The 60,200-nt window shown below is 39.4% G+C and overlaps 1 protein-coding gene and 1 long non-coding RNA gene across 4 annotated transcripts; one reads left to right on the top strand and one right to left on the bottom strand.

Annotated features, from left to right (window-relative positions):
• Window positions 1-1,434: 1,434 nt before the first annotated feature.
• SOCS5 (suppressor of cytokine signaling 5) lies at window positions 1,435-35,054 on the bottom strand. Its single transcript, XM_053937658.1, has 3 exons — window positions 34,916-35,054; window positions 11,615-11,706; window positions 1,435-9,200 (listed from the first exon to the last, which is right to left on the bottom strand). Exon 3 carries the CDS (start codon window positions 9,186-9,188, stop codon window positions 7,578-7,580), a length of 1,611 nt encoding a protein of 536 aa, XP_053793633.1. The 5' UTR covers window positions 9,189-9,200; window positions 11,615-11,706; window positions 34,916-35,054; the 3' UTR covers window positions 1,435-7,577.
• A 295-nt stretch (window positions 35,055-35,349) lies between these two features.
• LOC128785294 (uncharacterized) lies at window positions 35,350-41,260 on the top strand. Of its 3 annotated transcripts, XR_008429809.1 has the most exons (3): window positions 35,350-38,894; window positions 40,082-40,225; window positions 40,794-41,260. It is a non-coding gene; the product is annotated as an uncharacterized LOC128785294 (long non-coding RNA). The 3 variants fall into 3 exon arrangements; XR_008429810.1 differs by lacking the exon at window positions 40,794-41,260 and having other exon boundaries at window positions 40,082-40,293; XR_008429811.1 differs by lacking the exon at window positions 40,794-41,260 and having other exon boundaries at window positions 35,350-37,833; window positions 40,082-40,293.
• The last annotated feature ends 18,940 nt before the right edge of the window (window positions 41,261-60,200 follow it).

Raw genomic sequence — 60,200 nt, forward strand, 5'->3', positions numbered from 1 at the left:
TTCATCCACGCCCAAGCTATCAGATGTTGGAAAGCTCAGATGTGAAACCACCCTAATGTTCCTCACACCACCAGCTGCTTCAGAGGTGAAGTTACAACACAAACCTTTCTTATGGATTCGTTTGTCCAGGTCCTCTGTGTTCAGTGGCAGCAATCTATACTGTGCTGAGAACTCTTGCATTCAATCTAGGTAAATAAATGCTTACTGGACACTTAGAAGCCCAAGAAAAACCCTATAGGAACGGATTCTGCTCTGCACAACTTGTGCTAGTGTAACAGACAAGTTCTTTGCAGAGCCTCTCCTACATCTATTCTATATACTGACATGTTCTCTTCTAGATACCTGCGAAGTCACAACACAACAGCTTTCTAAGAGACTCCTAAAATTCCCTTCCCTAGGAAAGGGAATTTTCCCTTTGCAGAAGATAGTGATTTTAGGAACTGTAGCTTCAGAATACGTGGTGTTTTGAAACCCTTTTGAAGTATTACTGTGCCTGTATTTTCCTTAGCTAAATACATAAAATACTTAATATAATATTGGGATATCTGCTGTAAGTTTTACAGAATTTGAGATTAATATTTCAAACCCACCACTACAACAGGCAAATCAATTTCCATAACCTTCATTTCTTAATCAATTATGGATTTATTTCAGGGGAGTTTAAGCCACATAGGCTTCTCCATGTACCAATGAAGCTAAAATTACAAGGGTGATCATTATATAAAACAGCCAAAAACACATGGTTTGTTTTCAGGGTTTCAGTTTTCTATTAGTTCACCAGTGATGAGCTATAAATACTCCAATGAAGCCTAGACTAAATGTATTTTTAGGAGCAGTGGTCCAGAAAATACATAATTAACAAATTAAGAAGCCCAAAATAGTTCCACAGAGCAGCCCACAACACTTCTTCAGCTTGTCACATGGTTGTTGCTGTGCCCAGCTATAACTGCTCACCAGCAGCATTTTGCTCACTTTTCATAATTAGCTATAGGGTTTGCACTAATTTGCTTTCGGAGCGGCTCCCATCAGGCACAGAGGAGAAATGCTCCCAGTTTACAGGATGACATCTACATCTGTGCCTGAGCTTGTGCTCGTGGGGGCTGTGCTCTAGAAGACACATCTATGTCACAAAAACATGTCCTTAGCCCACAGCTGGAGAGACAAACACTTTAAGTGATTTAAGTGAAAACTCGCTAAACTAATTGATGAATTTCAGAGACTGATAAAACTTCTGAAGATAACAACTGTGGATCTCTTCACTCAAGTATTTTAGATGAAACAGAAAAGAACTCTAACCTGAGTTACTGATTACTTATTGTTCTTGACATGTGCAACTAAATATTTGTAAAACTACACATTTACAGCATGGACTTAAAATAAACTCATTAAACCCACAACTTTTTGCTCCCAAACAAATATAAAAAGAAAACGATATGGCAGTTTATACCCCGTTTATTAAGACAGAGCCATCTATTACTTAATACACTGGTTGGGTAGCCATAAATCGCATTATTTTCTTACTCTATTAAGATGCAAGACAGTTTGGCAACCAAATAACAAAGACAAATTAGGCAGGGTGGAGAAACATTTAAGCTGCAGTGAGTTAAAAGACATCTAAGCTGGGGAGACCTAAACCAGCAGAGTTATACAAGGTGCTGGCATCAGGTGACGCTCGGCCTGGCGTGCTTGCCAGCCAACTCCTCGAGTGCCCCGCGGGCCTGCCAGGCCCCTTCAACTGGAATGTCAGAAAAGGTCCAGGGACCGTCTGGATGCCACTTTTTTGGACATCTACCAAAGAGCGCACCACCAAAGCTACAGTTTCTGTGTAGGGATCGCATAGTTCTTTGTAAGAATGAAGGCTTCTGGTAAGAAAGTTTATAGTGCAATCTGAATTAATTTGTGCCCACAGTGTCATTATTCATTTTCCCAAAACAGTTTAAATATAATTGTGTAGGAATTTGAGATCTCTATAAAGATATTACAAAGCAGTGCTTATACAGTTGGTGACTACATAGATCCAATTTTAATAAATATATCTCTTCAAGCTTTTGCAAAACTACAAGTACGAAAGCAAGAAGTGGCAAAGCAGCCAAGTGCTTCTGTATCTTCTGAATGCTATTAAAATTCTCAGGGCTCTAAGGAGTTCAGATACCCTACCGCACAGGAAGCACACACCGCGTTCAGTTTAACAGCTGCTCAGGGAAGAGCAAAACCTATTTCTGCTTCCTCTTTGCCAACGTGCCACCAAGTTACAGCTCCTGCTGAGAAGTCAGAGGTTGCTTTACTCCAGACAAGCAAGTTCAGATATGTTTCTGCTTGTCAGCATAGCTGTGTGCTTAACATGGAAATTTGTAACACGAGCTGTACTGCAGAGACTTACACACTTTTTTTACTACTGTAGACAAAAAGGGGTCAAGCACCAGGAGCTTCAGCTCATAAACTCATTGTGCTAGCCCTAGGGAACCTTGCTGGTAATAGCTGTAGCCTTAATGCAAATTTGCAAAGTGAACACTTACTCAGCTCGAAAAGCATACATACAATATTTACCCTGATAACAACAAATACAGTATCAGGTTAACATCCTGTTGATAGACAATTTTTGCAAATGGAATATTTTATAAAATCACGAATAGCAATGCTTCATTGAAATAACAGATTTAATTTGCTTCTTGAAACAACTATTCTTAAATTAGTCTAGCAATATGCAAGCAAATTAAGTAAAAGCACCAGATTTCTTTTCAGTTTCCAAAAGATTGTAAGGTTTAAGTCATCAAGAGACTGTTTGGGTTTTGATTTTTGTTTTTTAAAGAGTCTTGATTTAAGACAGTGACAGAGGAAAATGTCTAAAAAGCATCTTCAAAAGATTCTTATCTCATTGCAAAACATTCACTTTATGTATTTTGACATAAAAACATCAAACCTTTTTCTTTTCAAAGTCCTCATCAGAAGCATTTTCAATTTAAAAAAAATGCTTAAAATTCAGACATTTAAAGTCAACTACATTCAGCAGATACAACTCATGGTCAAGCTAAATGATTCTCCGTACATGAATACTGCAAAAAGGAAAAGAATAATTAGCAGTATTATACCACGCTCCACAGGAATTAATACTTTAAAAGCCAACTGATTTGATTTCTACTTAAAAATAAACAGGTATGAAAAATCTCCTTTGGTCACAGTCCAGAGACAACTGTTTAGATAAGTGTGACAACAGCAGGAAAAAACACACCAATCAACTGGTCATAATATGTAAGTGCAGGTGAAGATACAAATAAAATAGTCCTTTTAATTGCAAAGCATGCCATACACAGACAGAAAACAGACAGAATTTTGAGAATTCCAATACATTAATGCTCGCCATATTGGTGTACTTCAGTAGCTTCAAAAAAAGACCACGAATGTAAACATGCTTGGAGGCATCTTATTAACATATAAATATACATGTGCCAGATACTTGCAGACTAAGGTTTGGCACATACATGCCCACTTCACAACAAAACTTTCAGAAAATGAGGGTCAAAAAGTGCTTTCATAATTTTAAATGTTAGTTTAAAATGTCTTAAATGGAGAAAACCTATTTTAGAAAAGAATCAGCTAAGATTCAGTTCATATATTTCCATTAAATACTGTCTTTCAAGATAACTTTGGAATAAAAAATAACCATGATGCCTGCAGATATCTCTCTGGCACTCAGCAACTTCTGACAATGACAACTTCTGTCTTACATGCAATTCTGCAGCAGAGAAAAAATTTAAAGCATTCTGCAAATAGTTTGGCTTGCACATGGAGACTAGAGCAAACAGGTTTTTTACTACAGAAACTCAGAACCTTTGCTTGTTTCTAAGTAGTGCCGAACCTTAAAGATAAATAGGGACTTAAGGATTTGAGTGACATCTGTAAGGCTTGACTTCATATTGTCAAACACTACAGATAAACAGACACATCTTTTCACAACTCTATGCTTCTGATTTAAGGACTATTATTTTGTAAGCAGCAAGTCTTCAAACGCGAATAAAATTTAAAAGTACATAAATGCAAAACATTAATTAGTAACTTATTTTCTTCACAAGTTCCATTCTGACAAGTAAATTATCTGGACAAATGTACTTGCCTTACAAGTATTTTGAAGAGCTATGCATTTAAAACTGATAAACACCATAGACCTGATAAAACTGCTAAGAGATTCTAAACACATAAACCCTTCCTGGATACTCAAAATATAGAATATTTTCCTTTCTCCAATTCCACAGGAACATAAAATACCTTTGGTAAGATTCCTCACAAAACCCTCCTACAGAGTAAGCACTTTCTATAGCTCTTTCTGCTGAAATGAGAATCACCTCAAAAAACCAATTGACAAGACTGAGGCTCAAAAACTCATCTGTCATGTAACCAAATTAAATTGGAATAATACAAGTGTACCTTTTTACATTGAATCCTATTGTTAAATTAAAAAAAAAAATAAAGCTGTGGTTTGTGCACCTTTTTAAGACGTTTAAGGTTTTCTAAATGAAACCAGAATGAGAAACACAAATGAGAAATCAACTATTTGCATTCTCCACCTACTAGCATTTTAATGCCTTTAGAACTGAAAATGTATTCATTAAGCAATACACTGCAACTGGAATAGTCAACACTCAAGTCCACCAAAATTTAAAAAGTGATTCATTTTAGCATAAGTACACTAGCAAATTATTCTGTATATTTCAGTGAAGCAGAGCTTTAAAAAAGTTGTAGAGAAATAGATCATTCCTTTTTTGTGTTTTAGGGGAGCAAATTTCTCCATAAAGATTATTTATACAAAAGCAAGAGCAAACTTTCTGAGATAAGGGTTTGGGGTTTTTATTTTTTTTTTTTCCCAAAGATTCCACATGATTAAAAATTAGATGAATGTGTATTCCTGACCACATTGACAATGTCACAGCTAGTTCATGACAAGCAACTGCAATGAGTGTAAATGAAAAACAGGTCCCTACACTGGGACAAAGCTTGGTTGCAGGCTGACTGTATGACACTAATATTGAAAGCAAGAATTTAAGTAAACTCATCTGGCATTCAGATCCGACTGAGGGAACAGTGAGAACGACACAGTGAAGGTACACTTAGGTGCAATTTCATGCTGGTGACTTTTTCCTCTTTTTATGCTTAGAGTAGATTTTAAACCAAGAGTTGCATATCCAATGACACATACACAATTCAAAACTTAAGAGACCAAGAGCACAATTGTACACATAATTACATAAATTTAGTATTTACATATTCTAAACAAAGTTCCATTTTAACAGTTGAAGTCTTTTAACACATGAAAGAAGATAATCTACTACAAAGAATGCATAACAGGATCACAAACTTTCCACAAGCATATAAACACGTTTTAAAGTGCTTTCTGGGTGCTTCAGATTAACCCCTCGCAGTACGAGCTTTTATGTAGTGCTGTTCCAGTCATTACAAAATTATTTAAATCACTCCTCTTCAGGTGCATTGTGAGTTCAGGAATAATGACAACACCATTGATGTAAAAGCTTTAGGCTTTACAACATAAAAGTATACATTACTTAGGTTCAGATGAAGTTGTCAAATACTTTGGTTTATCATAGCTTGGGATAAATATTTGATAGAACAAAAATTGCACCTCTCCACTCTTGAGTTTGTTTTTTTTTTTTAACTAAAAAAATACCCCAACATAAATTGACAGTATTCTTTGGTAAAAACAGGACATTTGGCCAGCTTGTGTGTACATCTATTTATCAAAATAGCCTAAAAGTGAACAAATGCCACTGCTGTACTGTCAATTTACAGGAATAAGCATTCCTCAGTGGGGAGTATCAAAATATTAACCTTAGCAGTTACCTATACAAGAAGCTGAAACACCTTCAGCAACCATTACAGGGAATCAATAATGTTTTAGAACGCTTTTTGCTTAACATTTATCCTTTGCATTACAAAAACCTGTAAAATGCTCTATGCCTGCAGACAAGTCCACTACCTTGCAGTGACTACAGAAACATTATTCAATGGTGTACATTGTCAAGTTGCTTTAACAAAAACCAGGAATAAGGTGTGCTGACCACCTAATACTCAACTGCACAGTACTTGTGCATTACCTATCCTAAATACTAAGAAAAGCCTATTAAAAATTAATTTAACTGCTACAAGTTATGTGACTATATAAAAACAGAGCAGATATACAAGTATAACACTGAACATACTGTACTTTATTAGCACAAAAAGCCAGAACAAGGCACAGCAAGCAGAAAAATACATCAATAGAAGGGTTAGTGTAGCATACAAGAATAACGTTTATTGTACTTGCAGCCAAAATGTTTCCTACCTCGCACAGGTCACTGCCATAGAGAAGTAAGAAATAAAATACTGTAGCAGCTGGTAAAGAAACTAGGGAGCACTCAGAATTGGTACAAAACATTAAACAGGGGTCAGGGCATTCCAACAAAATTTTAGTGCAAAATATCTAAGATAGAACTACTTTTAAGTTCCACCTCCATGTAAATAAGCAAACAGAAGTTAGAATTTTGTTTCTAAGTAATCTGTTGAAACTATCATCAGTGCATATTACTTTAAAACATTTTTGAAAGCGCAGATGGAAAGATATTTACAAATAAAGTGTACCAGTACCTTTGAAACATGACATTTGCTTCAGTTATGTCAGATTTTGTACTCTGATTATAATAATTCATCCACTTGTCATGTTCTCCGTAAAAATATCAGACGACTTTAAATAATTAAGCATTTTTTCTTGTCACTATTACCTTCCATTGTAAGTTACTAGCAGTCAGGCCACCAAAATCTGTTTTGGAAAAAACCCACAACCTTCTGTTTCACAGCAATAATCTAATTCTGTGTCCTGCCACAGAAGCAGCAACTCACACTGGAAGGTATTTTTAAATGTCTGAGACAGTATTACATTTGCTAACAATGCCACTTAAATCACCAAGTGTTTGTAACAGAATTACAGTACTGAGCAGGCATATTCAAGTCTTAATGATTAGGAAACCTTATACACTGTGAAAAGCATGATTCATCTGTTAGCATCAAAGCACCATTAACTCTTAATGGACTGCTTCTAACGAACTGCTCTTCATCACAAGAAAATATTCACTAGTATTTGGAAACTTGTTTGTGAGCTAAATTATTACTTTGAGTTGAGGAAAGTTTTCAAGAAGAGAAATTTAAAAAAATACTTCAAATATTAGCAAAAATGCCCCTCCAATAAAGCCTTTCTTTAACAGCATTACATGAATGCCCCATGGGAAATGCCTCATAGTTTCTTCATCCAATTACTACAGCTACAAAAGGGAAACAAAATATTTAGAAATTAGCAAAAATATTTAATTAGGCCTTAATGAAAAACGTGCAGAATTGTGTCTGCTTATTGTTTCCAAGAGGCATCACAACTTAGTTTGATTAACAGCAGGCAGCATCTGACAGGATACTAACACTCAGCTTAAATAGGGTATTGCAGAAAAGCTAGACGTCATCGGTGCGCTTGCTGCAGTTAAACTGTAATACACAGAAAAAAAAAAAAAAAGCATGTTCCAGAAGCTTATTTTGATTTCCATTTACTTTGTTTTTATAGGTTCCCGCTCCAGCCATCGCACCCTGACTTTTTGTTTATAGTGATACTCCTTTAGAAAGTCTTGCAACATTGAGGGTAGAGGAAGGTCATCAATTCCATCGTACGTAGTGCACCTGCAGATTACTGCCCGGCAGATATACTGCAGACTAAAGGGGAAGGTCCTGTTCAGAGATACAGTAAGCAATGGCTCAAAGAACATGCAAGAGCTGGGGTCTTTGTAGTGTTCCAGAAGCCCCGTAACGGTGGAGGAGTGGAACACACAGGGGTCATGGGCATCAAAGCTGAAGTTGTGGTTCCACTGCTCAATGCGTGCGTGCAGGGAGCGGTTGTAGCGGCGGAAGCTCACTGAGAAGAGGTAGTCCTCCTGCGCAGAATCCCTGAGCAAAAAGGTGCCTTCAGGTTTTCCCTCCAGAAGTGCTTCTGCTTCATAGCGGTCCATGACGCCCCAGTAACACGGGTTACCTGTGATCTGGAGCAAGTCTGGCACGAGGCAGTGGATGTAATCAATCTGAGTATGCACTTTCCAAGCCCCCTGCCTGCTGATATGGCCATGGCTCTCTCCTGACATCTGACGCTGCTTCTGCCGGCGCGACTGCAGGCAAAGCGTTGTTGTGTCCTCTTCAGAGTCACAGTTCCCTGGAGGTGTTATGGTTTTGTCCCCAGTCAGCTCAGTCATACCGGGGGCTAACTTTGGTCCCAGTTTATACAATGGATTTACCTGTGCTGTAGCTTCAAAAGTGTGTATTTGGGCATTGGGAGGGGGATCAACCCCTTCTTCAATACTAAGCCTACGTCTCTCTCTGAGCCGGTCTTCTTCATCTTCTGTGGAAACCAAGGAAGGATCAAATGTGTCAAAGAAAGTTGAATGAGGGCTCACAGGTGCTGTGTGTTGTTTAATCAGATGCCACTTCTGGGCCAGATCTGAGCCTGCAGGAAAAGGGCATTTCTCAAGCATTAGTTCAGAGAGATGGATCTTTCTTTTGTTAGAAAACAGAGGTTTGGACTGTTTGCTGTAAGTTCTCATGGGAAAACACAGCCCAACAGTATCTTGGAGACGCTGTCGCAGAGAACGGCTACCTACTGTCCTGCTGGATACTGCGTCCATGTCATGGACTGAGCTCACCCCGTACCTTCTCTCCCTCCTCTGCAAACCACTTCGCGTTCTACCAAATCTTTTTTCAGTATCCAATGAGCTCTGTGTTTTGGTAGAGCAGGAATGCTTTTTCTTCCCACCCCAAGGAGCATGCCGAGAATAAGAGTCCCTTCGAGCAAGCCTGGCTCCTGTGGTGACACATGAGTCATTCTCTTTCTCAATGCTTATTTCAACAATCTGAGGAATTTCTGTGACACAGTTTTGGTTCCGCCTTGCTGAATTCTTTGAAGGACTTAAGCCTAATTGCAAAGCAATGTTTTCTCTCAAAGGGCTGCTGGGCTGCTGTTGAGTCAAGTCAGTTATCTGGATGGCTTTCTCTTTACCAGATGAGCAATTATTTGAGTTCACAACTATACTCTCATTCTGGCTTCCACCCTCATGACTAAAGAGATTCTGGCACCTGTATTTGAAATTGTTCCACATCTTTCCCACTTTATCCATGGATTATGTTATCTAAATCAAGAGGAGAAGAAATAGTAAAATAAAAATATAGCTTTAAAACATGAGGATACATCTTCAGTTATCAATTAAGTTACAGACCCTAGATGACTATTATTAACTGAATGCAATGCATTTTAAAAAGTGCCCTAGTCTTTGTAGGGTTATGTGGAAGCAAGATGCATCACACCATTTTGACATTTAGAAAAATACCCATATTTTTGAATATTTTCTAAATGAGTATTTAGAAAAATCACCACAAAGAAAGAGTTTATGAAATTACAAACATTTCATTTACAAGTAGGCCCTACTATTTTCCTGTAGGCACATATTGTATTTGATGAATAGGAAATACATAGTCTAAAATTCTTCATTTAAGAAAGAATTTTTAAGTCATATGTTAGGCATGATTCTCTGATAAGCTTCCAATAAGTAGCAGTAAAACAAATTCTGAATAAGAACTGCTCAAGTTACTCCAAACTAGGAGAGCTGTTAGTAAAATCCAACAAATGCACTGCAAATGTCCAGATACATCATGTAAAACAAAAGCTCCAGCTGCACACCACATAAATTCTAAGATATAACTTTGTAAGATTAAAAGAACTAGCACAAAAATAGAAATTTAGGGGGGAAAAAAGCATTCATCCTTATTAGATGAGACAATCACCAAAAGACAATTTTAGAATTATAAAGTCTCTGATACATTAATGTAAGCCATATGAAACAGCTGAAAAAAACCCCACCAACCAATGGTTGGCTTTATTACTTAAGATATAAAAGAATGAAAGAGCCCAAGGAGCTTTTCTATCTTTAGTAAGAACACTTAAAAAGAAAGCAGCTCCACAGCAGAAACACGATGACAGTGAATCATGAAGATACTGTAAAAAGATAAAAACATTAGCAGTGTGTATTCTGAAACTGCATCTTTAGAAACTGAGTTTGATAATTGGAACAAGACTGCCAAAATTACAGGACTGCCCTAGGACAGAGAGAAACAGGCTAATTCTGTACTAAAAAAAGTCAGGCAATGCCAAACTAAATTAGATCTAATTAAGTTCTGAGAGAAGTGCTAAAACTTAAAAGACTAAAACACGTCAGCTTATCTAATTTAACTCTTTATGGAAACTGCTCTGTTCTCTGGAAACATTATTTTGCAGCAACACTCCTCTGTTGCTGCACTTCTTTTCTGTTCATAACTGGAAAGGAATCTGAAGCAGTGACTAAATGCACTGGGGCTCATAACAAAGTAGATGATAAACAAGTAGGCCACGCTCTGGTGATCCAGCCTACAAGTCCTTACAACAGGAGCACAGCTGTAAGCCTACGACTTTATAGCAGAATCCACTGAGACTGGAGAAGAGTCAGAGGCACAGCTTATATGAGAAATATGAAAGAGAATGAATGTGTAACACCTGACTGTGATAGGAACAAAAAACAAAAGCTTTCTATCTCACTCTGTCATCAGATCATCCAGCAAACCCAGCGAACCAGGTACCTAACTTAAGAATTGAGTGTGGATGAGGGAGCTGGAGAAAGGGGAAAAATCAAGCCACCAGTCTCTGAAGGTTAGTGGTACAAGTTACCTACAACACACTGCTAAAGGACAATCTGCACAACACTGACATGGTTAAGGAGGCAGACACTTGAAGAACAATGTTAAACATAAAAGATGCTACACAGCTCCATGTATACATAAAGACTGTAAGCAAATGAGCAAAAAATGTCTTCCTGAATAAAATAAAAAGTCCTTAAATTGTTTTTCTTTCTGGAGTTGTCTGGATCAAGCTGGGGAAATTCTAGGAGCAGCAGAACTACTAAAGTCAGACTACACACAAATTTGCAGGAAGCCCCCAACATGTATCATGTCATTGCAATGATCATAGCTGTTTGTGGTGTCTCAGAATAGCCATGCTGACCATGAAGGAGCACGTGTCTGCTGGCTGCCAGCCTGTCAACAAAATATATATAAGGTTGACTTCTACACTTTTGTCTCAAGTTTTAAATTTGTTAATCTCTTCCTAGGCAGAGAGATGTTTAAAATTTTTGGGAAGAGAAAAGAATGAGATACTATATAAACTCCACTTGGCAAGTCAGGCGAGAAAATGTACACATTTTGTGACAATGAACTGGAATTACTTTTCTATCCAAATAATCACATGCTATTCAGTGGTGTCTTTTATTCTGAAATTGCTCTTTATTGCTCTTCCTTTGCACTACTAGTCTAAAATGTTTTAAGACTGTTAGACAGGTGGAAAGTTCTCTACATGTGCCCAGAAAGCTTCAAGAACAAATAAAAATAAAAACCAACAAAACACTCCACCCACAACCCCCCCAGCATACTGGCTTGACAGACTGTACTTTTCAGAAGTTAAACTAAAAAGGTTAAGTACTTTTCATCACACTCAAGAGAATAAAGATACCTTTCTTACCCAGAAAAGCAAATGAGTCACTGTGTCTTGTCTTGAGAATATACCTCAACATGAACTTGCTAGATTCCTTCTTTGACTTGTGGACATGTTTACTACAAAGGGAAAAGCAGAAATTTTGTTAATAGTTAGAATATCTTTTCATTTAGACATTTACTGTTAATCACTGAGATCAAAGGGATATTTTACTATTTATTTCTGAAATGTGTCCGTGTAACTGTCTGCTCTTTATATATTTTTAATGCATATTAACATAAACAAAAAGCTTCACAGAACTTGCTTTTTCTATACATTAACAACATTCAAGTACAGTCATGGGGAGGAGTCCGAAATAAAACTTTTGACAACCAAGAGCAAAGCCACAGTATCTGGATCATTGAAGTGCTAGGCACAATGGGCATAATCGAGCCTATGAAACTGCTTCCTCACATTTTGGTCTCAAGTTGTGGTTGGCAGTGCTGTCAGATCACTACATACTGTCTCTCCTTGTTTCCAGCTGCTACATCACATCAAAAGGCAGCTAAAAATACACACTTTTCTAATATTACTTTTCCAGGTAAGCAACTGCTGTACTCTCCACAAGGATGTTATATGATTGTGAAGCAAGAGCAATATGAACCATGATTCTAAAAATGGGAAAGTGGAATACAAGACAAGTTCTTTATTAAAAGAGTAGGTCAGCACTTCCCTAAAATAATCATCATTGTTTTTCAGAAATCCAAGAGGAGTTGAGGGATTTAATATGCTCACACCACTGTCAGAAATCTAACAGTAATAGAAGAGAATAATTTGCTTCTCCATGCTAGATCCAAGCCCAGGAAAGCAGTAAGAGTTAACAGAAAACATTGGGAACTTATATTAAAGCTTTACACACAGAACAAGAAGAAAACTATTGAAATGTGATGCACATGTACTTCAATGAAAAGCTACAGGGTTGAGCAATCACTAGGTAGATATTCAAAGTTAATATTTCTAGGTAGAAACTCCAGAGCAATGGCAGAAAAGTCCAAGTATTATCAGTTTCCATTAACCTCTGGAAGTGCTAAAATTCCTGAAACATTTTTAAAGTTAGGCCACTCTACTGCTATTGAGATTCCATAAAAGTAACCTTTTCAGAGAGCAAGAGTGACAAGTACAGAGTATTTATACCAGATGAAGATCAAAGCGCAAGTACAGTTCTTCTGCAACTGTAACATTTACTCTCATTTCTTTTGTTCTGCATTATGTTCCTAGCAAGCCTACAAACACAAGACAGTCAAAACCATTAAAATTTGTTCAGTGCAAGGCCTTAACAGAGCAAATGCAAGGTAAAGTTGCTAAAATAAGGGCTATCCAACTTTAAACAAAACCTTACTTGAAACATTAGCTCATTCAGCCCTCTGAAGTTCGTCTTCATTGCAAATAAAACCAGTGATGCTATTTTACTGGGCACAGGTGGCAAAGGGGCTGCATGCTAACCATTTTAACTCATCAAAAATTCAAAAAACCCACATGGATACTTATCCTGAAGTGTCACACTTAGTGGCACTAGCTTTATATATCTCCATTCTTCTCAGTTCTGCTCAGAAACATGAGCAGTCAATATACCACCTATCACATCACCACTGCCAGCCAGCTGACATGGCCTGTTGGACAAACTGCCAGGTGACTCCAGGAGAGAGTGGTTTCTTTGAGAACCAGCCTTCCCTAATGGAAAACAGTTCCTTGAATTTGGGCAAATTGTCTCAGTTAAACATCTCAGACTTGTGTTAGAATAGAAGTTGAGTCACTGGTAAAGTATTTAAATTTAACTTAGTGATTTTAAATTAGTTTAAATCCATGTGCAACAGATGTGTGGTTTCACAGATTTCTTGTGGCAGCACTGAGCTTGACAAAAATTGTTTCTGAACTGGTTCTAAAGCCATCCCAGTTTTACAAAGGAGCACCGCCAGTGGTTATTCTAGCCTAAACAGGAAATCCATTTCATTCCATCAAAATCCACAAAGTGAATTCAACCATTTGTAGATTTTCTAAGAAAAAAAAACCCCCAATTATTTTTTCTAAGAAAAATATAAGTTCTACTGATGTTCTTAACACAATCCTTTTCAACTAAAAATTATTTCTACCTACTTTGAACTGGCAGAAATTATCTTAAAAATAACAGGTAAAAAGCACTCTACACAGATTACAGAAGCAATGAGCAGCAATACCTTAGTGCTATATTCCCATTTGCAGTAAATTTAGAGACATTCCAATGCATGAAGTTTGCATGAGTGTAGTCTTTGAGTATTCTGAGTGCACAAATGCTGAGACAACAAGGAGATTTTAAGCAGTATGATGAAGCTACTGTTGCAAATTTTTGTAATCCTAAAATACCATATATTAACAGATTACTGTGAAAACTCACACTATTCTTACCAGAAACATCACAAGACCTAACCAGAGCTTTCTGCCTGTGACTTCATAGGAACACTATTCTAAGTCAAGGCTGTGCTCTGTCTGAAAGATAATACACTCGTTTCACTCTCACAGTTCACCCAGTTTAAAAGGTATTCAGTATGGTTTATTATATTCAAAGTATTAACTCCTAACAATGTACCATCTTCACAAAAGATGATAGACTGCACAAAATATGATACCCTACAGAACAGGCTCAGAAAAAAAAGAACCTACAAAATTATTTGTTTTGGTATTTTTGTAAGATGATAGCTTCAAAACACTGAAAGATAACAAGGTCAAAACATTGAAGGAATACAAAACCATAAAATTCTTACAAGTCAAATCTCAGTAACCTGACAGGAGAAGGAAAAGAGAGCAGGGAAAGAAATCTGTCTCCCTGCTCCTTGCACACTGTTTAGCACAATGTTAGCTGGAGCCTATACAGGCAAACCGGCTACTGCATTCCATGACCCTGGTGCACAGACCATGGAGGTACAAGCAAAAGACTGGAAGGAAACGCTGCTTCTATTTGTGTCATTCCTCAAAATTATTTGCTTAGCAGTGACAAGACTCTTATTAAAGACATTTGCTTCCATTAAGAGATGCTTGCTGAAGAGGTCATTGTCCTATCTGCACGCTGCCAAATGCCTGCTGCAGGTCCCTGCTGTAGGGATGCACGGAGGGAGCTGCTCTCGTCAGTGCTCCTCAACCTTATTCAGTCAAAGTGAGGAAGGCTGGCACCCCCCCTACATCTGAAGTAACCCACTTGAGGAAGGAAGGGCAATACCAAGGATTACAAAGCAATTTCCTCCCTTCCAATGCACATTCTAGAAATAATGAATTACTACTGTAATACTAGAGATAACGTTTCTTAAAAACAAGGAATTTGTTGGCTCAAGAGGAACCATGCATTTTTCTACACACACAGAAATGTGCTCACTGCAGACAGCTCAAAGAGCTGATTTAGAGGCCTGGAAGGAAAAAGGGGCTGCTATTTTTTTAACTAAACAAGGTAAAGGGGCCAAGTGTCTCAAGCGCTCATGAAAGCCTTATTAGGATAAAGTACTACTGTTTTTTAACTATTAGGCTTTGATAAATTGGAAGAGCAGTTGCACAAGAAAATGAATACGAAGGTTCGAATCCCCAAACCAAAACTCAAATCTGCCAGAAAAGAGGTAAAGGATACAGAGCTACAATTCCAACAACACATAGAATTGGCCTAAGTCAGCACTGCAACCAAAAGAAATGGTGTCAGCCTCTTCCTGGCCACCTGTGCTGGTGCAGGAGGTGGTCTGTACACCATATGGCTGCTCAGTCAACCAGCTCAAGGAACTGATCCAGACTAAAATGAATTCTCAGAAAAAGTCTCAATCATTTACTCCATCTGGTTTATGACTTCTGTACAAACATTCAAGTTAACACATGGGAGGAGCAGATGAGGAGGGAGGAAGCAGCAGCCAGGGCAAGACTGCTTCCTTCCACAGCAGCACTGGTTAGCTCTGCTGAAGTTATTAAGTTCTCAGATGGCTACTTTGAAGAGAAATCTCCATTCTCAGCTGTAGGGCTCTGGCTGCAAAGAAAGAGATTAGGATTCTACTTAAGATGCTGCTTTGAACACTTGCATTGAAAGTTCAGCCACTGAAAACCTTTACTTCGAAAATAAAACACTGAGTTGACTTGATGCATTGTGCTAAAACACAAGGAAAGCTGAAAGTTTCAACGACTTGAGCTGGCAGACTGTCAAGTCAAAGTAAAATAATGATATTTTGCCATTGTTCCAACCTAGAGTAAGAAGTAAAGTCCTCCCCCTCCTTTGTGCAGATTTGCAATGAGCAAAAAGCAGTCTTAGCTTGGACAGCTGACGCTCTGCCAGTTTCTTCCCAAGCAGCTATACATTGGTAACTTCAGTCCAAAAACACTGCTCCAAGACTTTGGGATTCCAAAAGGACAATTTTAGGACTATATGTGTTCACCCTGGATTGAAAAGTACTGTACAGTTGCTATCCATTTCTTTGCTGTTCAGAAAATCTGAAATTCCTGAAGCACACAAGACATCAATAGATGAACAGAAAGTTATGGCACTCAATCAAAACTAGAGACAACTGCTTTTTAAATGCTCCTTTCCCTCTACTTACACAAGTCTAGTAGGTAATAACCACCATGAGCAAAGCTGGTAGTTCTAATTATGTAAGAATCACAGAGCAAACATGAGTTTCAGATACTAAAACATAAATAACACTATACAGATTTACCAAGAACTCCACATGGTGGTAGATTTCTATGCTAGAAACTGCAAATTCAAGACAATGGCACACATTAATTCCAAGTCAAGAAACCTTCAAATCATTTAGGCAGCATCCTGATGGTGGCCACTCATTATAACATGTAAATCCACACAAGCAACATTAAATGAAAGCAGTTTCCTTTAAACTACCTCCTAAGCAGGCAATTCAATTTCACCTTAACATTTCAAAAAACAAAAGAACAAGCATTAAGTTAGCAAGGTAAAGTACCTGCCATGAAAGGGAACTCTAGGTGATTTAGTGTAATAATGGTTTCCATACTGCTATGTTTAACTCTTCTCACAGAGAATCTGCCACTATACTTTTTTAAAATTCATGTGGATAGAATAAATGGTTCCAGTCAGTGTTCAAGGTAAGTACAACAGCCCTCTTGAAGACCTCTGCAAAAGCCATAAGTACTCTGAGAAAAGTTATGGAGCTCTCCCATAGCAGAGAAGAATTTGTTTCTACTTCTAAGAACACTAATGAAGTGTATCCTCCTCTACAAAGTTCTAAAACATAAACAGGTATCAAATTGATAAAGAGTGATCTAATGGTTATTTGTATGTAATTCTTGGGTGTCCTGAGTTAAGAAAAAGCATACCTTAATAGCTGTGCCTCACTAAAAGCAAAGGAAATTGGAAGCAAAGTTGAAAGATAAGTCAAATCACATCCCAAATCTTTGACAAGCTCAGTAAAAACATCCAATTTCATGTATTTTGTAAACAGTGCATTTCATTCAATTGTAAATGGCCTATTTTCCAAACACAATCCTTCTGTTCTGGGATCAATTTATACTGGTTTAACAGTCCTATTTCTTCTCACTACATCTTTCAAAACATCAACAGCCTGTCTAATGCCTCTCCCTCACCACTGTACCTGTGCCCCCCATCAGCTTACAGTCCTCTTGGACACAGAGCTTTTCTCATGCACCTAGCCACTTCCCATGTGTCCTTTTAACCCGACCAAGCAAAAGATCATATTTGCCAAAACAAACTAGCTACCTGACACCTCTTATGAACGGATAAAACAAAAGTTGTACTTGTCTTTCTCTAGCAATGTATCCAGCATGGTGACCACATAGGGAAAAGCATTATTGCCATTCATGCAATTTGCAGGAAAAATAAAATAAAATAAAATAGCCCTTCTCTCAAATTTAAGTGAAATGAACCCAAAAGTTCAAAAGTTTCTAAAACCATAACAACTGAGAAAAGTAACAGTCCAAGCTGCTACCCAGCTACAGATATGCTTACAGAAAGTAGAAGGTGGCCTGAGATGGACAGTTCTAACAACATAAACTTATAAAGTGACCTTCATAATGACTTAACTCCCAACTCACATTCTTTCATGTCAGAAGTTTGGTAAGTAAATGCTATCACTACAACACCACTGGAAATCTTAGATGAGTTTCTGTAGAGAATATACTTTCATAAAATAGAAAATTGAGTAACTGCAGAATGAGACCAGGGGATTTAACCTGCAAAGCATTTGGCAAGCAAGGAGTTAAAATCCTGCCTAAGACTAGCCCACAGCTGCTGTCAGCAGTCAGGCTTGTCAAGAGAAGCTCTGGGCTGTCTTGACAAGACTAATTGGCAGCAAGCACCTGGTTCCCCAGGCTGGGCCTGGGGAAGGTAAAAGAACATAAACCCTGCAAAGAAGAAGGAGAAGCAGCTGGAAGGCTGCCAGTAGGTCTAGCCTGTTTCATGTTTTCACTTTAATCCACAGGCAACTTTATCCTAGACTATACCCAGCTAGAGCTACCAGAAACATTGCAACTTCCCAGCTGAAGGAAACCTGTGCTTTGTGGTTCTGTACCAGCAAGTTCTGCCAGTGAGCGCTCACCAAGCCTTGGTGTGGAGGGTCGTGCTGCAGCACAGCCAGCTGTAACACCAACACTATCACTAAATTGCAGTGGAACTGAAATTTTGGTTTTCTAATGCCACCAAAAATTAGCTTAAAGGTGTTACCATAACTTTAAAATTGTGGACTAAATTGCCAGAAAATCTAAACTAAGACTGTTCTGGATATTCTGTACATTGAACACATAAAGCATGCACGATGACAACTTATGAACATAGTAAATTAAAGTGCATCTTTTAAAAAGGTAAAAAAAAAAAAATTTAAAAAAACCCCAACATTCTGGAAACCAGCTAGAAGGATGAATCAGGAATTTTAAGTGGGATTTCCAGAAAGGTTAAAAGACTTTAAACATATTTTGACCTCTGCTAAGAACCATGAATTTAGTGAATGTGAAGCTTTCAGAAATTCTGCCCTTGGTTTTTTCACATTATTAAAACTCAAGTAAAAAAAACTTAAAGCATTAGCCTTGCAGGTTCAGCCCCCGAGGCAGGAAGATCTTTCTTAGGGGTAAGGGACAAAAAAAAAAAAAAATCCCGTAGCTAGTTTAGCTGAGTTTGTATAACTGAACCAACAAGTGTCTGGTTATATATAAACATATGCAAAAATTGATATACGTATAATATGTATGACATCAATATACCTCAATTTTTTTTGTGTGCAAGATAGTGTAAGTATAAACATTAAAAAGTCAGAACTAAATTTCTTCAAAGCAAATTGCTCAGCAAGTACATTGACTACGTCTTGGCCAAGTTTCACATTTTAGGCATTTTAGCTTGCTAGTCAAGAATTCTAACAATGCAGAGCAGCACTAAATTTCCATATCTTAAAATCCTGGAAATTTGGAAGTGTACTTGCACATAGTCTCAGTTTGAAAAACAGTTCAATCAATAAGCATTAATGTCAAATGATGGTGCTGGGGAGAACAAAAGATTACAGTGGAACCGCTTGAGAGTCAACCCACTGTTAGCAATAGAACAAACTCACCCAAGGAACCAGAGTGTGCCACTGTGCTCTTACCTGAGCACACCAAATGAACGATTGCAACATTCCTTTAACTGCTCATGATACTAAACAGTACCAATACAATGATCCATTAGCAATATCTAAAAAGAAAAAACCTCAGGGTAATGAGATAAGTTACTGTGTTTAGAGTTACTGCTCTAGCAATAACAAAAGAATGTTTCTCTGTCTGACAGCAAAGGGTCCAGCCTTTTGCAACACCTGCTCTCCATTTGTTTTCAAAGCCTACTAATGAGTAATCTAGAGGCTCTCTTGGTCTCTACTCATGAGTTTCATGACGCAGTGTTTTTTAAAAAAAAACCCATACAAAATCAAATAAAAGCACCTAACCAGAAAACCTCACCCCAAAACCAAACCAAGACAAACAAACAAACAAACAAAAAAAAAAAAATAAACAAAAAAAACCCAACCCACACCACACTTTCCTTGTGCCATGCAAAACAGGCACTTCAAAACATTCAAAACATTAAATCAAGATGTAGCATAAAAGCTTCAAGTAATAATATCTAACCCTTCCCATAGTCAGAAATGTAAGACTATGACTAAATGCAGAGGATATACATTACAGAGACTGAATAAGCACTGATAAGAAAATCAGGTCTTTCCTCTTAAGAGCATGAGTTGCCTCAGTCCATTACAACTGACGTGCTAACTAGATTATTACGCAGCTATCTTATCTTCAAGGGGCTAGACTCCACTGCATAGGAAGATGAAACAAGATAGCAAGATTCTCAATATGTGGCTACATCTTTCTTCTTTGTTTTACATAAAGCAATCAGTTAAATAAAAACTATTTTAATGAAATGCTCATTCTAGCAAAGAAGCACCTGTGCATGTTATGTAAGTAAGCCCCCACAGGATGAGAATTTTCTAAGAAAAATATACATATTTGGTTAGCTCCTAAATTTTTCTCAAAATAAAATATATAAATGCTTTGTCTTTTGAAATCATCTATCCAATCCAAAAGCTGACTCCAGTTATCACTAAAGGATTGTTGCAGCAAGACCCTAGCCATGAATCACTAATCCACTGATTAGCTACTGGGCATTCCTATTAATCAATAGGCAAATGGCCTATCTAAAAAGACAACTCACTAACCTGTGATACCACTTGAATACCTCCACACCAGCTCATTCAGTATTAGAAAGCTGCTTGGTATCCAAGGGCTCCTATCTGATGTGGATGAATATAAGTTACAGGCTGCAGGAACTGACTAGAAAAATGAATTTTTACAACACCATTGCCAGCTGCATGAGACTAATAAAAGCAGTAATGCTCTTTTGCCCTGTGAAAGCAGAGACTCAGTTGTATGAATAGCTTACCTTACTTGAGCAGTGAGCTTGGACCAGACCATCCACTGCAGACCCTTCCTTCTAATCTTACCTATTCTGGGATTCTGTAATGGTTTAAGAGGCTGCATTTCATGCAGTCTGCAGCACCACTGAAAACTGAGCAAACCTAAATCAATGATTACTGAGTGATAAACTTGTCAGAGGGCAGCTATTGAAGAGTACAGTTTTTTCTAGGTTGTTCTTAATGAACAGAATTTAGCCATAGAAAGGGCACCCTAAGGGTGATAGCCTATTATAATTAATCTGCCACTGCTTTGCTCCTATTAAAAGGGATATTCTTGCTTCTCTCCCATACTTTTGCATCAGTTCCAACATTCATCTGACCTCCATTTTCACCATAAGCTAAATGATGGAAGCACCAGACAGACAAACAGCACTTCAATGAGGAAAAAGAAGCCAGAAGAGACATGTGATAGCATGGAGGTAGGAGAATTTCCAGTCTTATGAAAAGAGAGGAAGGGAAAAGAACCATGTCTACCAGCAGCAGTGAGCCATTAATGCTGGTTTAACCATTTCTGTGAAACCTACTCCTTAATGTTAACCCAATTCTCCTTATAACCTGAAACATGTTTTACTAAATGAAAGGTTAAATAAAAGTCTTAATTGTAAAGCAAAACCTAAAACTTAGCTTCAAGACTAACACTCATCAAGAAAAACACTGTACCCTTCAGAAGATCAGGAACTGTAACACTGTTAACAGGGAAAACTATTAATATAGAAATATAAGAAATATTCACCTTTATTTTTTCAAAAAGGTGGTTCAACTGCTACTTGAAAGACCAGACATTTTCTCATATTTTTTATAAAGCACAGGAACATTTTAAGAGCACAGGAACAACCTGTTCAATAAATGAGTTCAGAAAGGTGTGATCCTTAAGTATCCTCCATTATGAAAAATACTTTGATTCTTGATGTTAAAAAAAAAAAAAAAGTCATTATGAAACACAGCAATTTCCACATCTAACTACTTTCACCCAGTGGCCAGGAATTCCTGAAGAAAACTTGCATGGCGATGACAAGAATGAGAATTCCAAATTCTAGATTCAAAACTAGATGAAAACTAATAAATTTTCTTAAGATACTCATGATCAGTCATAGCTTGAGCACCCTTCAAACCATTATATAAAGCTGAAGGGTCCAAATAACTAAAACCAGTTGTGCAAGTTCAGAGATCTCAACCTCTTCTGCTACAGACTGGCAGGAGTCTGCCCCTTAGGTGGGGGAAGGGAGGGGGGAAGGGAGGGGGGAAGGGAGGGGGGGAAAGCCCAGAACACTGCCTAATGTTTGATTGTACACAAAGCTACAAAATTCTGATTGTACTGGCACACAGACATACAAAATTAACTTGCAGGTAACTTAAAATCTGTCATGATTTGAAGAAAAATTATTTATCTTCATAAGAATTCTTATAAGCAGCCAGACTGGAACATTCTTTCAGCAAAATTTGTTTGCTCCTATACTGAATGAACTTGGAAAAGAAAACACCTGATCCAGCAGGTACCAACATCCGGAGAAGTTCACACTGCCACAGTTGGCTCTGCTGCTGGTTCAGAGAAAGCACAGCAATGAAACTCAGGTAAAGTTCTCTCACACAGCTGCAAGTATCTACATAATTGACACAGATTTTGCTACAGGGGAAATGCATTTGAAAAAAGAAACTTTCAGCTGTACTATGTCAACAGGCAAGGCCATCTTTCTTAAAGTTTAAACTAGTCACCTTAAAAAATGCAAAGAAAGTCAGTCTACTTGGTGGCCCTTAAGTCTTTTCCCAATAGGAGGGACATGCTTCTGAAAATATTTTTTTCTCTCTTTCCTTTTTAAAAATTAATTATCTAATGCTTCCCATCATCAGATACATTCAATTGCTTTCTGTAGCTTTCTGATTTGGTCAGAATTTCATAGGCTAGGTAGCTACCTAAAATAGTTCTTTAAAGTCTAAGTTGTTGTAGGAAAAATGTCACAAAAAGTTACATTTTGGACATCTTTAAAAAGCCACCTCCTCATTTCATAAATTCAGGAAGTGCAGCCTCTGTGTGGAGTATCTTCTGCTATCCTTACAAAAGTTCAGATGAACTTGGTCCAGTTTGGAACTCCTAAAGAAAAATACCTTTAGGTTCATTATCCTAATAGTCTTTTGAGATTTTATTTGTGAAGGTCTCTGAAGAATCATACTGAGCTTTTTTTGGCTGTCACAGCAATCAGTCCTGACCAAATGCATGTACCCCGTGTCTGGGAAGTGACTGAGCACCCTCCCTACAACCACAGCTACACGAGTGTGATGAGTGACATCCTTGTTATGCTCAGAAGTAACAAAGGTATTCAGATACAGAAGAAGCCAAGCTTTAGCCCAGTATGGATACCTCAACTCCTCTTGAGTCTTAACAAAAAGTCACAGTCAAAATACCGGTGCTGGCAGGAGTCTGGAGATACTGCAGAGCCGATGGGACAGGAAAGGAGGAGGAACAAGGGCATGATTCTGGAGCTGACACATGTCAGGGCTGTCTCATAGGACCCCCCTCAATCCCCTAATTAACTTGGGACAATTCTGGCTCCCATGCTCTGCACAGCTTATTGCAGCCCAGAAATGTACTTGAAAGAAAAATCTTGCTGAACATACAGAATGCAGACGGTCTCCAGGGTACCCTACAAAAAACAAAACAAAACAAAAAACTGCCATGTCCAGATCAGAAATTTGCAAGAATTGGCTCAATTTGGACAGATTTTCATGTAAAATTAAAACAATACTGCTCAGCCAGAGGCTTCCCACAGACAAATTTCATGTAAATGTTCCAGTTCAGAGGTGCACTATAATATTTCAAAGTAGGGACTGACATTTAAAAAATGGCACAATTATTCTAGTTCTGTTTCTGAAAACAGATGAAGAATTTTGGCAAAAAGCTTTAAACAAAATTAAACTCAAAGCAAAGAAAAGGCTTAAAGTATTTTGATCCAGGAGATTAGAGATCAGGAAAGTTATAAATGATTGAATATATACCATCTCTTAAATTTTTTCCAACACTTCCTATTATCTATGGAAGAAACAGATGAAGGAAGAACACCACTGGGAACAATGACTTGTGTGAACTCCCATTTTCACTTAAGCAGCAATGCTCTTTGTTACAGAAGTTTACAGCTGCATAACAAAATAGGATGCTTTGTCAATGATACAAAATCAAACCATTCAAATTGTCCATTCTGACTCTGCAAATGCTGGGTGAAAGCTGGACACTTTAAGAGTTATCTGTGTGATTACCAATGTCAGGTTCAGTGAAATGACAGCACGGGATGGAGCCAGCAAATACAAACAAAACATGATACTATCTTCCTTCCTAAAAATTCCAATTGCTTGTTTACTCATTGTGAGCAGGTAACATTAACACTCTATACCATCTTATTTTTCCTGAAAAAATCTGAAGGCAAATCAGAGTGACCTTTGCAAGCCTCAGAGACAGACTCAACTGGAAGACTTCACAGCCTTGATCTCAAACAATGTCATGCTCCATCCTAAGAGCGTGAACAAGTGAAGCAACACGGGCATATACAAAGACAATATTCTCTTAAGTTAATACTGACCGTAGAGGACTTTTAGGCCTACAGTAAACAGGAGATAAGTACATAAGGACAAGATAAGCCACTCAAAGAGTCTCAAGAGGGGAAAAAACCCACCTCAATTGTAAGAAAATACACAAGGAGAGTTTTTCCTTCACTCTTCTGATTCTCTTACAAGCAGTCCCAGACATGCTATTTAAATTCCAATCATATATAAGTAAAACCAGAAACAGCCATGGCCATTAACTCTTTATATCCAGTTACCATTGTTCAACTCCCACTATGGGCAATTGTAAGCTATTTGAAGTATCATGACACCAGAACTACCTGCACCCAGCTAAAACTGCAATACCTTTGAACACAGATACGTTTGGTACAAAGTTACCTTTGTCTAATTACTCTTTGTTGTTGTTGTTGGGGATTTTTTTAGCTGATTTGCTCTATAGAATATTTCAGTTGAGAGGTACCTAAAATAATCACCTGCTCCAACTGCCTGACCAATTCTGGGCTGACCAAGTTAAAGCACTTTTTAATGGCAATGTCCAAACACCTCTGAAACACTGTCAGGCTTGGGGCATCGACCACCTCCCTAGGGTACCTGTTCCAGTGTTTCAAGAAATGCTTCCCAATGTTCAGTCTGAACTTGCCCTGGAGCAGCTTTGAACCATTCCCATACATCCCATCTCTGGATCCCAGGGAGAAAAGCTCAGCACATCCCTCTCCACTTCCCTTCCTCAGGGAGCTGTAGAGAGCAATGAGGTCATGCTCAGCCTCCTTTTCTCCAAACCAGAGAAGCCCAAAGCCCTTGGCTGCTCCTCACCAGACACTGCTTCCAGGCCTCGCACCAGCTTTGTTGCCCATCTCTGCATGCAAGGACTTAACATATTCCCACAACAGATTTCCATGGTCATATGTCCTTTCTACCTGATGACAAGGGAGGAAGATACAAAAGCAGAAATAATTCTTTTACCAGGCTGACACTGTGTTACAGCCCAGGGATCGCACACAATTTTGGCACCACAGCACCTGTGGCTGTGCTACTGCCAACACACTGCCAACTTCAGCTCGGCAAAGATGACACAGAACTCCACTTCCCTCACTTCATGATATGTTCCTTCGCTGCTGCTCCTGACCAAGGAGGCTCAAGTCTATCTTTTTTCTGTCTACTCCCACACAACAAGCAGAGTGCATAATACACAGTTTACCCCTGTGTGCTTGACTCCTGCACACACAGGACAGGTATGTTTGTGCAAAGCCTTTTGAGTAGCGACTTTCTACACATACTTATTTGAGCCCAAGGCTCAGCTCCTGCTTAGAGGCATCACTTCCCTTTGGAGCTAAATACAGGGTTCAACTCCAAAATTAGTAAAAAGACAAAATACACATGCAAAGCTAAATGAGTAGAAAACAAAGATTAGGAGTACTGGATTCAGCTACACTTAAAGGATTTGCAAACAGTGCTATACTGGTAGGCCCACCTAGTGAGATTTTGTAATAGAGAGATACCTCTGTACATTGACATTCTTTTCCAGATTTGGCTTTCATCACTGTTCCAAATCAAAGACCAGAATATTTTCATACGTAGCTGTATCTGTAACACCACAATTCCTATATACAAATCACAAGGGTTTCCAACAGCAAAGACCAAGACTATTTTCCCATGCTAACAACAAATTCCTCTATGTTTGCAAAATGCTTCCCTTTGGATCATTTCTTATTGCAATACTATGATGTTTTTATAGAAGAAATGTGCATCCTGGGTATAAGGAAAACTTACAGTGATTAATGAAACCACAGAACTAAACATCCTTCAGAAGAGAGGCATCAGCTGAGTACTCTCACACGCAGTTGAATGACTGAAGTATGTCATCCTGCTGCCTCAGAGCACCACTGCTGCATCTTCAGCCCCTCCAGACTGGAGGAAGGCACATAAACAAGCAAGGCAGAAGAGAAGAAGTTCTGTTAGGTATGTCATCCATGATGTCAGCATATACTTAAATCAACAACTGCTAACTTACTGTCCTCTCTGAATTCAGAATAACTTGAAAAAAGACAGGGTACCATGCTTTCGAGATGACGACCTTATTGTTGACAGGAAGCCTGGCGGTAGTAGGTTTTAAAAATATCTCAACATCAATTTGCTCGTAAGAGTGAAAACTAAAATACTTGCAGAGAATTGCTGTCTATTTTACAGGTGAACTGTACTCCAGTAACTTTCTCACCAAATTAAATCAGTTTTATACTTCTTTGGGCAACAGCTCGCACCACATCTACAAATTACCTAGGTAACAGAATTTTGAAAACCTTACTAGCACCTAGTCCTATATTTGCCTTTGGCAGAACAAAGTTTTTGACTCATTTTTACGTTCAATTAATCCACAGTCACATTCTTCATAAAAAGACTTCTGGAAAAACTCAACTTGCTGGAAACAGTAACTGTAATTACTGACCCTCTTGAAGTCAGCCAAAATTAAATTGCAAAGTAGATTTTCTGGCATTCCAGCTATAACTTAATAGGATGAAGAAAAGCAAGTCTATGAGTAAAAGAAGAAACCAAGCCCAGCAGTTGTGAGAACCCAGAAAATGAGATACAAGTGGTGAGTTTATAGGGGAAAACTGAGAATGGACCCTGAACATTCTCCTTATAGATTTGTACTGCATAACAAAAAGGGTAAAATTTCTGCTTTGCTCATCTTCTGTCAAAAAAAAGCATTATTATTAAAAAAGAGAAATACAACTTATTGAAATTTCATAGTAAAGAATAAATCATAAACTGTAACAGTATGGCATTTTATCTCCTTACATAACATTATTCTCTTCTCTCTACAGTTTTCAGGTTTGTTTTAGTTACTGCTCTCTGCAATTATGAACAACGTAAAACCAAAAATCGTGCTGTCTCTGTATTTCTTGGGAAAACAGAAAACACCACTGCAGGTGTCTCCTTAGGAAACTTGTGTGAAATTACACATGCCACTGTCAATGAAACTGTCAAATCAAGATTCTTTTCACTTATTACAGGCTTTAAAGTAAGTAGAAGGATTACACATTCCTCAACCATGCACAGATATACTATTAGTGTGCCATATTAACTTTATTAGCATTGAGACAATTGGTTTATCATGGTGCAAAGTTTATGAACATTTCATATTTGACTAATGCTTAAAAAATATAGAATTCATGTGCTATGTAGACATTCTGCAGTTTTTGCTTCTACTGAATTATTTGCATAACAGAAATAAAAAAGTTTCATAATGTGATAATTTTTAAGCCTACAAGCAAGAACTTCCAGGACTAAAACCTAAATAATTTCTATCTTAAAAACCATTTCCAAAATAAGGTGAAGATTTGCAGTTACTGCTATCTATTGTCATCTATGACACTCCAGGAGAATATTTTCTACCCACATAAGTTATTGCTGAAAAAGGGCTGTAAAGTTCCTATAGAGCACACTAGCAACAGGGATTTCCACATGTACTTAAATATAGATACTGTCAAAGAGACAAGCAATGGTACATTGCTATTTTTTTCCATTCTTAAAATTCTGATCAAAAGTAGTTGTGAAAAAAGCTAAACATCAGTCACCAAAAAAATACAACAGTGATCATCAAATGTGGGGAAGGGACAAACCAAAAAACACTCAAAGCAAGAACATTTCAAATGTTCAAGCTGCTTAAGAAATCAGGTTCTGACCTGAAAGCAAGTGTAAGTTCAATCAACAAGAAGTCAGTTTTTCCTGAATTATACAGAACTACAGAACACAATTTTTTCCCAAAACTAGTGCCATACTGAATCTAAGTCCAAACCTTGATCTAAGATACAAGATGCCTACTACTATTTCAGACACCAGTTGCTCTTCTACTGGTCTGGGTCTGGACCTTAAGGCACCAAACCTCGTTTATTTTGTTCACAACTGTTGGACAAATATCAAAATAGAAATTTTTTTCAACACAGTGGTCATTAGTCCCCTAAATCCTAGGTCCTATGCTAAATCCTCTAACAAATGCTTCAGACCCCAAGGAATTTGAGAAAACAAAATCCTACCATCTGCACATGAGAAATGATACTGGGCAACACAAACTCTTGAGGCAAAACAGCTCTCTCACTTCTCACAGCACAACTATTTGAATATTATAAAAATTAAAACTCCTGACTGATTCTCAGGTTTTATCTTTTTAGTTCCAGTAAAGGGAAATAGGAGATCATCAGGTCAATCTGCAAGTCTGTGTGTTTATTAAAATAAATATTGCTAGAATACAATTCAATAAAAATACCTCTTTAATGTAGACTACTGTGTAGATTAAGTGAACTTGGAAATAATTTAACTGAGACATGAAAAAAACACAGAAGACTTAAAAGAATTTAATTTGGAATTGTCATACTGGAAGACTAATTGCTAAGTTATCTTTCTCATAAAGAACAAGAAATGGATTTTCTTTCTCAAATAGATTAAGTGAATAGGGGTTAAAAAAAAAAAATCAGTATTTCTACAACTTTACCAGTGCACATTATGCTAAGTGTCAAGTATAAAGCCAGATTTTCTGAAAAAGACCATTTCAAACATTCTCAACTAAAGAGAACTAAGTTATGGAAAGAAACCACCAATTACAATGTTATAATCCAGATGGGACAGAATTTGTTAACTGCCAAACCAGGCTATATTCTAATCATGTCAGCAAATACTAACAGGCAGATGACACACTCCTGAAATACAGTAATGGGATGTAACATAAGACCATTACAGGGTACACCTAATAAAAACCTCGCTAGCCAATACATGCTGCTCAGCAGAGAATACAAGAACAGGTGAACTATTTTTTAACATAGTTGTCATATCCTCTCCCAGGGTCAGCACTCTGCAGTTCAGCATTTTTAGACCCAGAAGTAGTATTGTGTATTCTCCAAGATATACAATCAATACTTTTAATCTCATAATTTAAATATAAATTATGACACAATCTGTTTTACATCTGTAAGAACCAGAGCTCCTGCGGTCAAAGTTCTTGCTTCCATATATAAGTTTACCAGATCTTAAGAAAAATAAGTATGAGGAATCTATTTGGTGGACAAACCACACATATTTTTGAAGATAAAGTTGGTTTGAGACTGAAACTTTAAATCTGACATATTCCAATCTACCATCACTGTGACAATCTGCATTAAGGTCTCAATGTACTATGAACAATAAAATTAAAGCAAAAATCAACGATCAGGTTTGTTGCCAAAGTTTTGGATCATGTCAAATGTCCAAATGAGTTAAACTGCTGGCAAGAACCTGCCAAAATACCCAGTGAGCTACTGGCAGCAGAAACTTCACTCACTGGATTCAAGAGACTTTTCTTACAATAAGAGTGTGCCTGTATGAGACAGACTTAAGAGATAACAAGTCACTGCAGTCTGAAGGGACAAGATAACACCATCACCCCTCTGTACCCCCCCACCCTGTCACACCCCCCAGAGTTGGTCTCCCTTAACCCACTACCAACTAAAAAAAAAGGGAAAGTGTGGATTAAAAGAACTGGTTGAATAAAAATGGAGAAACTGTGTCAGAGAATCTGGGAACTTCAAGTGGGTAATAACACAAGTGCAATTTAAGACAGGTCAAACAGAAGCTTTATTAACTATGATCACAGCAAGAGAACATTGAGAGCATCTTTCCTGGTTCTCTGCCAAGCAATTGCTGAGACCCAAACCATACACTGTTTCAGAAAAAAGCAAGGAAAAGCAATCCTATCAACATTAACAAAGCCAGGTACTCTCCCCTGGGAGGGATGGACTCCGTAAGTCTGTTGCTAAACAGGTACAATTCTAATGAGGACTCAGGCAGTAAACAACATGACAATATGGAGATGGCTCATGGTGGAGCCTACAGGGATGGCCTGGTATTATCCTATCTGAGATGCAAAGTTTTAAACAATCTGACTGCTAGCTTTTGGTTGAAAGGAATGTTCTTCGAGTAAAGATAACCCCTTAGCCAGATGTCTCAATCTTAACCATTAATGGTTTTACCACCACAACTCTTTGACAGCTTAAAAACACATTGGTACCTTCCTCTTCCAAGCCACGAGTAAGACGAACAAATGAGAAATCATACCTGCCAAGTCAAAAACACTGCAAGATACAACTCAATAGAAAGTTTAATTATTGAGCAAATTTTAAATTTAAAAGAATATATTTTGATAAGATCGATGAGTTAGTGCACTAGAGGAATGATTAAAGTATCTCCTTCACAGATCCAAATATAAAAGCTCCCCCACACCAAAGTTTAGTAATAGGTACTTTTTCCACAAGTAAATGTGTCAGTAAATCAAACAGTGCTGCACACATCTTGCTGCAAAACCAAAAACCCAAGGTACAGAGGCAATGTATGTAGTTTGATATAAAAACAGATGTACCGAAGCAGATGAAATCCTACGTATCAGAAGTTAAAGATATCTTGGAGGTAGACAGTTCCTGTTCAAGTTCTTTTCAAGAAACAGGGTCTACTCCATTAAACATATTCATCCTTAGTTAGGCAAGTTCCATGAAGAAAATTAAGTCAAACTGGCATAAGCACTACTACAAGCTAAATTTTTGTTATAAGAGGCCAAAAATCTAAGAGATTATCTTGATCAGTTTTTATCAGAGCCTTGATCAAGCCTAATTCATTCAACTGCAGTCCTTTAGTCTCTACTAGTCTAATGGGAATATTAGGTAGTAAGCACCAGACATTTTTTATCCCAGAATTACAATTCTTAATCCTATGATTGACATTTGAGTCCTGAGCAATGAGGCCCAAGTTATTTCATTTGGGAGCCAGGCTGACTGTTGAATTACTATTAGAATTCATTCTGCTAAGGAGGAACAAAAATATATCAGATTTAGTATTGCAGAAAAATTATTTTTGATTGTTCCTACTCCACTTCAATTTTTAAGCAACACCTCAAATTTCACCTTGGTAAATGTGCTCCAGTCCGAAATAACTGAAGCACTTACAAACACTGTAAAAGTTTCTGCCTCTAACAAACTGGCGCTCACTATAGGTATTCCAATACAATAGCATCTTAAGGAATGCTCCATACACCTACAACAGCAGTGAAAATATTTCTTGTAAAAACCTTGAGTTTACACAGAGTAGTTATGTACTGCACTGAAATTGCTATTATTCTGCTGCAACAAAAAGAAAACCAAATTCCTGACCTCTTTGACTCTTCATCTACTGTAAAGAGTCAAACTTTCTCAAGAAAGGAGTACTGGTTTAAATACTTCAGTTGATAATACGTAATCAAGTAGTCTCTAGTTAGCCCTGAACACACTGTATATGGCTACATAAAGAAAATACTTCAGAGTCCTCAAGAAGTATTACTTATCTGGGCCAGCCTCCATCTCCCCCTCCTTCTTATCCCAATCTTTCATAGATAGGCTTTAAATGTTTTGCAGCTGTCCAACATTAAGGCTGAAGAATTCAACAACCATGGCACTATAAAAACACAGGGTGAAAAGCAACTACGTTCAGGATCTTTTACAGAGCTCGAAGAGGTTCCTGACTGCAAACTTCTTCAGCAAAATCTGGATAAGGTCCTGAAAGCAGATAAACCTGTTAATTATTCCTTCTTCCTTCCAGATAATTCTTCAAGTGAGTGCCTACCATATAACTAGTGCAGACTATGCATAACTGCATTGAGTTTTAGCCAACCTCTCTCACAGCCAAAAATATCAACCACCACCACTGCACACATTTTCTTACTGAGATTTTCAGAAGGTCTGCATAATCTTGTAACTACAAAGTTAGTGAGCCATTTCATATTTCCTGAAACTAAACTGCACATCAGATGATTCACCAATTAGTGTATTCATGAAGCTTTAAGAACCAATCAAAATTTCATTTTTGTTGAAAAATTTAACAGAAATGTCCAGCTGTATGCATGGAGAGAGCATGTGGGCTCTTCTCCTTTATTTAACTTAACTAACAACTACGCTAGCTGGTGAAAAATATTCAGTGTGTCAAAGTTAATTTATCAAGCTGACAAAGTATAAGGGCTCCAGAAGGTATAGCATACATTTACTAAATTTTAAATACAACATTTTAACTAGATATAGCTCAAAGATTAAAATAAGCTGTCCAACAACCAAACCACACAAATACATATCAGTCCAGGGCACTTCTTATTCAATGGAACAATTGCATGCTTGTTTCAAACTAATGCATAGGTCCGCATATCAGAAAAGCTGATCATCCTTCAGACCTCAAACCCCATAAATCAAAATGTGATTTTTTAAACTAGGTGGATATCTCTGGAAGATAGAAAGCTTGTCAGTACAACGCAGGCCATGATCAGATGGAGAGGAGGCACTGCATGTTGCTCAACACAACCAAACTGCTTACCTCCCAGAAGCCTCTAGGCACAAATACCACAAGGTAAAACTAAGTACTAATTTCCCCCTAAGGTTGAAACTAGGAAGCAGAGCTCTTGGGGAAACAAGGCAAGGAAATCAGCCTAAAGTAGACAGTTATTCAATAATTACTTAACTAGCCAACCTATTCCAATACTTTGGAATAAAAATCAGTATTTTAGGAGTTTATGATGGAGCCTTTACATCAAAAGTTCTTTCATCTACAAAATCAAGAATGTGCGATGTAGTAAACAAAATGGTATCCTGTTTAAATTTTACATTTGTTTCCACTATTTGGAGCAATAAATAAAATACCACCAGTACAACTAAATTTTAAGAATAGATAAAATTGCTTTAAGGAAGTTACATGGAGTGATCTGAATCCATGAAGTATCTATCAAAAACTGAGCTATTTTGCAGGACACTATCACAGGATGAGGTGCTTTACAACTATTAACAAAAACCATCACTATTGTTTGATTAGACTAAAATCCATCTCTAAACAGAATGAATGAGCCCCAGAAATGCATACTATACCATCTTGGGTTATAAGTCCATCATGGAAACATCTAATTTGAAGAACAGTCAGTCATCTCTCTAGAACCTTGCTGCAGAGTGACAGGTTTCACATGTTTCAAAGAAGACTTAAAAATCCCTTTCTGCTTGAACACAGTTGATTTCTAGTCCCTCGCATTTGCTCCCTCTTTCTTAGATGTACCTGCCATCATTAAAAGAGCAACAGAAGAGAAATTCTAGATTTCTCTAGAATTCTCTCTAGAATTTCTCTAAAAATCTCTAGAATTCTAGGGCTAGAATTCTCTAGCCCTACAAGGGCTTACCCAGACATTTTTCCAATGCTCTCATACACATGAAGTCATGTCAAGCTACTGCTACCCAACTGTCTGAGTTCACCACCTGATTTGTATTGCTAATGCAAACCTGAAAACCAGAGCAGAGGCAGGACATTTAGACCAACTGGAAAATCAGAACAGATTTCATCAGCTCAGTCCACCAGGTCTCAAAATTGGTTTGTTTTCTCTCTTTCTGTAGTTTGCTTTGGACTGACAAATAATTCACACAAGAAGTATAGCTAATTCACTCTGCCATATTTAGTCATGTATGAAAACGTAAAGAATTGAATCTATTCTGACAGAAACTCTATTGCTAAGGTGATCACCTCAATATGAGGTCCATATGAGTATCTTGGTTTACAGACTGACAACTGAATGAAGTAGGAGGTTGCTAACTTGGAAACTTGCCTCCTTTCAAATGTTTCACTGCAGCAAACTCATCAGCTGAGGATATTCAAGGTAACAGGGGTTATGCTCAGGCTGAGAGCTGCATGAGATCTTCAGCAGGAAGCCTCTAATGGCACAAACTTGCATGACGCAAGGTCTTGAGGTGCATGGATCACACTTCAAGATTTCTATGGATGTAACGTTCCCAAATAATACTGGAATTAGCTCCAGAGAAAAAACATCTTTGGTTTGTGTGGTATGGCCAGGGATCACATCTCACAGAATGGGATATGGTGCCATATGATGAACAGCATAAAATGTATCGCTTACCATCAGAAACAGTGCAGAAAACTTCAACAAGCTTTACAGGAGAGGGGAAAAAAATAAAAGAAGGGAGCATTCCATAAGTATTCAGGGAATGGAAACAGACATGTACATGCTGGGATCATAAGACCACATCACCAGATGAAACAAATATTCAGAGACAGAAACGTATTCCATAGGATTAATCTACTGTGATTCAGTGCAAGTATTGAAGTACAAAGTTAACAACACGAGCAAAAATAACTCGATTTACTGTTCCTACAATTCCAAGAAATCATTCACAACTTCGAGTCAGATGCTTATAAAGACCACTTGCAAACTTTTATGAGCGCTCACGAGGGAAGACGGCCTGATACTTAACGCACGCCCCTCCGCAGAAGGGGTTAACAGGAGGCTGGACGCCTTGAGGGCTCCTTAGTGGTCATTCTGCCGGGTGATTTCCATACGGACAAACCGTGCGTGCAAACTCGGACACAGGAGACCGCCGACCACCCCGCTGCTCCTGCACCAGCCCCACGATCACCCCAGGTGCCGACACCGGGCACCCCCGTCCGCCCGGGGGCAGGTTCGAGCACAGCACCCGGGGCTCCGCTGCGAACCCTCCGCGGAGCGGCCGGGACCGAACGGAACCGCCCCCCCCACACCGCTCCCCGCCTCCCCCGCCCCAGGCGCCCTTCTCCCGGCCGCGGGTACAGCCGAGTCCTCGCCGCCCCTTCCCCCGACTCCCTCGAGCCGGAACACGGCGGCAGCTTCCCCCTCCCTCCCGCACGGAGCCGCGGCCTCGGCGGGCGGCAGAGGGGCCGCGGCCGCCCGTGGCCGCCGGGGGGCGAGCGGCGCAGGCAGGTCCCGCCCGCCCGCCGCGCCCGCGCCCCGACCGGAGGCAGCACCTACCGCTGCGCCGTCCCGGCGGGGGCAGCGGCGCCTCAGCGCCGTCCCGGCGGGGGCAGCTCCCGCAGCATCCCCGGCCCGGGCCCGCCGCCGGTGCCGCTCCCGGAGCGACCGGACCGAGCCCCCTCCCTCCCTCCGCCCAATGTAAAATAGTTCCCCGGGCCCCGGAGCGGAGACACCGGGAGCGACACCTCGGCGGCCAATGAGAGCCGGCCTGGCCCCCCGCGGCGCCAATGGGAGCGGCGGGTTGGCGGGGGCGGGGCGTCGCCCAGCCAACCGGGCCACGGCGCTCGCACTGACCCGCTAGGCTGTCTCCGGTGGCCTCCATTGACCACCATCTTGGAGTCGGGCGCGATGCCCGCGCCGGGAATGGGCTGGCCGGCCGGCCGCCATCTTGGGTCCGGGCGGAGTCACGTGCGGGGGCGGGCGGCGGGGAAGGGGCGGCCGAGCGGAGCCCCCGCCCCGCCCCGCCGGGAGCCGGAATTCCCCGTGACAGCCGGCGTCTGAGGCGGAACGGGAACGGCGGTGGGAAGCTGGCTTCTCACCGTACCGCTCCCGAGGAGGCCGGATGCTGCGCAGGCAGGGACCGCCCCGGCACTGCGCCTGCAGGCGTCAGGCGGCTCCTTGCACGCCGCAGGGAGCAGGAAAAGCTTACGCGTGGAGACCCTTGGAGACACGTCGGTATTGTTGGGAGTAATACTCCATTCGAAGCAGTTTCCTCTCCCTTCCTCCGTATAATGGAGAATAAATCCATGGCTTGGCCTAAGTGCAGGTGAAGTAACATCCGATCACGTCGGGCAAAGGAATCGCTCTTTGCTGCAGAAGCGCAAAAAGACGGCTGCTATTCCAAGTAACAACACATCGCATCTTCCTGTATCTGGGAGACTCACTGGGACACTACAGTGCAGAGGGTGGACACTTAGATGAGAAAAGATGCATATATGTCAGGCTCGGAGGGAAGGGTCCATGGGTTTACTCTGCTGGAAGGCAGCAGCAAGCAGAGAATGGCAGGAGCCCGTTCTCTTGGCATCTTTCTCAGAGGCTTTTGAGCAGGAGACAGTCTGTGCTCAACAAGCTTGCAGGCGGTGCTAAAGCAGGAACAGTGAGCGCTGAAGGACAGAGCTGCCATTTAAATGGATCTAGACCGGTTGGGTGAATGACCTGACAGGAAGTCTGTAAAACTCAGCAAGGACAAATACAAGGAAATTTGACAAGTCCTGCACTTGGGAAGGAACAGGCCTCTGCAACAGTACAAGGTGGGGACTGATGGGCTGTGGAGCAGCTTTGCAGGAAAGGATGTGGGGTCTCGTTGGACAGCATGTTGGACAGCACTGTGTCCTGGCAGTGAAGGCAGCCAAGAGCATCCCAGGTCATACCACTGGAAGCATAGCCAGTAGGCTAAAGAAAGTGTTTATTTATTTCTGCTCAGCTGTTTGTGAAATAGTGTATCCAGTTTGGGGTCCCAAAATGCAAGGAAAATCTCAACAAACTAAAACAAGTTCAGTGGAAGCCACCAAGTGCTCCAGGGAAAGGTGCAGCACTTGCCCTGTGAGCAGAATCTGAGCTAACCACCTGGATTAACTTGAAGAAGAGACAGCTTAAAATACTTCAGCATACAGGACACAGCCTAGCATATACATTACCAGCAAAAAAACCCAAAGGTGAAATAATACACTATATAAACAATTCTGCACCTTGGAAAAGGATGAAAAATATAATGAAACATACATAACTGATGTTAGTTGCATTCAAAATGATACTGATGAGGCCAATGTGTGAATTTACAGTTCTGGAACAGGGTAGCACTCATGAAGGATTCATGTGCACCCCACACAAATGCAGCTAATTTGCCACTTGGCAGTCCTGCGTAAACAGTGCAAGAAAGAATGTGTTAACAGGTAGCAACAACAGGCAAAATAAATACAGAGCCAGCATAGCCAGGATCTGCTTAACAGTTCAACATAGGGAAATGCAAAGTCCTGCACCTGGGGAGCAGCAGCCCTAGGTGCCTGTACATGCAGGGGGCTGTCCCAGCAGCTTTGTGGGAAGAATAACAGTATTCGGGGCTGCATGTTGCCAGCAGGTTGAGAGAGTTGATTCTGCTTCTCTCCTCAGCACTAGTGAGGCTGAACCTGCTAAGCTCCCCAATACAAGGGAGATACAAAGCTACTGGAGAGGGTTCAACAGAGGGTCGCTAAGGTATTTGGGGATTGGCGCACCTCTCCTGTGAAGAGGGGCTGGAGGAGATGGGGCTGTTCTGGCTGGAGAAGAGAGTGCTTAGAAGAGGATCTTATTGATGTGTATAAATACCTGAAGGGAAGATACAAAGAGGATGAAGCCAGGGGTTAAACCACAACAGTCTTTTCTGCAGTTATCCAACACTGACTCCACTTGTATAAAAATTCCATAAGTCAGTTTTAACCTCAACTTTCAGGCTGTTTCACTTTTTAATTAATTCTGTAGCAAATGGTAGCATTTTCGTTTCCAGTATGCAGTAAAACTTTTTATGCTAGATACCTAAAACTTATCAGAAGTATAAAGTTTTAGAAACATAAACCCTCAGATTTGCTACATCTCTTTATATTTGTGGAGTGGGTCCTCTTGATGTTACCATTTTTGTCAGGATTAAGGTTCAGCCAACAGTTTTCATCTAATGAAAACACCTACCTGAAAATTCTGGCCTGCTACTAGGGCAAAGAAGTTATAACTGGCTGGAGGGAAATAATCAACTGCTTTGTTTCATTTTGAAGATCTGATGATAGGATGGAGGAAAAGAAAGGAAATAGGCTGCTACATGCTATAAACAAGAAGAAAAATTCCTAATACCAGCAGAACTAGGCTGTGGGCAGAGCTCAGCAGGATGGAGACTGTACAGCTGGTGGTTATCATGCCCGGGCTTCACCAACCTGACCCACACAGCTGTAAGCCATACTTTGATTTTGTGAGGAAGCATTGATGTAAGGGACCAGCTCTGAGCCCTCAAAGCATGATGGAACTTGCTGTGCCTTTTCTGTACTAATGTGTTGGGCATCTGAAGAGCTCTGTCAGTAAGACTGAGAAGGATATGAGAAAGCCATGGACTGTTGTGGGTGCTCCAAACTATGAGGCTGCACTGAGCCTATTGGAAGAAATCAGATCACCTCCTTTCTCAGGGTGTGCACACACCCTTGAATGATAAGCAATTTCCTGGGGAAATTTCTGGGCAACCCCTTCTTTTGTAAGGCAATTAATTTTCCTGGTGGAGGGCAATGATCTGTACATTGTAGGAGGACAAGGGGATGCTGTGAGGAAATTCACTTGGAAGAAGGTGATCAGAGGCTGGAAACAGAGCCGGCTTCTACCTCCCACAGTGGCTTGCTTTCATCTTTCAGTGTTTATTTCCCAGGCATGCTGCCAGCCTGGGGTGTGTGCTGCCAACAATGCAGCGCTGCGGGGCACAGTGCCCTCAGTTTGCCATTCCTGGGTGACATTGCCCACTTTCTGTGCTATGGGCCACCGTGGTTGCTTCACTAGCCCCGAGCTGCCACATTAACCATGGTTCCTTAGCCCATATCTGCTGGGTCATTGCTGCCCTGTGTGTCCCTGGCTGATCCTGCTTCTGTGTTGCAAATTGTCTGACCCTGGCAACCTCTGCAGCTCTGGAACCCAGCACTCTCTCCCACTCCCTTGTCCAGAGTTTATCCTCTCTGCAGCCTAGATCAATTCTGAGAAAGCAAATGCAGGCATAAACCTTAAATACAACTTTTTCATTCCAGTTTAATAAGTTTGATGAAGTTAGTCAACGTACATGTTCTCCCCTCACTCCTAACAGCATCAGCCACATACCAAACCTCAGTGTCAGGGCTTGTAAAACTGAATTGGAGCTCAGCAAGGCAAAAGAGCACTTTTCAGTTCTGGTTGATGTGGCAAGCAGCCTTCTCTGCAGACCCAGCATCGTGCCCAGAAATCTGTGTGTCTGTGGAACTGAGGTGCAACTACAATGGTAGGAATTTCCTGTGCTAGGGTGCTTTTTCTAGGCCATGGTGACAAACAGCCAGAGGATTGCCCATAGGAATCAGAGAAGTCATTAGAAGTGTGAACACTCATTGCTGCCTTCTTACTTCCAGTCTTTTTCCATTCAGAGTGAGATGAATGGCAGCCTGGCAGAGAAGAATAATTAGTGATGGAAAACCTAATATAATAGCAAGGAAAGAGAGCAGGAATAAAACAATAAGCACTTTCATTATCCTGCTGAGGAAATCTTGGTGTCTGTGTATAAATCCTGGTAGCAAAAGGATACCTTGAAGCAAAAGGCTGATGAGCATGTACTAGATAAACAACAAGATTTAGCAAGAGGGACTTGCAATAGGGACAGAGATCTCTGCAAAGCAAAAGTTGGCAATTGTGGGAAAGGTAGAGCAAATGCAGAGGGTCTTGTCTGGTGTCTAATCTAACAAAAATAATCCCAACATGGCACAGCTTCAGGATTAAGAATGGAGGAATCCTCATCAGCAGGCCAGCCAGCTCCTGCTGGGCACCTTCACCTACCAAGTGCTTTGCCCTCACTGACCTCTGGCAGTTTTGCTTGCATGTAAAATCAGTCACAGCATGGTGACCTGTTTGTTCACAAGCAGATTTATGTTCATTTTGCAGGACCAGAAGTTCTATCTTGTCTAATAAATAGAAGGCAAAGTTGCACTTAAAAATGCAAGAACCTCGGGTATCAGAAGAAAAATATATTTTTGAAATGTTCACCTGAACATCCAGCACACCTGCCCTTTCTTTGAAGGGCAGTCCCTTGCCAGGGACTGCCCTTCAAAGAAAAGGCAAGGCTGGTAATGTGACTGGACCAAGCTGGACAATATAGGTCCAAGTATTTTTAATCTGGGCTAACTGAACATGACTAGAAATAGAGAGGCATGAAATCAGGATTCCCCAGTGTAATCACTTTGGTGGAGGAGGAGCTCAGAAGGGGCTGGTTACTTGCTTTCCAGTCCTTTGCTTTCCTCTGCCTCCTCCACTGCAGCTGAGCTGGGGAAAAGACCTAGAAGCCTTTCTGATTTTTTTGGAAGCTGAGTCATTTGGGTGGATGAAATAAGAACATCTATGATGCTCCTTTCTCCATTGTTCTGTACTTTGAATAAGCATTGACATCAAGGCTGAAACATAAACTTTCTGATTTGTTTGCAGGTTCCCCACTTTGCATAGGTGTTAATAGTGACTCCTCCTGCGAGAAAAAGGACAGCTAGGCTCCAGGACAGCTTCAGGCAGGCACAACACATGCAGTGACATTGAAAAGTACTCTGACATGTCCAAGCACCACCCAAGACTGTAGTATGCATTCTTCATCTTTCTTTTACTGAGTAATACAAAGCAACTGCTAGAACCGGTCCCTAGCCTACCATCTTTTGCTTGTTTGTTTGTTCATTAAGTAACTTCCAATCATCTCAAGAGTTGAGAAGTCTGTTCTTGCAGGTGCAAGGAAGGTATAATTTTAAAATATTTTCCTTTGAAATGGATTTATTTGTGATCTAATCTGGTTCTCTGTTACTAATTCATGAATTGGCATGCTTTTGTCACAAGTAAACAGTATCTACCATGGTCTTAAAATGACAGGGTCTAAAGGTTTTGAGAGGGAGCTCGACCATTTGCAGAAAATTAGTGCTTAGCATTTTCTGAAAACCAGGTCCATCTTCAAGGTATTTCAAACTGAATACATAAAAGCGGAGAAACCTCAAATCATTAGTTACTTTTGAAAATTTTAGCCAGGGAACATTTTTTTAGTGCTGGTCGTGGAATCATTAATTATCACTGCATAGAATGTAATAACAAAGCAGAGCTCCCCAATGAATGAAAGCAAGCCACTTCTCTTCTAACTTTTCTTTTTTTTATTTTTTTACAGCAATAATAAAACATATTATTACACACTTCCAACCATGAATGTTCTCCAAAGCAATTTGATATTAAACTCCAAATCATCTGTCTGGATGAGTTTTTACAGATTGTGACAGCAGAGCCAGCCAGGAATGATATTAGAGTGCTTGAGGCACAGTGCTGTTTCATGGAAAACAAGGAACAATTAAAAATTTAAAAAGTCCCAAAATTCCTTTTCTCAAACGGGATTTGTGGAACTGCTGAGATTAGAGCCATTCCTATTCAAGCAGCTGTATTCCTGAGGAGATCTTCGTTTGTGCCTGTTTAGTCTGAAAGATCTGGTTTATTTCACCAGGGCAGAATACTAATGTGAGCTGGTGGTTCTGTTCTCTGCACTTGTTTCGTTTTCCTTCCTTTCTTCTGCAGCAATGCATTTGCACAAATTTTCAGGCTACAGCAACAGTAGGAAGAGGTTGGGTTGAAGCCTAATTACACCACCCAGATGCATGCCAGACTTGTATTTTCAGTGCTTTGTCCCTCTGACTGTCCACTGTACTGCAGGATTGGCAGACCATACCTTCCATGATTCAAGATGGAAGACTGCTTTTCAGCACTTATAAGAGCAATTTTAATCTGCAGAGATTACCATTAGTTAGAGAGAGGTGAAGCAAAATTGCATGTGACACCTGACACCAGCATCAACAGGGCTGTGTTACACCAACCAAGGTTTTTTACCGAACAACCTCCAAAATTGCTTTAAAAAATCTCTTTGTTCTCCAGGTCACTTGATTGTCAGCACAATTTGAGTATAAATGAAAGCAGCTGGACAGTCCCCAAGAATATCTGTGCAGGCTGTATTCTTCTGAGGCAATGCCTACCATAAGGTAGTTTGGGAGACATTCTGGTTGGTGGCTTCACTCCACTTGGAGATTTCCACACTTGAAGTTCAAAAGAAGTCTTGAACTTGTTGTGTGTTTTCAAAGCACTGAAGATCAGCAATATAGGATTTAGGATTTAGATATTTTACTTTCATAAAAATCTGATGATCATCAGTAATGGTTGGTGTTAGTGGCTAATAATGTGATTTCTAAAGACAGCTAAACGCTCCTCAATAAGGCCAGCAGCACTATAGTGATCCCTGGGTAGCCACGGCTGTCTGAGGAGGAGTGAAACAGGCTAGGTTGGAAATGAAGAGGGACAAAATTCAGGACAATAGGCAAATTGAAGAAGTCGGGAAAGTTTTAGATGTGAATATTAAACCTAGAAGGCAATTAGATTGTCTTAAATGTGCTGTATTTTGAAAATGTTTTACAATTGTTTGACTTATTTTTTAAATGAGAGGAAAGTTTTATCATATGTTCAGCTAACTAAATAGTAGCTAATAACCTTCTAAAGTATTTTTTAATCTTTTTCTCCTAGGTTAGATCAGAATATATTTATTAGCCTACCTACCTTGCCATTGGCACTAAGAGAGCATAGGTTTAGTTTAGGTGAGTTAACTGGTGATAGAGCCAAGTAAGACAACTCCTGGATCTCCTGCCTCAAACACCCACACACAAACAGACCCAGAGTGGTTTGCCAATGTCATTAGCAATGCACTGAGCACATCTGTCAAGCATAGCGCTCTTCCCGAGCCTGCACAGCTAGGCAGTGATATACCTCCACTGGAGCTGGCCTTGCTCTTTCACCGCCGTGTCACCCTGTTCTGGTGGGGTGACAAAGAAAACAGAGCTTTGGGGCACTGTTGTTGTTTCCCAGAGGCATACCACATTGTTGGGGATCTTTTCCAGATGCTGTTTTAGACTTCTAATGGGTTCTTGGGATTGACTTTGGTTAAGTCACTCAGGTTGCAAAATGGGAACAACTAGCTGTATGTCTCATCAGACCTTCACCAAATAATTCTAAGAGTGCCACGCTTCATTGCCAGCTACACAGACCATTCTTGCATCTAGGATGGAGTCTGCAATGTCTGTCAGGACCAACATGGACTCCAGAAACAGAGTCACAAACATGTCTGAGAAAGCAAGCAGCAAGTTATGGTTGTTTTCAAGCCTCTTCTGAGGTGAGAGGAAGCCTCAGGGAAACATCTCAAAGTGTGAAACCATGACCAGATTAAAGGAGATTAAAGCACAGATTAAAAGGAGCCCTTATTAGAGAACACATTAGAAGAAGTAGGACAACCAGAACATTTTCTCAGGATGTGCTCAGAACCACACGGGAATCATTTCAAAGAGCAGTGGCTCATGACTGGAAGAGACAGTTTAAAGTGTTTTTGGAGATCATATGTCTCTCATCTTTACCATGGGCAAACAGTCCGTGCACATTCCAGCGCAAGGGGCGTCTCATTTATTACTAAATGATACTATTTAAATGTTGGCAGTTTGAAGCAAGGGTGCAATGCTAGATTTTTATGCTCTTTAACCCTCTTCAGCATTTTTGGGATGAAAGCCCATTGAGTTAACCTCCGCACAGTGGCTGGCTGAGAGTACAGTTTATGGTCAAATACTACTGGTTCCAGTGCTTATTTACCTAAGTGATTGTATTGTCTCCAGTTCTCCAGTCAGGCTATTTCCATTGATCAAGACTATTCTTGTTCTAAAGGAATGTACTAGTAGGTTTTTTTGGTTTTGTTTTTGTTTTTGACTGACAAGTAAATGGACTTTTAGCTGGCAATATCCCTGAAGTATATGTAGCTGTATGACTAGAACAAGATTTTTCTTGAAGAAACTCAAACATTAATATTGACCTTGCATTAAAATTTAAATGTCAGAGTTTCCTATCTTTGAAATATCTAACTCTCACTGATTCCAGTGAAATAGATAATAATTACCCTTGAGGATTTGAACCTGGAGCATAACAGAAGGCAAAATATAACTCACAGGAATGCATAATAGAAAAATAATTATATTGTAGAAATAACTTGTAGTACTGTTGTAGTGAATATTCTGCAATTAGATATTTCTTTTAAAGGAATTTCAAGATTTATAAATCTGGTTCTACAGTGGTTTAGAATTCAAATCTGAGATAGACCATTTTTTTTCAATGCCACAAACATATGAATTTAAAGTGGTTCAGCCTACAAGAATGAGTATGATTTTCTTGACAGGCTCTATTTTCTCCTATATGTATTTGATAATGTAAGCTACAGAATCACTCAGTTGTTCCTGTGTAAAAACTGTTCCTCTGCAAAATTCTAAAAGTTCTCAAATCAGTGTGCTAGAGATAACAAGCTATATTGACTGTTATAAGAACAAGATATGTATTAAGCGTTGATGTTAGCTATCACCTGTGGGAAACAATAGAAATTGGCAACAGCCAGTAATTAACTTTGTGTGACAGGAAATGTAAGCTATGAGGTTAGTCCCAAAATCCAGTTGATTTTGGTCAAGGAAGTCAAGTTTTCACTTATAAGCACAAGCCACTGTAATTATAAACAGGCAGTTTGTACCTGCAGACAGACAATGAACTGTCTGATTGCCCAAATGACACTTAACACTTCTGGTGTGCTTTTGAGCGAGATGCTTTTTGATATACTGAATCTGGATATGCTTACCTGGGATTCTGTTGAACATAACAGATTTTCAGGCACCTTGTGGTTTCACTTTGTGAAATTAAAACGTTCAGGTAGCTTTCCACTCTTTATCATCTGTATTATATCACTTATCAACCAACTGAAGGCTCTATATTTTAATCCTTGGAAAGACTGCTACACCTCATATTCCTCAGAATCTCCCTAGGCCACACAAGTAAAATTTGGACAGTAAATCTGAGCTTCCCATTCAGAGCTGGACCTGAGTCCATCATTCCCTGGGCTTGGCTTCTGCTTTTTGAGTGGAAATTACTGTAGTGCCATCTAGTGCTACTCTGCTGATCCTTGTATTTGCTGTATAGTTTCCAAGGACATTGCTCTGGATTCAATACTTCTACCTCTAAACACTCTGAAACCTTGAAAATGCAATTACCTTTCTTGGCAATATTCCCCGTTTTTTCTCAGGCAAGTCATCATATAGGTTATATACATTTCTGTAACAGACTTTGCAGCAATGCATTAAAATTGGTTTTGAGCAGTGTGACAGTATGGAGTGGGGAAGGAGCTGGAGATTATCTTGCAAAGAGCATGTGTTCCCATATCTTAAAATGTGCAACTTTTAAAAATAGGAATGCAGAAATTGCTCTGGAAAGTATGCCTATAGAAGGGAAGGAATCCTTGTTTCAAGGATGATTTTGAAGCATCAAGCCCAGCCCAGCTGATGAAGAAACTATTCTTTTCCCTGTATATGTGGGGTGCTATATTTGTTGTAAAACTCACAGGGATTGTCACAGAAGAGGAAGACTTCCAAGACATTCTGTGCAATTCTGTTCACTAAAATGTACCTGGTTCATGTAGCAATTCTCCTTATTAACCCATCCAGGTCTCTTCCATTCCCAGACTGGGAGGACTAGAGGACTTTGGTATGGATATGGGACAGCTGCCCTAACTGTAGTTGAAAACCAATTACCCAAAAGGCAGCATCTGGCTGTCTGCAGCCTGAAGCAGTGTGCCTTAACACACCTAATGCCATAGTTTTGAACTGTTTTTAAAGTATTCCTACAAAGACAGTCCTAGTGAGAAACTAATTGGAAGCAAGCACTTGGGGGCTTGTGAAGATCCTGCTGGAGTTTTTGAATCTGACCTCAAGACACCTTGAGGTCAAGTAAACCTGCTTTGCCAAAAGTGACTGATTTTGTGAGCTGTGGTACGTGATCTGTGGCCTGTGTAATTAAAAAAAGTAGCTGCTGCTGCCAGATGTTCCACGTGTCTCCCCTGACCTCTTATTTAAAGTGCTGGCAGCAGCTACCTACCCGCAGTCAAGCACCCAGTGGGCCAGATGACTATTTCTGTTTTCTTGAAGAGCTATAATGTTTATGCATTTATCTGGAGTAGTTTGAGGCCATGCCCACGATAGCAGCTGGAGGTAAATAATTTCAGGTATGTAACAGGTTCCACTTAGATCAGTAAACTCTATTCTATGATTTCTTTCATCTCACAATCATTATATAATTCAAGAACTATATTGGGCTTGCTCTTGAAAAGTCCTACTGACACTCCCAGTATTCACCTTTTCATCACACCTTCAATATGGATCTAAAATTTGACTCTGTTCCTGAAATGAATATATTGCTCTTCAATATACAAGCTGCAAATTGAACAACAAATTCTTGTCTCAGCATGGAATTAACTTGAGGTAAGATAAGAAGTTTTATGTTTTGCCACATCTAAGATAATAAAGTAAATAATAGAAATTATTTTCCATGCTGTCAGCTTGAAACTTACAGCAATTTACTGGCTCACAGAGCAAACTTAGCCTGATAGAGGAACTATAGGTAAGATACTAAAATAGGTAAGAGAGGGAAGCTTATAAAACTCTAAGTGAATATTTACAAGAATTTGACCCAACATACAAATCTAGAAGCATTATCACTTTTTTTTAAACTTAGTAATAGGCACAAACTTCCACATACTTGATATAAATGTCTAGACCTTATTTTGTTTGAGTGAATTCATGTCTATTTAATAAGCAGAATGGTGCCAACAATTTTATAGAGAGCTCCACGTGGGTTTTTTCCCTCTGGAATGTCTCCAAGCAAGTCACACTCTTAAAAAAAATATTTGGCCCTCATTCTGAAAAACCTTGTGTATGTGTCAAGTTTTACATGCTGTGAAGAGCCTCATTGATTTAAATGGAGTTAGTCACTAAATAAAATGTTAAGCCTCTGCACAAATTTCACCAGGTTCAGAACTTTTGTTTGAAATACATTTATCTGTTCTCAAGCTTCCTTTTGGAAGAGCCTCTACTGTCCATTGCTCCATTTTTGTGTATCCAACACTTTCTATTGCTGTTCTAGTACTACTACAGCCCAAATTTGGTGCAACATTTCACAAGATCCTGTGAGCTGTGGAAGAGGAAACTGCAAGTAGGAAACTTACCCAGTCTATATTTTTCACAGATCAAGAGTGCAATACATGTTCCTTTGAGCACTATTAATATATTTCTTTGAGTTAGTGACAGATAGAATTTGATCCAAAAAATTGTCTAAAATGCACTCAGCAGGATGCCCTCTGCTCCCCACCACAAATGCCAATAACTTTCATTTTTAAAAAAAGTCTCTAGTGCTGTTCCTGAAAAAAAAATTCAAATGTGACTTAAGAATGACACAGTATAGTACCATCTTCCTCAGTTCACAGAAGTTTATTCCAGAGTCTCTGCTGCTGACCAACACCTTCCCAAATTGCAAAGGGGTAAAAAAACCTTACGTGAGAAAACACTTTTCAGATTTTGCCATATAAGTCCTACAGAATGACAGCAAACCTAACATCTTCCTGAAGTCTTTGAGGTGACAGTATAAGCTATTTCAGAGGTGTTCACTGTCTACCTTGGACCATGCTCAAGTTAGAAAACTGAAAGCAATGATTTATAATTACCATCTGACTGCCATCCATTTGGAACATATCACAGGAACTGTGGGAAAGACTGATACAATTTAATTTAGGGACATTCTTACTGACTTTTACTTTCCAGTCTATGTTAGCTCTGATAAGAGTTTCAATTTTAACACTGTGCTAAATATGTCTTAGCCATAAAATATGCCAAGAGTGAGAATGAGCTATCTAAATTTTACCCTTTTTTAAAGGTCAGGATTACACTCCCATTCTATCTAGAAAACATTTCACACATTTTGTGAGCACAGTGTATTAAACAAAATTGAGCTGATTGACAGTGGCACAGCTAAAGACAGTACACAACTGTCTCATTAATTTAAAATGTCAGATGTTCTCCTCTCGTATACTTCAAACAGGGTAAGAGATTTAGCTATAACAGGTGTAGATCACTTTTCTGCTTATTCCACAAGCAGTAAGTATAACTTAAGAAACAATATAGAAACAGAAGGCTTTAAATACAAGTACTTCTTTCCCCTAGGAGTTGTACAGGGGAGCCAACACGTGTGACTTCTGAAGATTCAGTGACATCTGGCCTCACATTTTTCCCACATATCATGTGATATTTGTCATATAAAGTTCTCCTCTCTGATACTGTTATGACTGCTAAATCTTTAACCTTGATTTCTGTCTGAAGGGCTTTTCTTGTCTGCTTTCTTTTGCATGGTTTGTTTTGTTGGTGGGTTGGTTGATGGTTTTTGTGTTTTGTTTTGGCTTTGTTTTTGGGTTTTCTTTATTTACCCTTTGCTGCTTTTACCCGTGAGACAGAACTGATCTAATTTGTCCTTTCTTTCATGGATGATCCTGAACATGGTACGAAGCAACAACAGAGTAGGGAACCAACCACTGCTCCAATACAAGTCCTTTCCTATGTGAAAAAATAATGTCTCCACTTAACCTGATGCAGGAAGATAATTAACCATCTACTGCCGTATTAAGCATGTATTTCATAAATAAGAGTCACATAATGAGTGTGTGCACATGAGCATGAAGAGAGAGGTCAAAACACTTTTCTAGAAGATATTGCTGTTGGGTGTTAGAGGTTGATGCAGCAAGACAGGGAGTTTACAAAGGTGAAGAAAGGAAGGAGCAACAGTGTAGGAAGAGAGCTGGGGAGAGGAGGGTGTGAGTAAAAACCAGGATGCACAGGAAGAGTGAAAAGTGGGTGAATGAACTAAAAGAGAAGCAGTAAACAACAGCAATGGGCCAGCAAATAGAGGCTGATGCAGAAATAGCAGAAGCCAAATTTTGGAGTTCAGGATTGTGGGTTGTGTCCAGAAGGACAAGGCCCCTTCCAGCTGTTGCTGTGCATCTCTAGACAATGGGAGAAAGGAAAGCGTTTCAGGCCTATGGCTTTTACTCCCTGAACTCAGCCTTAAATGGATGCTTTGAGGAAGAATAAGATTTTAAAATGCTGAGGGAGACAGAAAGAAACAAGGGAAGGTGAGATAGGAGTCAGGCCTCAATGTGACTTGTGATTTTATTTCAGGCTGCTTGCCAATGTTTTATTTAGTTTTCTGGCTACTATTGGATATTGTAAAAATGTGTGTCAAGTTGTGCCCTGTCAAAGGTGATCAGAAGTCTTTCAGTCCTTAGCAGGGAAAAGGTTCTGCCACACCCCAGGTTAAATATTTAATATGGCCAAGGGCTATCTGTGAGTGCAGTGCAGAATTCAATTGGAGCTGTGTGGGATGGAGGTGGTCTCTGATAAAGATGCCAGATAAACGTGAGAGCAAACTGGAAACTGAGCTGTGAAAAAGCCTGTAAGTGTCAATGTCATCTGTAGCCTAAGATCACACTGAAATAAAATACATTTATAATTTACTCTGCCGGCCTTAAGAAAGATTGAGATACCTTGATGTCTTTGAGTATGGTGGGTCAGTGCCTGGGATCCTCTTCCCAGCTGTGCTGCTCTTCCAGTGGGAGGGAGGCTATCTGATCTGCACTGAGATCCTGACTTGTAGTTTTGATGGTAGCAGGGAGTCCATTTTAAACTTTCTCACCCCAGATATCTTCTTTATTCCTTAATTCAGCACCTTTAAGAGTGAAGAGAAAATTGGTGAATGCACACTGGATCCTGTCACAGCTTCAGGGCTTAGGGCTCAGGTGCAAAGGTGCTGCAGCATCCACCTCCCTGAGGTCCTCCACCAGCCTCTGCTGCTAGAGGAGGAGACTTCCAGAGCCAGTACTGCAAAGCCAGCCCATAGAGCAAAGGAGGAATGGAGAGAATTATTTCACCCCTTCTCTGTTCCCTGTTTTAAAGTAATACTGCATGGGCAAGTCGTTTTCATAACTCACTACAGATTATCTGGTATTTAATAGGAGTTGCTGGTTTTACTTTCAAAAGAATTGACATGTTGCAGGATTGTCAGCTCTAGAGCCAATCTATTGCAAAGATATCCCATTTCACATTGCACACTAACACACCCATCTCTCAGTGGTACTGTTTCTTATCCCTTCTGTTTAACAGTCAGATTGATTTTCATTCTTTATTACCATTTCTTTAGTTTTACACAGTTCACTGCTGTAAATCCAAATAATGTCCATCTGGAATATCACTTTGGCTCTCTTTTTTTTATATTACTGGGAATTCAGTTTTGTCAGTGTTTCAGTTTAACTCTGCCTTCTTTTTTTTTTTTTTTTTTTTCCCAATTTTGGTAGTGAGCTGCAGGAAAGTTGTTAGCTGAGTTTCTTGGTGGATTGCATTAGCTTCTCATTCTGATTTAAAGGTACCAAATGCTAAAAGTTTACAGATTATGTCACAGCAGAGGTAATTTTTTAAAAAAACAGGAATAATGCTTGTAATGGATTCCTTTTTTTTTCCTCCCAACACTTGCTGTGTATTTGTGATGGACAGTATCAAGATAGCAAATTTAGGTATGAACTTCCACAACTGTGCAGTTGTTTTCTGAAATCTCTGTAACTCCTTCATAGTAGTGGAATGCCTTTCATCCTGCTCCAGTATTTATGCAGCTTCATGTCTCAATAAGTTTAAATATTATTTTTATTTAATAGTGATAATGTGGATTTCTATATAACTTCACTTGTCTTTCCATAAGATAATTTTCTTTCTATTATTCTTTTCCCTTACAAATGTAAGTGGCATCTTAGAACAGACTTGCCTCTTTATCAAGAGTTCCATTAGAATCATCTAAAGGCTCTTCTTTATGATTTCTGCACATGCAGAGCTGAAAGCAATGAACTGATCCAGGACCAGGCTCTGTCCTCTTTTTCACAGTAGATTCAGAGATCTCTGCTGACTGCTCTGGAGTTGTGGTGCCTTAGTTCACAAGAGAACAAAATTTTTGCTTTAATGTGTAGCTAGCAGCACAGCTCTCATATTGTCAGGAGGATGTTGATTTCTATTAGTGTTTAAACATTGCTTTCAGAATGGTTACAAACTTATCAGATCTTTTTAAAGTGTGGTCTGAATTTACAGTGATAAAATGTTTCACAAAGTACTCCAGAAATCCATTACACCATAAAATACAGACAACTGATTTTTTAAAAATTTCCCTTCAAATTTGAATGAATTTGAATTCTCTTTGACTGTCTTGGCCATCCTTTCCCACAGTATAGAATTAGAGTGCTGTTGAAGCAAGTTGATACCTACTTGTGCAGCAATCAAACTCTCTCTAATATGAGGGATTAGCTGTAGATGTCTCAAACTTTTTCCCCTTCCTTGGGCCTAAAATTTGGCAGATTCATAATCTGCTCAGGGGGCTTTCTGTAATACGGCTGAAACGCCTTTTACAATGAACTGAGCCAAGAAAAGGACACAGAAATTATTCTTCTTACTTTCTGTTCATTTAGCACTGCTGTGTGATTTGAGATTCTCTGACAGAAGAAAATACTTGGTTTTCTGACATGACTTCTGTGATCTGAAGTAAATATTGTCAAAACTGAAAAGTTTGAAAAGAAGTTTTCATTCTTTTTGAATTTTCAATAGTCTACTCTTATCCAGCTCTGTATATTTCATTCTAGGCTTCTGCAGGTAAGTTTAAAAAATCCTGTCCCAATAAATGGAGCTTCCCTTCACTAACAGGGACACTGAGAGAATAGTTCCCACCCATTCCACACAGGTAAACTCCCTTCTTTTTTGGGGCCAGAGCCCTTGGGTTTACCTGGAGGGTTTCAGGGAAACTGGAGACAGCTGGCCTGTGGATCCCTTGGCATTTGCCATTTCAAAAGCCAGGCTGGGTATCTTTCTACTGGAAGGGGTGGGCTTGATTAGTGAAATCCAGCTGCCTCTACCATGCCAGAATAAAACAAGATGATCTGCAATGACTCTTTCTGGCTGCAGGGCTTATGAATGAATGAAGTGATTAAGAGACATACAGGAAAAGCCCATGTTCTTGAGGAGTCTTGCACAGGAGGAACAGTAAATATGTTCATGTGCACAAAAAGCAGAGTTAGAGAGGCTTAAAGGACCTTCAAATTATTTCCCAACATCTTCAAACTTTGCTCTATATTTTTTAAGGTAAAGGTTACATAGAATTTCCATAGAATCCAAAAAATTCCATAGAATTCTATAATTTGAACACATCTGATACTTTTTATTATTTTTATGTAGTAATTACATTCTGCTCCTGACAGAGCAGTACTGGCACAACACTGTAACAGCACTGGCACTGGCTGCAGGATTCCCATGTGCCACTCATTCTGTCACAACACATTCTTCTGCCTCTGGAATGTTTTTCAACTCCTATTGACTACTCTCCTCTACAGTGGAGAGACACTGAAAAAAATTTGTGGGTTTTCCTATCATATATTTTCTTCCTAGAAAGACTTATTCCTTTTGTTGAGATATTTATGAAAACTAATTAAATTTGGTTTAGAAAACATATGAGTTGCATTATTGTTTTGAGAGTTGCAATGATTTAAAGAAAGTATCTTTTTATAGCTCCTAGGCTCTGAAGGAGCATAAGTTTTCCATAAAATAATGCTTTATTTTTCAAAAAGAGTTGGTTTTACTCCACATGCCAAAAGCTAAGATACTTGAGAATGTGAAAATCTTTTTCTATTTTCATTGGAAAAGAATTCCCATTTCTGATGATATATGATCTTACAGCTTTGTATGGTGATATTAGCCTCTATTATTGCTAACATTTATTTCAGAGGACTAAGGGGCTTAGCAAGAGAGTAGAGACCATTGTAACTACATTAATTGTCCTGGCATTTCTAATATTTCTTCAAATAAATTCATCTTAGTGTTACAGATCCATTACAGTTAAATGCCAGTCAGCTTTACAGTGTTGTAATGTGGTTTTAGGATTTAGAATGACATCATATGAAATTGTTTCTCAGACCACTGTATTTTTTCGAAATAAAGCTCATTGTTAAGATAATTATTTACCTTGTCTTTCCTTACAGATTTGCCTTTTTCAATAACAATGCTGCGTCCCACTTTTCAGATAAGGAGCATGCATGGGGCTGGGCATCTCAGCTGCAGCCCCAACATTGCTTAAAGGTTAGTGGGGAAAAAAAGAAAGTTCTGGAATGAAGTGAAAACAATTAAATGGAAAGAATTAACTGAAGTGCAGTGAAATGAACAAAAATATAATGAAATGATACTCATGGAAATCTTGAGATATCATTTGCTTTCATACAAATAAAGAATTTTCATTAACAGGAAATTAAATGAGAAATTAATAAATGAAATAAAAAGAGAGGAAAGGAAATAGAATGCAATTAAATGAAACTGAAAAAAAAAGGAAAATTCTGAAATGAAAACAATTAAACACAATTGAATGGATGGAACTTTAGTGAAACGACCCAAAGCTTTATGAAATTATACTCATGAAAATCTCAAAATTTCATGTAGTTTTTTCATGAAAATTCTTCATTTCATGAAAGGAAATGAGATGAGAAAAGAAGGAATGAAGTGAAATGAAAAGACAGGAGAGGAAATGAATGGAATGGAATGGAATGGAATGGAATGGAATGGAATGGAATGGAATGGAAATGGAAAAAAAAGGAAAATTCTTAGAAGTTATTTTTTTAAATGGAATGGAATGAAGTGCAGTGTAATGACTCTAACCTTAATTAAATGATACTCATGAAAATCTTGAGATTTCATTCATGAAAGAAAATGAAATAAAGAATTTTAATTTCATGAAAGGAAATGAAAGGAAAATCAAGGAATTAAGTGTAATGAAAAGACAGGAAGGGAAATGGAATGAAATTAAATGAAACCGAAAAGAAAGAAAATTCTTAGGAGAAGATGGAATGGAATGGAATGGAATGGAATGGAATGGAATGGAATGGAATAAAACAAAACTTAGTGAAACGATATGGAAATCTCAGGATTTCATTTCCTTTCATGAAATGAAAATTCTTAATGAAATGAGAAATCAAGGAATGAAGTGAAATGAAAAGACAGGAAATGAAATAGAATGAAATGAAATGAAATTGAAAAAAAAGAAAATTCTGAAATGACTTACAGGTGTTCTAAGCCCTTTTGCGGCAACAGCTGGAGTCTGCTTAGTGTGTAAGAAGACAACCGATGCTTCTGATTAGACAACTGAACCTCAGTGTTTCCACAGTGTGTGCTTCAGGAAGGAGTTTCTCTTTCCTTGAAATATTTGATGGAATTTGCCAGAATCTGAACTATTATAGCTGGAAAGATACTCCTGAACTTTGAATACATCCCTCTTGGTCTTAATTTTTTGCCAGCTATAATCTTGTTGGGTGGTCAACTTGAAATAAAGGGTATAGAATGTAATATGCAGTTACAGCCAACCCTAGGTAATAATTCTGGGTTTTTTTTTTTACACTCATGAACATTGCCTGTACAGTGCATATACCTATCCTAAAGTGTTAAATTCCCTGAATGCAAACACTAAGCAAACAATCTGGGGGTATGAGGGGTGCAGGAAATGCTACAGACATCTGTGGTTGTGATAAAAGGAGTTAAACACTTTGCTCTGTCTTCAATTTCCTGATGACAGGAGTGGAAAACAATTACCATTTTTCCAGTTGAATCCTAAGTTTTTTGTCTTGAGAACATTCCTTACAGATGACAGAAAGAGAAGAAACTATCCTACCACATGCACTTCTAGCTATTCTGTTATTTATCTCTCCTGCCCTTGGAAGTCAGTGTATTTGGTTTATTAAATATTACAGCTTACTGTTTAAAATACTGTACAGCAGGACTTCTAGAACTGCTATGTTATCCTTTGTTCAGCTCTTATCTGACAAGGTCATTGGTTAATGAGTGAGGGAACATAAATCCTTCAAGACTCAGTAAGGCAATAAACTGTTCTCTTTTTCCTATCAGCTGTAAAATCTGCAGGATGACTGACAATTATAAATACCTCAGGCAGTGAAGTATGAGATCCTTTTTAATACTGAATTCTGATAGATACACTCTGTGTTGGAGGCATGGTCTCTCTAGCAAAGAGCTGTGTTAAGCAAATAATTGGAACGTATGAAATATTCCATTCTTAAGGCTCCGTTGCATCCCCCTCTTGCTAATGTACACTCAACATTAGTAATTTCCTCCCCTTCCCCTCTCTTCTGTTTCTGCATCAGATAGAAAAAGCTAATTTTTGACTTTCAGATTTCTGGGCAACTGGTGAACTTCTTAAGCGCTTTATTATAAACTCCTGCCCCTGTGCTTCCTACGTGGCACACATAGTTCAGTGAGGAATGTATCTTTCACAGGACCTTACATTCTATATTGGTCTGTACTTTAAAAATACATGTGATACAAACATTTAAATAGCTTAACTGCATTTGGTTCTTATGGTCTCTTTACTGAGACTAAGCAATACAATTACTAAACCCCATGCTGTGATCTGTGTATGACACAGAACAGAGCATGAATGCACACTTCAGAATTAGCTCAGATTACCTTTGTTCTGATGAGAGTGAGTGCAGTGATCTGCGAGAAATGGATGGACAAAGGCAGCACAGTCATTGTCCAAGACAGGTACTCACATGTTCATAGGGACACAAGGGGCTTCCTGCCAACACTGCAATTTGCACATCCAGAGGCAGGCAAGGCATGCCCTCTCTAGGGGGGGAAAAAAAGGCTAGGCATATTGTTAAATTGATGGGAAAGGTCATGTGTAGCTGTCACTCCATCTGAACTAAGTAAATACAGGTTTTCCTGAAGTTTAACAGCATTAACAAGACTAGAGATCTATAGCTGGAAGGGATTTTCTGGTATCATTTACTCCGTTCTCCAGCATCAGCACAGAATGTCAATCACACTATTCTTGACAGATGCTTATTTATTAACAGCTGCCAGTTAAGGTGATACTGCAGTAATCATAAGCACCATTCCCTCATGCTACTTCATTGCCCTTCTAACCTGACATTTTTTGTAATTGCTAATCCAAATCTGGTTACAAACAACAATTACAAGGTTATAATTTCTTAACTTTGTACCTGCAGTAGCACAAACCCAGTTGAATCAGCTTAATGAAAACTGAAAACATACTCAGCAGATTCCTATAATTTCCCCTTTCTCAGTCTCCTCTTTTTTTTTCAGCCTAAATTCCTTCTATCCTTTCTCACAGCTCAGGGTTTCTGAACTGCCTGTCAACTTTTCTCTCAGCTCTCTCTAGTTTTTCATTCTTTTAAAAACACAGTGCCCAAAATGTGGCTCTCTGTTCCGGATGTGGAAGAAAAACACAGTGCCAAACAGACCCCAAAAATTATGTGTGGTCCTGTTATTAAAACTTCCCAGAACATTGTTGGTTTTTGCAATCCTGCCATGTCAGTGACTCACGTTCAGCTTGTGACCCACGTAACACAGGGTGCTTCCCTGCAGAGAGTGCTGTGGTGAGCCCGGCTTAAGGGTCTTGAGCTGGCTCTGAGGGACAGATGAGAGTGGATCGTGGGTAGATCACATCATGTTGTGACAGCTGTGATGGAAGAGGGCCTCAGGGCCTGTATCCACCAGCCACAACCCAACTAGACACAGTTCAAGGATAATGCTGTCAAATAGTTTGCACAGGGACCTGGGTGCAATGAGTCCCAGAGAAAGGCTTGTTCCTGCCCCTGGTTTTATGAGTAGATCCTTGTATTCGTCAGATCATTTAATACAATAAAAATGGACTGAAACAAAAGTAAATGGAGTCCCTGGGTAGAGGGCAGTGGGGGAACAGAGATGTCCAGCACATGCAGGTCAGTTGACATACTTACAGGTAGCGGGTCTCAAGACTATCATGCCTATTCCTTTCATCCTCCATGTGCTGAAGAAAGACCATAGGAGGCAATCCACACCACTAATGGTGTGCTTTTCTTCAGGGGGCTTCTTCTCACCTTGCTTCCACCTCCAAATTAGTAGAGGGTTCATCCCACCTAACATCCAAACTGGTGTCATGTGTAAGCCCCTTTTGGTTTACCTATAGTCTGGGAAAAAAAGAACTACCTTTCAAGCCCTGGATTCACCCCGTTACACAATAAATCTCTTAAGAGACAAGGTAGGAATCATCTCCTGAATGCACTGCCTCTTCCCATTGATCAGTGAGGAGTGACTAGGTCAGCCTTAGGCCAGCTGTCAAATTATCTGACAGCCATGTAAAGGCAATCACAATTATTTCCTTAATAATGGGCCAGACTCTCTAGTCAAGCTGATTACTTTTCCAGAAAAGCATTCATAATCTGTTCCATGCATAACAAAACTCACTATATGTATGAGAATCAATATAATTTAGTTTAAATGCTAAATATCCTCTGTTTTCTGTCTTCTACACATCCTCTGTCTCTAGCTGTAGTTAGCTATAGCAGATTGTCTTTTCCCAGCCATTCCTAGCAGTACCTCAATAACCAGTGGCTGGGTCACATTCATGGAGTCATAAGAACAAGACAAAGCTATCTGTTAAAAATTGTATCTCCTTTCCCCAGCTTTCATTTTTTTTTTTGCCTGCCCACATTTCTCACAGCACATAGAAGGAAGTGAAATTTGCTGTCACAGCAATTTTTCCCTTTCACACTTGGCTAGCCACACTGTACATTTCACACAGATATTTTCACTCAGCTGCTGCAAGCAATGGCCCCGAGGTACCAGAAATCAGAGACTGTGGTGTCTCAGCTTTGTTAGCAGCCATAGAATTCTATGCTAAAACAATATTCTTTACTCTTTACTCATCTTACTAAAACAAATACATCGGTAGCAAACTCATGAAATGCAAACTATTGACAGAAAGGTTTTGCTGGCAGATTTTTGCAGAGTAGCACGTGTACTAATACATACATTTATAGGTATCTTTGGTTCTGTTTCTGGCAAACTTCATGCAAGAACCGAAAGGTAAACATCAATCCCTGGAAAGAGGGATATTTAGTAGCTAAATGTGGAATGTGAAGGGCTGCTGTTTTGGTTGGGTCAAAAGCTGCAGAAAAGCTCTAATCTAGAAAAGAAGCAGAAGATAATTTTCTCCATCCAGGCTGTGTTTGAAGATTTATCTATCATACTTACCTCCATGAAGAGTACTGTGCATTTGCCATTAGTGGGCACGCAGAGGTCCTTTTCTGACACTGCCTTGATCTACTAGTTCCAGTGTAATGTCATGGGAGAGATAAGGGACTGGAAATCACAAGCATAAAAAGTCTTTCCTGTATGCCGGTCTGCTATATTTGTATTTGGTAACTGGAAAAACACAGTTGTGTGATATAAATTAGGTGATGGTTCAGAGCACCATTAGCTTTTATTTTGGCTGAAAGCTCTTTGTAGTGATGTTCTGTACTCGATAGGTGAGAGTTGGTCTGCATTTTCAAACACTAGATGGTGCCAAGGGTTCACATATAAAGAGAAGCAATGCAAATACTCAATTTACTGGCAATACTGGTGTAATTTGGTCGTTCTGTAGTTCAGAATTAGTTCAAAATCCATTCTTAGAATGTCTCGTTACCAAGGAAGTGACAGGGAAAAAAATTCTGTACAAGAGGATACTAACACAAGTAACCCAAGTCACAGCTAAATTATTGTTGGGGTCCCCAGAGAGAACAGCAATTCAGACATGAAGTTTCAATACAGGGATATTATCAGCATGGACCTAGTGTTCTCTTGGATAGAAAATTTTATATTTGCTTATTCAATACTCTTACTGGTATCACTATACAACCAAACTCTTGGGAACAAGAAACAATTCCAACTCTAAATAAGAAATGCATAATATCCTCTGCATACTGCTTTACAGCAATAAGCGGGGAAAAATCTGTAACCATTTTTAAGCAGTTTATGTGAAACTGTTATCTGTGAGACTACGATACTTATAGTTTGCAGGAAGACTGTTATTAAGTTAACAGCAAGAAGGTCAAAAAGAGGAGGAATATTGGATACCTCATTAGCATTTCTATTCTAATACTCTATTGTTTCAAGGTATTGACACTATTCCATTTTGCCAGTCCAGATTTTCCTGTTAGTACTCAGAGTTCTGGGGAAGAGGAATGTCTGTCTGCCAAGGATATGCAAGAAGTGTGGAATTATCTGAGTCTTGGGGAAAGTGCCCAGTTCATGCTGCTATCTGTAGGTACAGGTGCTAGATCTCAATCCTGCATTCAGAAGGATTATCCTAAGGAACCTCTCATAGATATCAATGTAAGTGGACTAAGAGAGTCTATCGTCTCAGTGGAGAAAAGTACCATTTCTTAAAGCCTTCTGAGCCAAGTCTTTAGGAAGGATCCTTGGATCTACACTTGAAAAATTGCTTTCTGGAAACCAGGCTGGATGCCTCCACAGTGCTGTCTCTGTGTGTTCTGTGGCAGCACTGTGTATGTAAAGAAAGAAAGTTCCTCCTGGATGATCGGCCCACAGGACCACACGTGCCTCTCACCAGTAGGCTGACCCAGTCCCCAGGACACAGGAACGATGTGCTGCAGCCCAGCACAAAGCAGCCTGAGCAAACAGAAACCTTGTCTTTGTTGTTTGCACATCCTGCTTTTACCAGAGCTATGCTGCCTCAACAAACTTGTGTACAGAAGCTGTGGTGAGAACAAACATTCCAAAGGGGAAACAACAGTGTCTCTCTGCCTAATGGATGATGATATTTGGAGATACAACAAAACCTAAGGAGTTGTGAAGAACGAAGACTGAAGATCAATAATACAGAATGATCTGGGTGGCATGGTCAACTGGATACAGAAGACATAATCAAACAAAAAGTTTTACATCAAGGATGAAAGCATAACCCTCATATTCAGACAACTGGTGAAGGCTGGGAGAGTTCTCATGTGAAAATGTGACGTTGGAAAGAATTTGGCTAAGACTAAGGTGGATTGACAACTGAACATTCAACCTCTGCTCTGATTCTGCAGCCAAGAGCATTAATGCAAACCATAAATATGCTTATAAATCAAAAGTGAAGGGGCCTATTTGACATTTGTATGATTGATCTCCACTAATTTCAGTGTGGAGACATTAAGAAGGTTTAGAGTAGACTCATAGTTGCCATTAAAAATTGGAAAACAGTTTGCAGTGAAATATTTCAGGAATTTGGTTTGCTTAGCTTATGAAATTTATGTAAGTCTATGACCCCCTGTGCAGCTTCTCTGCAGATTAGTTCACATGCCCACTGGGTGCACTGTGTCATTTCTAACGCGCATGTGTGTGTATAGATCAGCTAGTTAGGGTGAGGTAATTTCAATCTCATTTTTACTCAGCTGCATTTTGCAAAGGTAGTTTAAATATTTTTTTTAAAAAAGAGGCCTAGTGACAGGAGATGAATCTGTTACCCATTCATTAGGGATCTAATGTAAGAAATAAAGACTTTGTTTAAAAACCTAGTCCTGAGAACCAACTACCGCGTTTCATGTCCTGCCTGTCTGTGCAACTGATTGCTGCAACACCATCCCCCAAAATCCAGGGAAGTCCTTAGTACAGAGGTGAGCCCTACTGACACAGGACTACAATTCATGATTGGGCGATAAGCACAAGCTGCAACATACCAATGCACTTGTGGGCCAAATGCAGCCTTCTTGCCCACATGTTGAGCAGTCCTGCCCTTG

The sequence above is a fragment of the Vidua chalybeata genome, chromosome 3 (genome assembly GCF_026979565.1).
Source record: "Vidua chalybeata isolate OUT-0048 chromosome 3, bVidCha1 merged haplotype, whole genome shotgun sequence".
Taxonomy (NCBI): Eukaryota; Metazoa; Chordata; class Aves; order Passeriformes; family Viduidae; genus Vidua; species Vidua chalybeata.

Excerpts from the sequence above, each read along its gene's own strand:
- SOCS5 (XM_053937658.1), bottom strand. The coding sequence starts at position 9,188 with ATGGATAAAGTGGGAAAGATGTGGAACAATTTCAAATACAGGTGCCAG.